Source organism: Ascaphus truei, chromosome 1 (assembly GCF_040206685.1).
Source record: "Ascaphus truei isolate aAscTru1 chromosome 1, aAscTru1.hap1, whole genome shotgun sequence".
Classification (NCBI taxonomy): Eukaryota; Metazoa; Chordata; class Amphibia; order Anura; family Ascaphidae; genus Ascaphus; species Ascaphus truei.
This window is the reverse complement of record NC_134483.1, coordinates 118503559-118575647: the sequence shown is the minus strand read 5'-3', so window position 1 is coordinate 118575647 and position 72089 is coordinate 118503559.

Below are 72089 nucleotides of genomic sequence, written 5' to 3'. Positions count from 1 at the left end.
ACCTTATTTAGGGTATGTAGTGGTGAATCTCGAGTTCACCAAGAAAATAACAACAGCGGCACCAACTCTTGTCCTACGACACAATGATCCTCAGGAGCATGTTACAAAGAAGTCCATGATCCTCAGTTGTGAAGGTGTCTCCGGGGAGTAATTCTTCTTTCTTTCTTTCTTTCTTTCTTCTTTTCCAACAGGTCCAGATGTTGATATGATGGCTTCTTCGGGTCAAATGAGACGTGATAGACTTTATATAAAGCCTGTGACATCACATTTAAATATGGCAGTGTAGCAAATGTGGAGGTGCTGGGAGTGGAGGAACAAACGAAGTAGATGTGAGAGATCATAACTCTCCTAGTAACTTGAATACCGCTTCCTCCAGCAATCACCCACATTGGTCTGTGTAACAGCTGATCATGCTGCTGGCTGCCTCAAGGCCCACGTGATCCAAACTGAGAGGCTACACGTCACTAAGACCTCCCCCATACAGCAACCAATCACTACTGAACAAAGCCCTTCCCAGAGCTTTGTCAAGGGCAATCAGTGAGTGCCTTAGGGCTCTATGCAGTAAGCGCCGAAAAAGTGCTTTCAGCAAGTGTTCCCTGTCGGCATTATTTTGGCGATTTGCCCTCGCTGTATTCAGTAAGGGGCGAATCCATGCCGATCCCTGCCGAATCACTGCGAAAGCAAAACTGCCGATGAGCCTGTGCCGAAACAGGCTGGCTCCCGATAACCTGCCGATAGGCCTTTTCTGCCGATAGGTGTTTGCAGTAGAGAGAGTCCAATCGCTCTCTCAGCGCAAACATCGGCAAAATATAAAGTATTTATAAACAACTTTTATTCATAGTGTACATGTGCAGGGGGTCTCCGGAGCTGAACCGCATTGGTTTCAGGTCCGGGGACCCCCTGCTTCCCGAGATACAGGCCCCTTTATGAGGTGCCGGTATCCCTCTGCATTTAAAGGTCCCGATCACGTGACCGCGGAATGTAAACAAAGCAGAGGGATACCGGCACCCCCTAAAGGGGCCTGTATCTCGGGAAGCAAAGGGGTTCAGCTCCGGAGACCCTCTGCACATCTACACTATGAGTAAAACACATATATAAATAAACAATCATTCCTTACCTTTGCGGCTATGTGCTACGGTAACGAAGCAGCATGAATGTATTTTTAATAATAGTGTACTGTGAGCAGGGGGTCCCCTGAGCTGAACCGCATTGCTTTGTGGACCAGGGACCCCCTGCTTCCCGAGATACAGGCCCCGGTATGTGTCATCGGGTGGCAGTGTCGCCGCCATCTTTATAGCACCCCATTCGCGCCATGTCCGCTATAAATATGGCGGCGACACTGTAACCGATGCCCCAAACCGGGGCCTGTAACTCGGGAAGCAGGGGGTTTCTAAGCCACAAATCAATGCGGTTCAGCTCAGGGGACCCCCTGCTTCCGCACAATATTATTAAAATACATTAATGCTGCTTCATTACCATAGCGTATAGCCGCTAAGGCAATGAAGGGGTTAAGGCAGAATAGCATGTTTATTGGGGACATTTGCCCCCAATAAACATAGCAATAAACAACATACACCCCCTGTGTATTTAAAATACATAAACAACAATAAATACATTAAATACATATAGCACTCACCCATTTCCGGCTGCCACGATGAAGGCCATCCTCATCTTCATCACCATCCATATGCCTCTCCGCTGCTGCAAAACAGACACAAGAATAACAAAAGCCAATGTAATGTCCCCTAACCCCTTAATCACCATAGTGGTTATTAACCGCTACAGTCATTAAGGGGTTAACCCAGCCTCACCCACCACTTGGGACGCCTACATACCCTCCCACACTAACCCCCCCACCCGTGAGGCCTAACCACCCTCACCCACTACCCACAAGGGAGGCCTACCCACATACCATTGAGGAAAATACCCCCCGCCCACCCCCAGTACCCACAATAAAAACAATACACAGCCCCACAATAAGCATCATTCTATTTATTAAATACATTACCCACCCCCTGTGCCCCCCCATAAATGCATGATTTATGGAACGCAGCCGGGTGGGGGGAGAGACTCTAATACACCCAACCGGAAAAGATAAGCTGTGAGAGAGCCCTTCTCTTCCGGAGCAAGCACAGGAGGCGCAATACAAGCTGCGGACGGCATCCTCGTGTTGTTTTGAAACGCATGTATTCATGTGAGTACATGTGAGTAACCATTCACTTGTTTTTAGTGCAGGCTAAATAGCCGGTTTTGTAAGGCTTGTTATAAGCCGATTTTTAATAAATTTGTGACCCCCTTTTTTGCCATTGTTCACTTTCCTCATCTGGGGGTTCGTGGAGTTCGGGTGATTCTGGGAATCACGAAATCCCAAGAGATCAAGGAAGTACCCAGGGGATTCAAGGTACACAAGAACATAAAGGGAATAAAGCACAGATTGTCTCCACTGTACCCTGAAAGAGACACTCTTGTAAGTGTATTCAGTCCACACTGGGGAAGTTGGAATAAGGGGTTTACATCAAACATCAGTAGTACTGCGCAATGGTGTACCCTTTTATCAATTTCAGGTGTATTGAAGAATAGCAGCAGCAAAGAAACACTACAGCCATCCACTTCAAGTCTTGGACTTTGAGACACTCTTCAAAGACTGGTTTTGTTTCCTATGGACACAGTGACTCTTTAAGCGCCAGGTATCCTCATTTCACCGTTACTATTTTATTTAACTTGTTAATTTTTTTAAAAGCTTTTTTAACATGTGTATTTCTTTATTTTTGGTATATCATTTCTTGCCACTGTATGTATGTATGTATGTATGTCTAGATCGATATATACATACAGGGTAAGAAATGATGTTGTTTTAAAAGCTTGCTTTGCTGTGTTTTAAATTAATTTGGCTATGCTGCTATGCTTAAATGTGTGTATAATGTATTTTAAAATTAGATAGAAGTAATTTTTGCTATTGTATGGTGTAGTTTAGGTTAGGGCGAGGCTAGCTTTTCTATATTGTATTCTTGTTGGTACTTATATTTTTTCACAGGATAACTTGTTCTGTTCAACGCTTGAATTAGTTAATTGTTTCATTGTTATGGATGGAATGTAAATTGTTTAGGGATGTCATTAATGAATGCTAATTGATTTATGTTTACTGGATTGGTTTAAATAGTATACTTGTTTGGAGGTATTGGTATTTTGTTTTGAATGTTATTGTTAACATTCATTTGCAGAATGTATATGGTGCATAGATTGTACTGTATGAAAACAATGTAAATACAATGTTTTGATTGTCATTTGAGGTTTTTGATTGGCATTTGAGGATTTTGATTGTAAGATCAGATAGGATTATTAAAGGAAAATGATTTTATTGTAGTGTGTCTGTATAGAGAAGTGTTATTTGTAGTACAGCATGTTTTTGATAACACTTCTACATTTATTTTTATATTGGTTAATCATGTGTGTGTATCTCTCTCTCTCTTCTCTCTCTCTCTCTCTCTCTCTCTCTCTCTCTCTCTCTCTCTCTCTCTCTCTCTCTCTCTCTCTCTCTCTCTCTCTCTCTCTCTGTATATATATAGTTGCATGATGAAGCCACTGCACAAATGAATGGGTGAAGGGTGGGTATCGGGCCAGTGTAGCTTAACCCCTTAATTACCTTTGCGGCTATTATCCGATAAGGTGTTTAAGGGGTTAATTGATATCTGAATGTAATTGCAATGTATTGGCTTTGTATTGGCTATGTATTTTGTGGGCAACGAAATACCAGGATGTTGCTGGCGACGGGGGCTTCTTATTGATGAGGTCAGTAGTACTTTATTTATTTGAATATGCTAGTTAATGTGTTTAATAATGGGCAAATAATCTATTATCCCTATCTGGATAATAGTTATTTTTCACATTATTGTACTGTAGGTGTTATGGGGGGGTTGTATGTATTGAATGTATAGGCCAGGTTTATTTTTTTGACATTCAGGGTTTGTTCCGTGGTTCTGCGTGAGACCTCTGGAGACCACCTGCGGTCTCCTTGGGTATCTCATGGGTATCAGGGTGGTGGTTCCACGGGTGACACCTGCGGGGATGAAGCGGTGGCCTCACATCTGTGGGGGTACCGCGGACCCATAGGTGCGGGGATGAAGAGGTGGTCCCACATCCGTGGGGGCACCGTGGACCCGTAGTGAGCACTCGTGAGTTCCCCAGACTCCCGTGGGAACCACCCGAGGCCCCGCAGACACCTGTGAGTCTGACCCGGGGCTCCCAGACATCCGCGGGCCTACCGTGGGGACCCAATTGTGGCCCACGGTGTCCCAAGGAGACCACCTGGGGGCCATGGCGCTTGGCGGGACCCAACAACAGGCCTCCAGAACCTGTTTGAAATGAGCTGCTAGTACCCTGTAGGTCTGTCAGGTGCCGCGCCAGCCCGCCGGGGACTTGCGTGAGGCTATGTTATGAACCCTGTATGTAAAAGGATAAATCATGTATTTATGGGGGGGCACAGGGGGTAATGTATTTAATAAATAGAATGATGCTTATTGTGGGGCTGTGTATTGTTTTTATTGTGGGTACTGGGGGTGTGGGGGGTTGGGTATTTTCCCCAACGGTATGTGGGTAGGCCTCCCTTGTGGGTAGTGGGTGTAGAGGGAGAAAGGGGGTGGCCCGGTATTAAAGGGGTTGCACCCCATATGGCCATCCCCTGACCTCACCAGAGAGACACAAGGGGTTAACTGGACTGCGGTCCAGGGATGAGGTTTGCACCTTGTTGTACCTTGAAAATGTATGTTCCCCTGTTCCCATGTTTCATTATAAGCATGTATTTTAATGTTTTAAAGTGCATTTCTGTATCTCCAGTTCTGGAGGTCGCAGAGAGTTCATATTTGGCCAATATGTGGAGGCACCGTAGGCATTAAAAACTGGCAAAGGTCGACCCACTGAGCCCACCAGAATGGAACTTATTAATATGTGTAGATATTAAAGTGTATATGTATTTTATTTCGGATCTGTTCTGAAAATGCAGACGCCATTTGCTAGACTAATAGGTCATGAAGGGCAGACGGCTGAGTAGCCTAAGCACGGCGATCAAAAGTTAACTGCCTTGATTGTTACCCAATGTCTAGGGAATAAGTATTAATCAATCAACAAAACTCTGCCAGTGTAATTGTTACCTGAGGGCATGGGTTAGTCTGTTAGTCTGTGTCTCCACATTAGAGAGTGGATACAGCTAATTGTTCACCAATAGGCTGTGTTCAATGTTAAGAATAGAGTTGCACAGGTATATAAACTGTGTCAACCCTACAGTTTTTAGTTGTGCTTCTGATACCATCTTGAATGTCACTGGATTGCTGGAGTTGTGCTTCTGATTCCATCTTGAATGTCACTGGACTGTGGGAGAATTGCTAGTGGATACTTCTCCATTCCCCAACCCTAAGTAAGTGTTATCTTCTTGTCTGTTAATTGTACTATATTGCTGTGTTCACCTTATTTAAGGAATAAATTATATTTTATTATATCTAAGCCTCGTTCAGTTGAACCCAGATATTTGGTGTTCATTATATCTTGTCATAAGCTACCGTGAGAAGCTCTATAATTAACTGGGGGCAAGCGGTGGGATCTGAACTGAACCTGTATTACAGTGTACGGTAATTACCCTGCAATATAGTGGGAACTCGAAGGGAATTGCGAGTTCCTGGGACTAAAGATATTGAATACACAGTAGTGCAACAGTTAACACAAGTTGTAACACCGCCTCACTGCTAAAAAAAAAAAAAAAAAAAAAAAAAAAACAATACAGACCGGCGCCTTAGAGTCCAAATAGTGGGATAAATAAAAGTCCAATGAGTGGCTTAAGATCTCCAATAGATGGTAATCAAGTCCAGTGGACCGCAGTTCCCTCAGCAGCAACAGTGGTATGATATGCAGGGGAGAAAAGAGAACAAGATCATAGTGTACCAAATTATAAATAAAAATAAAACATGTAACACATAAACAGACAGACACATAGGACAAAAAACATGTAGGCTGACTAATAACAATGATATTTAATGAACACAATAAAATCAGCAACTAGTGACGAGCTGGTCCAGGATCCGGTTGTAAAAAAACGGAATCCTACTTACAGCAAGTCCTCAGGATATGCGCAGATATAGGATCAAGGAAGAACCGGCGGTGGGTGATGGTAGATGCGTGCCGCATACAGATGTCCACGGGTGACTCCTCAGGTTGCTGCCGACATAGGCAGCCTTGCCTTCAGCTCCACGAGGCCCTCTGCTCGCGACCGGAAATGAGTCACTGCAGGAGGGAAAGCCTGTCGCCCGGAATTGCGTCACAAGGGGCGGGACACTGCTCCGAATCTCCCAGCTTCGCGAACCGCCGGTTCTTCCTTGATCCTATATCTGCGCATATCCTGAGGACTTGCTGTAAGTAGGATTCCGGTTTTTCACAACCGGATCCTGGACCAACTCGTCACTAGTTGCTGATTTTATTGTGTTCATTAAATATCATTGTTATTAGTCAGCCTACATGTTTTTTGTCCTATGTGTCTGTCTGTTTATGTGTTACATGTTTTATTTTTATTTATAATTTGGTACACTATGATCTTGTTCTCTTTTCTCCCCTGCATATCATACCACTGTTGCTGCTGAGGGAACTGCGGTCCACTGGACTTGATTACCATCTATTGGAGATCTTAAGCCACTCATTGGACTTTTATTTATCCCACTATTTGGACTCTAAGGCGCCGGTCTGTATTGTTTTTTTCTTGTGTCTCACTAACTGTGTTTGGGTTAGTTTTTGGCAGCCTTGCCTAATTCATTTTATTAATCATTTAATATTGTGCATTTCACTGTTGTCATTAGCTATTGTGTTTATAACTATTTTTTAGCGCTATATACACCATTCTTTTCCTTTACCACCTCACTGCTGCGACTGAACCATGAGTGAGGCTGAAGGCTCATCCAACATGTGGACCCGAGCTCAGCTGAAGGACAAGTGCCGTGAATATGGACTGCCCTATGAGAACCAGGAGGTCGCAGACATGGTTGACGCAATCGGTGACTATGAAGCCCGGCTTGCAGAGCCTCAGGATACGGCTCAGCTTGCCCTTTTACAGCCACCCGGAGATCAGGGAAGGAACCCAGTGCCGGGGCGGCGGAATCTCGGGGAGGGAACGAGTGCACCTCCCGGGAGCAGTGCAACAGGAGGGGTACTGGTTGTTGCGGCTACCAGTCCGTTCACCCCTGAAATGTTGGCACTGATTACTGCGTGGGGAGACAGAGGGACACCGGAGGAGCGGCTGCAGTTTATCACTATGGCAGTGAACAGACCCCCCTGTCCAACCCATCACAGATGAACTCAAGCTGGACCAGCACAGTCTCACCAAGTTCGTGGAAGGCACTGACCAGATTGACAGTTTCTTAAAGAACTTTGAAACGCAGTGCCGGCGGTACAAAGTGCTTCCCCAGCATAGGGTTGCATGTTTGGACCCCTTACTGTCCGGCTTGGCTAAGCAGACAATGATGGCGCTTCCAGATGAGTATGCTGATGACTATGACCACCTGAAAGAACTGTTATTGTTTCAGTACGGTTTTACCCCTGAAACCTACCGGGGTAAATTCCGGTAGGAAGAGAGGCAGCCCCAGGAGTCCTATGTCACCTACGTGACCCGCATGGCTTTATACGGGATACGCTGGGTGGAGGGCTATGAGGCACGGACTTACCAATGCCTGCTGGACCTCATCTTTCAGGAGCAGCTCATGGAGCAGTGTCCGCCGGCGGTGAGGGCTTGGGTGTACGGCAAGAAGCCCAAGACTTACCAGGAGGCGGCGAGGCTTGCAGATGACTATGTGGCCAGCCGAGCCCTGATGACCGCTAAAACAGTAGCCAAGGTGGCGGTGACGGTGGCACCGGCCAGAAAGTCTGCCAATACCCCCCAATGGACTCAGAGGCCACCTGCGGGCAGCAGTCCACCGAAGGCGGGGGAGCTCCGGCACAAGCGCCGGTGCTACAACTGCAACCGCCCTAGTCACATCAGACCAGATTGCCCGGAACCCCTGCATTCCGGCGGACCCCATCAGGGGCAAACGCACCCCAGCTGCGAAGCCGGTAGCCCGCGTGCGGGTAGCTTCCACCAAAGACACCGGACCGGTCATGGAACCAACGCCCAGCGAGACGTCCCATGCAGCACCTGTCCCGGTTTCATCGGTGCCCACAGCCAGGAGCAGAGGACATCTCAGTGCGGACCTGCAGCAGACGGACGGCCGGAGCAGACATCTCACCCCGGTCACAGTCGGTGACCGGCAAGCAGTCGGCTTGCTGGATTCAGGAGCTGCAGTGACCCTGGTCCGACCTGATATGGTCCGGCCAGAGGAATTGATCCCAGGCCCTGGGATACAGATCACTGTGGCCGATGGAGAGCCACGTTTCCTGCAAGTGGCCAGAATCTTTTTGGATTGGGGGGAGGGCCAGGGTGTGCGGGAGGTGGGGGTTTTACCCGGTTTGGATGCCGATGTTCTTCTTGGCAATGATCTGGGACCGATGACCTGCACCTATGACTGAGTGCCCAAGCCCGCCTCAGTGGCGGCGGTTACCCGGAGACAGACAGCGGCAATGGCGGCGGTGCCAGTACCCCAACCTTTGGGACCAATGTTAGCGGACGGCGCAGAGGAGCCCAGGACGGTAAGCCAGGATCAGTTGCAACCACAGACTGACTTACTGTTCCATCTCACCCTTCCCCATTCCCCTGACAATAACATAACTGGGGGGTGGCCAGAATTAGGAGTCCAGTTTAGGGAGGCAGTGAAGGCAGACCCTACCCTGGCTGGCGTGAGACTTCGGGCGTCCGAATCTCAGGCAGGGGAGGGCACTGAGCGCTGCCTATGGTATAAAGGACACCTGTATAGAGAAGAAGAAAACCCAGGGATAGAGGAGGGATTGACCGGTAAGCGACAGCTAGTAGTGCCCCAGGGGTACCGACAGCAACTGTTACGAGTAGCTCACTCTATTCCGTTAGCGGGACATCAGGGGGTCAACAGAACGCGAGCCCGGTTATTACAGCGTTACTACTGGCCGGGGGCATCTCGAGATGTGGGAAATTTCTGCCGCTCTTGTGATGCCTGCCAGCGAGTGGGTGAGGCGGGCGACCGTGTGAAGGCACCCCTGAAACCCCTACCGATAATAGGGGAACCCTTCCAGAAAGTAGCGATGGATCTTGTAGGACCCCTTATGATTTCTAGCAGGCAGGGAAACACTGTGGTGCAGGTGGAGATAGGGGCACAGTTGAGTGCTAGGCAGAAGGGAGAAGCCAGGGACATGCTAGCTAAGTATGTGGCCCTCTTCACTGACATGCCAGGGACCACACATCTCACAAAACACCCAGTGCTCACAGGGGACACTTATAGAGTGTCAGCAGAAGTCAAGACCAGTATGGAAAGGGAGATAGAGGAGATGCTGACCCTAGGGGTTATTACTCCGTCCCAGAGTCCTTGGGCAAGTCCAGTAGTCCTAGTTCCTAAGAAGGACAAGACCACCCGGTTTTGTGTGGACTACCGCTTGCTCAACGCTGGGACGGTGTCAGATGCCTATCCCATGCCCCGTATGGATGAGTTACTAGATGAACTCGTGGGGGAAAAGTATCTGACCACTATGGATTTGAGCAAAGGCTATTGGCAAATCCCACTGACCCTGGGGGCTAGGGAGAAGTCAGCATTCATCACTCTAAGTGGCCTCTATGAGTTTTTAGTGATGCCATTTGGGATGAAGAATGCCCCGGCTACCTTCCAACGCCTCGTCAATAGGTTACTGGAAGGGATGCAGAGCTATGCCAGGGCTTACTTAGATGACATTGCTGTCTTTAGTAATTCCTGGGACTCCCATTTAGGACATGTAGCTGCGGTGCTAGATAGGATCAGGGAGGCTGGGCTTACCTTGAAACCCACTAAGTGTATGGTAGGGATGGCAGAGGTCCTGTACTTAGGGCACAGGGTGGATGGAGGGCACCTCAAACCAGAGCCAGCCAAGGTAGAAGCCATAGTTCAGTGGCCTGTTCCAAAAACCAAGAAACAGGTCATGGCATTTTTGGGCACCGCAGGGTACTATAGGAAGTTTGTCCCACAGTACAGCGCCGTGGCCAAACCCCTGACTGATTTGACTAAGAAGCAACTGCCTGTGCTTATCACCTGGACTCCTGCCTGTGAAACTGCTTTCCAGGCACTGAAAACTGCGCTTGCTGGGGCCCCCATACTGGCTGCCCCAGACTATACCAAACATTTCCTCATACAGACTGATGCCTCGGACTATGGCATTGGGGCTGTGTTGAGCCAAAGGGGGGGGGGTGACGGTGGAGAGCACCCTGTGGTGTACCTCAGCCAAAAATTACTTCCCAGAGAGGTGGCCTATGCCACCATTGAGAAAGAGAGCTTGGTAATTGTGTGGGCACTCAAAAAACTCCAGCCCTATGTGTATGGAAGGGCTTTCACTGTCCTCACAGACCACAACCCCCTGAGTTGGCTGCAGAGGGCATCAGGGGAGAATGCCAAGTTGCTAAGGTGGAGCTTGGCCTTGCAAGAGTTTGAGTTTACTATTCAGCACAAAAAGGGTAGTGAAAACAGCAATGCTGATGGACTGTCACGTCAGGACTATTCCTCTGAGACTGAGTTCGTTAAGGGTGCCAGCAGTGCCCCACTCCCCGTTAGGGCCAGTGGGCCACAGGTCACCCATTAAGAAGGGGAGGTGTAGAGGGAGAAAGGGGGTGGCCCGGTATTAAAGGGGTTGCACCCCATATGGCCATCCCCTGACCTCACCAGAGAGACAAGGGGTTAACTGGACTGCGGTCCAGGGATGAGGTTTGCACCTTGTTGTACCTTGAAAATGTATGTTCCCCTGTTCCCATGTTTCATTATAAGCATGTATTTTAATGTTTTAAAGTGCATTTCTGTATCTCCAGTTCTGGAGGTCGCAGAGAGTTCATATTTGGCCAATATGTGGAGGCACTGTAGGCATTAAAAACTGGCAAAGGTCGACCCACTGAGCCCACCAGAATGGAACTTATTAATATGTGTAGATATTAAAGTGTATATGTATTTTATTTCGGATCTGTTCTGAAAATGCAGACGCCATTTGCTAGACTAATAGGTCACGAAGGGCAGACGGCTGAGTAGCCTAAGCACGGGGATCAAAAGTTAACTGCCTTGATTGTTACCCAATGTCTAGGGATTAAGTATTAATCAATCAACAAACTCTGCCAGTGTAATTGTTACCTGAGGGCATGGGTTAGTCTGTTAGTCTGTGTCTCCACATTAGAGAGTGGATACAGCTAATTGTTCACCAATAGGCTGTGTTCAATGTTAAGAATAGGGTTGCACAGGTATATAAACTGTGTCAACCCTACAGTTTTTAGTTGTGCTTCTGATACCATCTTGAATGTCACTGGATTGCTGGAGTTGTGCTTCTGATTCCATCTTGTAAGGATTATGGAGACACGCCGTTCACGGCGTGCCTCCCACTTACCTGCTGCCTCGCCTGACATCATCCTGACTCGCAGGGACGCCGGAGAGAGGCGCGCGAGCCCCTGCACTGTGCGCGCGCGCACGTTCTTCTCTCTCTTCTGCCCTCGGATCAGGGCGTGGGGGTGCGCACACAGCCGCAGGCGCTGCTACACAGAGGCGCGGCCACACGGAGGCGCAACCGCCTCTTAAAGGTACAGGTCCCAAGACTGTTGCTGCTATTGAATGCAGCCAGATTGCTGCCCTTTATGCCTCATCTCCTGGGACTCATAAGGGACCTATCCCTGCTACAGCTGGCTCCTTCTACACACCCCTTTATGGCTGCAATCCTATTGGACCCTCACTCCTTTATATACCTGCCAAAATCACTGGTTCTTTGGTTGAGCATAGTACCAGTTGTCCTTACCATTCTCTGCCTCCCTAGTTCTATTTTTACAGATCTCCTCGTGTATCAAACCGGCTTCCGCTACGTCTTCCTGTACCTCTGGCATCCCGAACTCGGCACACGGCAATTCGACTCTCCGCATCTCTGGCATCCCGACCCTGGCTTACGGTAAACGACAACGTCCCTCTCTCTAACCCTGGATTTGGCAAACGGCACTCTCTACCAACCGTACCTCTCCTGCCCCGATCCGGAATCCCTGACCAATCTACTTTCAAGACGTGTCCTCGTGGCTGTGGGTGGTGTTCCTACCTTCCCACCTCAGCACCGTGGTCCCGTCTCGTTTGTGGTGAGCACATCCTAACATTATGCTCAACCCAACAAACATGGACCAAGCTGAGGTGGAGCGGACTTTAAATGCCCATTCTGTTCTGTTTACCAGATTAGAGACTTATTTGGAGCAATCCGATAGACGCTTGGATACCATGCAGCAAAGCCTCCACTCTCTTACTCTTCAGGTCCGAACCCTCACTCGGCAATCTCCTCTCGTGGCACCTACTGCACAGCCTAACCCTTTTTCGTTATCTCCGTTCACTCCGGAACCACGTATTCCGCCACCAAGACATTATGCGGGGGATCCTCAAGGATGTCGGGGATTCATTAACCAATGTCTTGTACAATTTAGGCTCTCTCCCTCTCGCTTTGTGTCTTCTGTCTCCAGGGTCGGCTACATCTACTCCCTTCTCACCGACCAGGCACTGGCGTGGGCCTCTCCCATCTGGGAGCAACAGGGGGCGCTCACACAGGACATCGATCTCTTCGTTGAGGAATTCCGAAGAGTTTTTGACACACCAGCACGAAAGTTAACAGCAGCTTCTGCTCTTCACCACATTAACCAGGGAGACCGTTCGGTTGCTGTATATGCGGTGGAATTTCGCACTCTTGCTGCTGAAACAGGTTGGAACGATGACGCTCTATCTTCCGCGTTCTGGCAAGGATTATCGGAGACCCTAAAGGACGAGCTCGCCGCACGAGATCGTCCTACTAACCTAGAGGACTTAATCGCTCTGGCTATTCGGGTGGATCAACGCCTGTTGGAACGTAAATATGAACGTACTCATTATCGTTTAAGGGTTCCAAGAACTCTTGCACCCTCCTTCGTGGCTCCGTCACCTTCTTCCGGGGACATTCCTGAACCCATGCAGTTGGGGGGCAACCGACTATCTCCGGCTGAGAAGTTACGTAGGCGCACGGCCGGTCTTTGCATGTACTGTGGCAATTCCACTCACGCCGTGGCCCAGTGTCCCCTTAAACCGGGAAACGCCAGCTCCCACTGAGATCCGGGAGAGTTTCATTGGGAATACTGACCCCTTCTTCCATCATCCAAAACATCCTACCCACCAGGATAGTCTTACCTATAATACTGTCTGGAGAGGGGTTCCACACCCGGGCACGGGCGTTCATTGATTCCGGTTCGGCAGGTAATTTCATTGATGAAACTTTTGCTAGACAGAACAATATCCCTTTTGTCAACAAGGAGACGCCTGTAGGTCTGGAGGCCATCGATGGTCGACCTCTTAAGCCAGCATTTATCACGCTTCAGACAGTACCTCTCCTACTGCAGTTCGTGGACGTCCATACAGAGATCATTACTCTCGATGTCATCCACACGCCCTCTGCTGAGTTGATTTTGGGTCTTCCCTGGCTTCAACTTCATAATCCTCGCATCGACTGGACGGATCGGGAACCGGTTCAGTGGGCTCCTTCTTGTGCCAAGACATGTACCAGGGTTTTCCAGAGGATTGGAGGAGTGTCTACCATATCCGAGAAGATCAACTCCTTACCTTCTGTGTACTGGGATTTCCGTGACGTATTTGACAAAGCACGGTCTGAGGTACTACCGCCGCACCGCCCGTTTGATTGTCCCATTGACTTACTTCCTGGCGCACCTCTTCCCAGGGGAAGATCTTATCCTCTCTCTCTCCCAGAGACAAAGGCTATGAACACCTACATTGCCGAGAACTTGGAGAGGGGTTTCATCAGGAAGTCTTCCTCCCCGGTCGGAGCAGGTTTTTTCTTTGTCAAGAAGAAGGACGGATCTCTCCGTCCATGCATAGACTATCGGGGTTTGAATAATATCACTCGCAAAAATCGCTACCCCCTGCCTTTGATTCCAGAATTATTCGACCGCCTCCAGGGAGCAACCATCTTTTCTAAATTGGATCTGAGAGGTGCCTACAATTTAGTAAGGATACGAGAGGGGGACGAGTGGAAGACTGCTTTCAACACCCATGACGGCCACTACGAGTATCTTGTTATGCCTTTCGGGTTGTGCAATGCACCAGCAGTTTTCCAGGATTTTGTCAACGAGATCTTTCGGGACATTCTCAACACTTTTCTTATTGTTTATTTAGATGACATCCTCATCTTTTCTAAGACCGCTCAAGATCATATTAAACACGTTCAACAAGTACTATTACGTTTACGGGAGAACCATCTTTTTGCGAAATTGGAGAAGTGCCAGTTCCACCTTAAATCCGTGGCATTTTTGGGTTACGTTATCTCGGATTCCGGTTTCAAAATGGATCCGGAGAAACTTAAAGCTATCTTGGAGTGGCCTCTTCCGACTACTCTCAAAGCCGTGCAACGCTTTTTAGGTTTTGCGAATTATTACCGACGGTTCATCCGCAATTTTTCTGATACCGTATCCCCCATAACCACCCTCACCAAGAGAGGGGCAGATCCGTCATCATGGTCAGTGACCGCTAAAGAAGCGTTTGAGAGTCTCAAGAAGGCTTTTGTGTCTGCTACCATCCTCACCCACCCAGATCCTGGACTCCCGTTCACCTTGGAGGTAGATGCCTCGGACATTGGGGCCGGGGCTGTTCTGTCCCAGAGAACTTCTCCGTTAGCCAGACTGCATCCCTGTGCTTTTTTTTCTAAGAAATTCTCTTCCGCTGAACAGAATTATGATGTCGGAAATAGGGAGCTATTGGCGATCAAATTGGCGTTGGAAGAGTGGAGACATTTCTTAGAGGGTACCGAGACACCTATTACCATCCTTACGGACCATAAGAACCTCCTTTACCTGGAGGGGGCACGTCGGTTGAATGCTCGTCAAGCCCGCTGGGCTTTGTTTTTTTCACGATTTAATTTTCTTATTTCTTTTATTCCTGGCTCCAAGAACCTTAAGGCGGACGCTTTATCTCGACAATTTCTTGCTGATGACAGGTCCGAGGAACAGCTTGAGTCTATTATCCCCTCTAGTTGTATCCTGTCTGCCAACTCCTTTGAGGTCATGAGCAAAATTCAGTCGGAACAGTCACAGACTCCGAGGGGACTCAAGGTTCCGGAGGGAAGACTCTACACGGCACCTCAACACCGCAAGAAGGTCCTGGAGTGGTGTCATTCGTCTAAATCGGCAGGACACCCAGGGATACGGAAGACCAACGATCTAGTTCAACGTACCTTCTGGTGGCCAGAGAGGGCTAAAGACGTAGAGGAGTTTGTCAAAGCATGTAGCATTTGCGCTCGTAACAAGGTACCTCGTGTCAGACCCGCTGGTCTACTTCTTCCATTACCCATTCCAGATCGCCCCTGGAGTCATATCTCTATGGATTTTATTGTGGAACTTCCAGAATCCAAAGGGAAGAATACTATTTTAGTGGTCATCGATCGATTTTCCAAGCAGACGCACCTTGTTCCTTTGAGGGGTCTTCCAAATTCCCCCAGGCTGGCAGATGTGTTTATTCAGGAGATTTTTCGCCTTCACGGAGTTCCTTCTACCATTGTCTCTGACCGGGGCTCGCAATTCGTGTCAAAATTTTGGCGTGCCTTTTCCAAAAGGTTGGGAATCGCTCTTCACTTCTCCTCAGGATACCATCCACAGACCAATGGGCAAACAGAGAGAGTCAATCAAAGCTTAGAACAATATCTCCGATGCTTCATCACGGATACTCAGGAGGACTGGGTGGATCTACTTCCTTGGGCCGAGTTTGTCTTGAACTCTCTCCGCAACGACTCTACCCAAGAATCTCCGTTCTTTATAAATTATGGATTCCATCCTTCCCGGTTACCCTTCTCTTCACTACCATCTGGGGTGCCAGCAGTGGACAAACACGTCTCTCACCTAAAGGTTTTGTGGTCTAAGATACAGGAGAACTTGAGGGTAGCTACAGGGAGACAGAAACTCCAAGCAGATCGCCTTCGACGACAAGTGCCGGAGTTCGTTCCAGGGGACACGGTGTGGCTTTCATCTAGGAATATCCGGTTGAAGGTTCCTACCATGAAGCTTGCTCCCAAGTTCCTCGGTCCCTTTCCCGTGGTTAGGAGGATTAACCCTGTGGCTTACGAACTACGCCTTCCACCTTCTATGAAGATTTCACCAGTTTTTCATGTATCTTTACTCAAACCAGTGTTTCGCAGCTCTCGCTTTTCCAAGAAAACTTCTTCTCCACCTCCGATTATGATTTCGGGTCAACAGGAGTACGAGGTCCAGTTTGTCCTCGATTCAAGAAAGTCCAGAGGAGGAGTACAATACCTGGTTCACTGGAGGGGGTTCGGTCCAGAGGAACGTTCTTGGATTCCTTACCGGGATCTTCACGCACCTCAACTTCTACGGGCTTTTCATCGAAGAAACCCTTCCAAGCCTTATCATGGTCGCCCGGAGGTCGCCCCTGAAGGGGGGGGTACTGTAAGGATTATGGAGACAAGGCGTTCACGGCGTGCCTCCCACTTACCTGCTGCCTCGCCTGACATCATCCTGACTCGCAGGGACGCCGGAGAGAGGCGCGCGAGCCCCTGCACTGTGCGCGCGCGCGCACGTTCTTCTCTCTCTTCTGCCCTCGGATCAGGGCGTGGGGGTGCGCACGCAGCCGCAGGCGCTGCTACACAGAGGCGCGGCCACACGGAGGCGCAACCGCCTCTTAAAGGTACAGGTCCCAAGACTGTTGCTGCTATTGAATGCAGCCAGATTGCTGCCCTTTATGCCTCATCTCCTGGGACTCATAAGGGACCTATCCCTGCTACAGCTGGCTCCTTCTACACACCCCTTTATGGCTGCAATCCTATTGGACCCTCACTCCTTTATATACCTGCCAAAATCACTGGTTCTTTGGTTGAGCATAGTACCAGTTGTCCTTACCATTCTCTGCCTCCCTAGTTCTATTTTTACAGATCTCCTCGTGTATCAAACCGGCTTCCGCTACGTCTTCCTGTACCTCTGGCATCCCGAACTCGGCACACGGCAATTCGACTCTCCGCATCTCTGGCATCCCGACCCTGGCTTACGGTAAACGACAACGTCCCTCTCTCTAACCCTGGATTTGGCAAACGGCACTCTTTACCAACCGTACCTCTCCTGCCCTGATCCGGAATCCCTGACCAATCTACTTTCAAGACGTGTCCTCGTGGCTGTGGGTGGTGTTCCTACCTTCCCACCTCAGCACTGTGGTCCCGTCTCGTTTGTGGTGAGCACATCCTAACACATCTTGAATGTCACTGGACTGCTGGAGAATTGCTAGTGGATACTTCTCCATTCCCCAACCCTAAGTAAGTGTTATCTTCTTGTCTGTTAATTGTACTATATTGCTGTGTTCACCTTATTTAAGGAATAAATTATATTTTATTATATCTAAGCCTCGTTCAGTTCAACCCAGATATTTGGTGTTCATTATATCTTGTCATAAGCTACCGTGACAGTGGGTGAGGGTGGTTAAGCCTCACGGGTGGGGGGTTAATGTGGGAGGGTATGTAGGCGTCCTGAGTGGTGGGTGAGGGTGGGTTAACCCCTTAATGACTGTAGCGGTTACTAACCGCTATGGTGATTAAGGGGTTAGGGAACATTACATTGGATGTTTTTATTCTTGTGTCGGTTTTGCAGCAGCGGAGGGGGCATGGGCAGGATGAAGAGGAGGATGGCCTTCATCGTGGCAGCCGGACATGGGTGAGTACTACACTGGCGACACACTTTATTCGAGCTCGGCTAGTCCCACGAATTCGGGTATACCCGGGTGTATTGAGGTTTGTGACTGTTTTCTGCCCGAGTGCATTGAGTTATTTTCCAGGCAGGGATTGAAGCATTTTATTCCCGCTGGCTGCAATACTGCACAGTATATATATATATACTGCATTACAATTCATGAATTTATGCCATCTGGTAGACACGCGAAGCATTGCAGCCTATTAAATCCTAATCATTATCATTTAACAGATCAGCCGCCCATCAGCCAGGCATGAACCCAGGCTGGGAAGGCAAATGCAACGGGGCTTGTCAGAGGTGAGGAGCGGCGCATTCCAGGTATCTGCCAGGTACATACTGGGTATTTGCTCGAATAAAGTGTGTCGCAGCAGTATATGTATTTAATGTATTGATTGGTGTTTATGTATTTAAAATGGGCACATTCACTATTATCCATTTGTGGATAATAGTAATTGAGGCCATTACTATACTGTATGTGTTAGGGGGGGGTATTTATTTATAAGTATGTATGTGTTTTGACATTAATTTGGGGGGGGGGCACATAATTGGTACTGCAGGCCTGCGGGTAACACCCGAGGGCCCCCGCCGGCCAATAGTATCATTGATGTGCATATATGTGTATGTTAGGGGTTATAGGGGTTGTTGGGGTTATATATATATATATATATATATATATATATTTATTTATATTCATTTATTTATTTAGATTTATTTATTTATTTAGTGTGGGGCTGCTGTGTGTGATTACTTTTTATTGTGGGTAGCGGGTGTGGGTGAAGGGGGTATTAGCCCCAACAGTGGTGGTTTAGGGCTTGCGGGTGGGTAGCGGGAGGCCTTAACCCCTTCATGACCGTAGCGGTATTAACTGCTACGGTCGTGAAGGGGTTAAGTGCACCCGCACCTCCCCCCCCGCAAGCCCTAAACAAACAACAAGGGCCAATTACCCCCTTCACCCACCCCCGCTACCCACAATAAACCTGGCACGGCGGGTTAACCCCTTCATTGCCTTAGCGGTTAGCCGCTAAGGTAATGAAGTGGGCTTTAAATGCATTATTCCTGCCTCGGATGCATGCCGGGGGGCTCCGGATCTGGTATTAATGGGTATCAGCTCCGGAGACCCCCGGCATCAATCCGAGCCAGGAAAAAGGCCTGATTTTTTCTAAGTGTCGCCCTTGCCGATGCTTCTCCTCCACCAACTTGCCAACTTTAGTTGGCGGGCTGGATTGCCGAAAAACTCTCCATTCTGGAGTGCCGGGGCTACCTGAATTCCACCGAGTTCAAAAAGTGCCGATAAGTGGCTTATCGGCAGCCGGCTGCCGATAAGTTTTTATCGGCAACAAAACTTGCCGATAATTCCCACTTATCGGCGCTTACTGAATCGGGAGGGCAAATTTGCCGAAAAAATGGCGATAAATATCTTATCGGCGCTTACTGCATGAGGCCCTTAGTTCCTGACTGGCTATTTATTGCCTGTAATCACCATGACAACTAATCAAACAGTCTGAGCAGATATTCCAATCAAATATCATGGATCAGGAAGAGCGGCATCCTCCTCGAGGTGTCCCAATGCTACCAGCAGGGCCTCAGAACAGAGAAAGAGATGTTATCATTGAATTGGATTCCGAAGCAGAAGAATTCCCCCCAGTGGGGGATCCATTGAACAGGAATTTGGATCCTCTGAAAAGCAAGGGAAAATAACAGTAGTACCTCCAGTGACCTTGCCACCTTCAAAAAGGGAGACTAGACCCTGCATGGGGCTGACCTATGATTCTCCTCGGGTGTCTACAGAAGTCTAACAGTACTGGTATTGGTGTAACAATACTGTAATCTGTAAAAATTGTATGTGTGTTTGTTCCACAGGACCTATTATTCTATATACCTGGAGAGGAAGATATGTGTTAGGTAGCTAAGTCATGCGCCACAAGGACTTTAACCCACTTGATGGGGACATAAACATTTTTAGTAGGGGGAGGATGTAACCCCGTGTGATGAGCTCCACATAATCTCAATGCCCCCTGGCAGGTTCCTCTCCAATTTGCTCTGGACAGTGACTACTGCACCGACACACTTTATTCGAGCAAATACCCAGTATGTACCTGGCAGATACCTGGAATGCGCCGCTCCTCACCTCTGACAAGCCCCGTTGCGTTTGCCTTCCCAGCCTGGGTTCATGCCTGGCTGACGGGCGGCTGATCTGTTAAATGATAATGATTAGGATTTAATAGGCTGCAATGCTTCGCGTGTCTACATGAATACAAATTCATGAATTGTAATGCAGTATATATATATATATATATATATATATATACTGTGCAGTATTGCAGCCAGGGGGAATAAAATGCTTCAATCCCTGCCTGGAAAATACCTCAATGCACTCGGGCAGAAAACAGTCACAAACCTCAATACACCCGGGTATACCCGAATTCGTGGGACTAGCCGAGCTCGAATAAAGTGTGTCGCCAGTGTATAATGAACATGAGAGTAGCCAATAATAACAGCTGTGGAAGAGGAGGGACTGTGGGTGAGAGGAGCCTTTAAAAAGAGTGTCGGCCATGTTGAGTCAGTTCTGCGCCTACCTGAGTGCTGTCAAGTTCGGTCGAGTATTGCAGAGTGTGCACGTGGCAGAAGTAGCAGAAAACTGCAGTTTGGACGCGATTGAGTGTTCGAGCACTGTCGGAGCGAACCCTCAATGGCTACAAAGCACAGCGGTCCTGAAGTACAGGCCTAAAACCAGGGCTAGTTTTACCAATGGCACTTTCTTGGGCACTTACCTTTTTGCTACCACCCTCCTCCAGTGTTGCAGCATCAAATTACGCTGTGACGTCATGTCGCGAAGCGTTGTCATGGAAATGTGATGCAACGTGATGTTGTCATGGCAACACATCATCATGTGACGTTGTGACGTTAAATGATACCGCAAACCTGGAGGAGGAGGGTGGCGACAGAGCACCGGCCTTCCGAAATCTTCTGAAAGCGTCAAAAGGAAGCGGTGGGTTGTCGAGATGTCGCCTCCTGATTTTGCCATCCAAGGCCCGGGCAGATGGGGCCCAGTGGGAAATATGGGCCTGCCTGTAAAAGTTAGTACACAATGATCTCCCACTATTTGTGAGGGTGTGCCGGCAACTGGGAAAAAATAATTAAATTGTTCTCATCTTAACTATTTGCCCAGGACATACTTGAAAACGAGAGGTAACTCTCAATGTATTATTTCCTGGTAAAACATTTGTATAAATAAATATAAATAAATTTAGAAAATGTAAATCCGGTCCACAAAATGTGCTTATATCGAATCCAATATCGGCTATTTCGGATTTGGATTCTGCTTTTTGGATTCAGATTCAGTTTGCATATTTGGATTCTAAATCCGTCAGACGGATTTTCAGTAATAGGGAAAAAAAACAAATCAGACTTAGTGAGAATGATCCACGAAAAGGATGTAGGCAGAAATTTCGCCCATCTCTAGGTTGATAGTTGCAATAACAAGCAATTTGCATGCACAACTGATACAAAACAGGCACAGACATAGCACCAGATTTACCACTGGAAAGAAATCACATAGAAAGCATTGTTGTTTTTTCTTCAATAATTACAGCATACTGTAGCTGTATTTTTTATAATTGTGGGGAAACTGGGTTTGTCCATGGTATGCAGTTGGGAGGCTAACAAGTACTGTAGATTCCTATTTCTCTCCAGGCTTTCCCAGCTGTTAGAGAATGAGTACTATACCAATAAAGCACACCCAGAACATTATAAAACAAAAAAAAGATACTGGCGCCTAATGAGTCCAAATGAGTGGAATCCTGGACATCCAGTGGAAATAGCTCAAGTCCCAAGATGATCAGCAGTCTCTTAGTCTTTGGGTGATCAGATAGGACTTCATGGGAAGTGGAACATGAAATGAAAAAAGAGATTTTTAGTGCAACACAGCTATAACCATTACACAGACATAGATTTGCAGACTGGCTGGCACTAATGACAAGACAGACAGACACACACAAGACAGATAAACACAAAGCAAAGCTAATGATAAAAATTAGTTTAATATAACTAGATTGATTAAAATGTTGGACAAAATCTGGAACGCCGCTCCGGTCGGTTAAAACCTGAGTAACACTCACAGGACGGCAGATGGTTAATCGCAGTGAACTGGTGTGGACTGTTCTCCACGTGTAGAGGGTCCGCAGAGTGCCCTGGAAGCCGTGCGATCCTTCTGTGTCTCCTGGCTGACAGATACCGGAAATGGTGTCTCCGTCCTGTGCCGGAACCGGTAGTGACGTCACCGGACGTGGCTTCAAGGCCTGGCAAATCTTCAACGAAGGCAAAGGAAACGGCGATCCTCGCTTCTCTGCCCCTCTAGCACTCAGCCGCAACACTCAGCACTTGTACTGCTTGTCCTCAAAAGTGTCCAAACACAGTAAAATGGCCCTACGCGTTTCGTGTGTCTAAACACACTTCCTCAGGGGTAAAAGTGATGGCGGTGATGCCTGGTATAAATACCCTCAACTTTGCTCCGATTGGTCTGACAATTAAGGCAGTCTTAAGGATATACCAATTAGCACATAAAATCACTGACATTTGATTCAGCTTTGCAATACATGTACAGGCCCGACACAGTTTATTCTAACATTTGCCCGTTTTGTGCCCCTTATGAACGGGGCTTATTCCGGCTGGCGCCAAAACGGAGCCGCGAGCGAGCCGCATCTTGCCGCATCTTCCCCTTCCCGCGCGTTTAATTAAAATGCCCCCCTCCCCTTCCCCTCCCCTTCCCCGAACCCCTGGCTGCTCCCCCTGGCTTGCGCAAAGCTGCGCGCAGCGTCCCCCTTACCCCTTCTGCCTCTGCAGCCTTCGGGGATGCCGGTGAACCCTGGGCCGTGTGACCGACGCCAGAGTGACGCGCTGCACGCGCCAGGGAAATCCCCAAATGAGCCGCCGGCTTGCCGTCGGCTCCCCCATTCCGCGGCTACGGCCGTGTTCGAATAAACAGTGTCGCCACTGTAACAATAATGACCCAACACAACACTTAACATATACAACAATTAAAAATAGGTGCTGCTATGCGCTATAATATATACCAGTAACATTTAGCAAATAACAATTTGAGGATATAATATAATGTCCTCCACTTTAAAAAGGTTAAAGAGCGAGAAAAAGGGATAATGTTTTGAGCTCATATATCCAGTATGCCTCACGCATACTGGATCTTTGTAATCTATTACCACCTCTTAGGCTAGCTGGAATAGCCTCAATAGCCTGACATTTAAGACCATTAGGGTTTTTGTTATGGTGTGTGAGGAAATGATGGGATACGCTATGAGTTATTAGTCCCCTTTTAATATTGTATATGTGTTCATATACTCTCCTTTGATATGTTCTTCCGGTCCTTCCCACATATTGCAGGCCACAAGGACATTGGAGTAGATATATGACATAACACATATGGCAATTAATATGTGACTTGATGGAATATTCCCTCTGTGTGACATTTGATTTGAAACCTTTTTCATTATTACTGTATGCGCATGCCGTACACTTTGAACATTTAAAAAAACCTTTATCTGTCTTAATACTGTTTTGTTTCAAATGGTTAAGTGGACAGCTAGGGGCTAATCTAGATTTCAAATTTGTCGCACTAGTAAATATAATTTGTGGTTTCATGGGAAGAATTCCAGCTAAGTTATTGTCCCTTAGGAGAATTGGCCAATGTTTATTGATTATCTTTTTGATCTTTGGTGCCATTCCATTATATTGTGTAATGAATGGCACCTTATCAAAGAAATTATTTTTTAGATCTTTTTTCTTATATATAAGTAGATCCTCTCTCCTCAGATTAGTGACCTGTTCTATCACTCCATCCAGAAGATGCTCAGGGTAATTTCTACTGAGGAACTTGCACTTCAGTTCCTCGGCCTGGGACGCAAAGTCCCTAATGTCAGAGCAATTCCGTCTCAGGCGGAGGAACTGGCCCCTAGGAATATTTTTTATCCACAATGGATCATGTGACCTATCAGCTCTCAAATAGGTGTTAGCCTGCACTGGCTTGAAGTATGTTTTGGTGTGAAGAATGTGATTAGTGACATAAATATGCAAATCTAAAAAATCAATGTGCTCTGTGCTGGAATTAAAAGTGAACTGTAAATTTTTGTCATTACTATTTAAATAAGAAAAAAAGTTTAATAGACTGCACGAGAGTGCACATCACAGTTTTGTGGTTTTTTTTTTTATACTTATGTGTGTGGCCATTGGGGGATTGAGTGATACAGGGAGGGATATTGTGAGAGGAGAGTGGGGGGGAGAGGGGACAGTATGTGAGCGAGAGAAGGGGAGTAGGGACAGGGAGAGAGCGTAAGATGGGGCAAGTGAGCAAGAGAGGGGGGGGAGAAATACATGGAGGGAATGTGAGAAAGGAGGGGAGGAAATGGAAGGAGGAGAGAGTGTGAGGAGGTGAAAAGAGTGGCCTCGCTGGAAACTCTAGTACTGAGCCCAGGGAAAGCTGTCTGCGGGCCTGGATCTATTTCTTTTGACTAAAGGGAAAAAAGATGGAGTTGTAGAATTGCATTAATCACGTTAAAATATGTAAGTCAAGAGATCACACAAGCATTTGGATAAAATATACATTTGATATAAAAAGGAACATGTTTCACTACTTGAAACATAACCCCGTGTTATGGATAAACAATGTTTTGTTTTAAAGGAAGGAGTTTGTCACATGTGTAGCCCCTTTACCCCCACCCTAAGTGAGATCTGGTCTGCTACTCCATATTTACTGCGGTGTGATGCGTAGCTGTGAGGTAACAGGAGGGCTGAGTGCTCCTTGTTGGTGGGGGGAGAACAGGACAGGTTTTACAGGGTTCCTTATTCGTGGTTGCAGCACCTCCAGTCTTCATGCCTACATCTTAATTGATTGGGATACACCAAGATTACTGATCCAGGCTGTAAAGGGTTAACTGCTTGGTGGGGGTGTGTGCATGTTTATGGTCATTTCCATTACCATTTCTGGAGTGTTTAGGGTGAAATAGCATCTGGTGTTACCATTTTCACAGAGGTGACAGCATCTTTAATTAAGTGTGTTACGCTTCATTGTTTCTCTACATTTTTTTTATATTTTTCATGCATTATATTGAGCACGAGTGAAAGTTCCAGCACCAAGAAGGACTCTATTTGCAAAGGAGGGCTGAGTACTCCTCGTGGGGAGAACAGGGCAGGATTTACAGGGTACCTTATTCATGGTTGCAGCGCCTCCAGTCAGCATGGATCCTCTGGATAGAAGGATGACCCGACTGACATCTTTCTTTAGCCCAAGATAGTGAATCACAATAGTCTCTGGTTCCATGGTATTTATTGCAATGTTCAGGATCTTACACAGCAGGTACATCACTTTCCTTGCTTCCCCTAAGAAGGTCACTTCAAGGCTTGTGGTCCATCCAAGTTTCCTCCTGCATGATGCTCCTCCTGATGCCCCATATGGGACACAGGGAAATTGTTACTCATTCCACAGAGGGAGGAAAGACACACACCCACTTTAGGGAGAGAGACAGTTTATATACCCTGGGGTTGGGCTTGTAACCCTGCCCCATAACAGAGCAGGTCTGATACTGACAGGTCATCACAATCCAGCATGACACCCTGCCAGTACCTCCCCCAGGCTAGCACTCTCTGGCTGTCACTAGGCCCGCCCTTAGGCTGTGCTTATACAGCCGGCGACAGGGACGCAACCGGTGATGTCACCCGTCGTCATCATTGCGACTAGTTGTAGTTTGAAGTTTAGGCAACTTCGCTGGATGACGTCATAAAAGAGGAGGGCAGAGGCATGGAGAAGCTCCCGATTGGCCTCAAGGGCAGACAGTCGCCGAAAAAATCAAATATCAGTGACAATCAGATTTCTGGTAGCCATGTCGCTACGTCGCTTTGTCGCCGTCACGTGCACTATAAGCAACACCGACAATGCATTTGTTTTGCCGTGACGGCGATGTCGTGTCGCCGGCACTATAAGCGCAGCCTAAGATACAACCACTGCATCTAAGGCTGCAATTGCAAACAAGACCTTACTTACATTAGTAGGGCCCAGGGAAATAAGTAGCGGATGGAGGCTAGGCTACATATGGTTGATTGTTTAAAGCTACAACATTATGCTATTTCCATACCCATCATTGCAACATGTGAACATAATTGGGCTTGTCTGTCTTTTGGAGTCCAGATATTGGTTACATTTTTGTTATCAAACATTAAAATACTTTCTGGACAAGTTACCCAATTATCTTAGCAGTCTTTTCACCCCTGCACTTATCATCTAAGATCTGCCACCAGAAGTCATTTTATACGTTCAACAAATAATCTGGTTGCTCTTCCTTCTCATACCGCACACCCTGTTTCTGGAACAATCTACCTGATTCTCTCCAAAACGCCATCTGTTTAAAAGATCCACATACACTTTAAAACTTATTGATCCCACAGACAAATGTAAGTCCTCTTCATTGAAGTAACATATATCAGCATAACATTAAAAATAAATTAATGTAAACAAAAGAGACTGAAGTCTAATCCACTTGGGGAAAACTTGATCTTAATAATGCCTATATCCCTCAAAATCTATTGTTGTACATGAAATGAGCAATTGGCACAGTCCACAGTAATTAACTGGACAAACTTACTTTCCTTTGCAAAAGAGACTGCAGAGGTACTCACGGGTTGCCCTTTATGTGTAGACATCCATTGACGTGCTCAAGCCATAATTGAAACGTACAGCAATGAAGAAAGAATAACGGTGCACAGCAAATTGAAACACTGAGGGCTATAATTTGCAGCTGTCTGAAAAATGTATTGACACATCGCACCAAACAGGGTAAAAACACGCGAAACGCATCAGTGTCTTTTACCCTTTTTATTGTGATGTGCCTACACATTTTTCATACAGCTGCAAGTTCCAGCCTTCAGTGTTTCAATCTGCTGTGCACCGTTATTCTCTCTTCATTGCTGAAACTACAATACATAATGTTGTCATATTAATATTCTGTGCCCAGGACAAACATTAAACTCACAGTATATTTCTTTCCTATAACATATTTTATTTAATAAATAAACATTGCTTTCAACTCAGCATGATTTTAAATGGATAACTAAAAAGATAACAGATGTGCGTGAGTATATTTCTGCAAGCTGCTCTTTGTAGATAGACTACTGCAGATTTTAAAACCAGCATCTATGTAAACAGAATGCTGACACCAGTAAAAATACACCAGTATGTCTGTAGAATGGTACATTATGCTTTGGAGGCAAATCAGAAACATTACTGATTAATGAGCTTTAGTGAGATAAATCACATAAAGTAATATGCGGCTTAAAACGGCTGGATACTCACAAAAGGCATTTTGAAAAGAAAAATACATATTTTTGTACTGCAGCTTAATCTAATATTATTCATTTATATTCTTAGACAACACTGGCGTTGCACTCAGTACTGTGCAAAAAGAAATGCAATATTGTTTTAACAAGGCAATGAAAGGCGAATAAAAGAGTAAGTGCTACAGAATCTTAATCCAGTCTTAACAGGGTAGAGCAGAGTATAAAACAGAGCAAAACATATACAATGGGATTTCACAGAAATGTGTATGGTATATGTAGCGCACTTTCCCTCACCCCCTGGGAGATGTGTTGTTACAGTGTATGTGGCGCGATATGATACCTGTGGCTCACAGGAAACCTGGGCCTCCGCAGCTGGGAACATGGGGTGTACCTGAGTTGGTCATTGGTAGCGCCTGCACCTGTACGGGATTACGCTGTGCGGAATTACCCTGTTACAGGACAATAAAGAATACACACGTGTAAAGCATAACAGTTTTACTATACACCTCATAGAACCAATAATAAAGATAAGACACACACTCACAGAGGCCTTGCAGGGCTGTACCCCCTCACTGTGTCTTCCCAACACCGTGTCCACACCCCAGGGGGGTTTACCCCAATGTACTGAGGTGCTCTATGCACCGGACTGTCCCAGTGTCTCCCAAGAGCCAACCCACCCAAATGTGTGAGACAGCGCTGCCCCACTAAAGTGTTGAGTTGGTGCACTGGTGAGTTGGGTACCAGCCGGGTGTGTCCACACCTGGACGCGTAGATGAAGATGGGATCCACGGATCCGAAGTACTGAACAACGAAGCCTCTGGCTCTACGTTGGGTGGATCCCGCATGGACTGTCCCAGCATGAAGAGAGTCTGGTCCCAGATCACCTAAGGCCAGCGCAGCTGCGTCCTAGCTTTGTCTCTATGGTCTGGCTCTGGACCTCAGGCCGGAGTCGCCGTGTGGCATCTCACTGTGTCCCTGACACTGATAGTGCTAAGCAGGGCAGTTTCCCAGTCTAAGGGCGAGTCCCTATAGCAACCACAAGCTATGTGGGAGTCGGGGCCTAGCTGGGGGTATCTGGCCAAGTGCAGGTGCCACAGACACCGGCACACACAACCTACCCCTTTCTTGTCCCAGCTCCGACTGGCATGGTGTTCAGTGCACGCAAAATGTATCTTATTCTGTGCAGGGGAATTCTGGAGCCCTATTGGCTCTATTGCGCCACGTGTCAGGCAGCCCCAGTGCCTTCTGGGGGCTGTAGTTCCCCATGCGGAGCTTATGTGTAATGGCCGCGCTTGCAATGCCTTTAGACCATACTGCACATTCGCGAACTGTACTGCGCATGCGCTCGCACATTCAACATGGAGGCGCCCTGCAAAGAGAGCTGCCGGAGCCTCCAGCGATGCGCTCACCTGCGCAACCTTCCCGTCGGCACCAAAGCCTGCCCCCTACCTCCGCTGCCTACCGCACCCGCTCCAGGAGCTATGGGTTACGGGGGATCAGGGGGCCCGGGTTACATCTAGTAATGTTAAGTGTGTATAAACAGAGCGAGGATGCTTACTGAGTAGTAGATTCATAAATGAAAGAAGACAGCGATAGTGTAACTTATATACTGTATCCAGGCCCAAATTATGGTGTAGGCACTATAGGCACTGTGCCTAAAGCCGACGAAAAGTAATGACTGTATTATGGTAAATTATGTTGATTATTTTTTTATAAATTCCTTAAAGATCTACAGTAAAAGTAATTTACCATCTTAAAATAGTAAAAAGGACACATTTAAAAAATAAAAATGTCTTCTGTAAATTTTGCAGCCGAGTGCCAAGCCAACAGGCCTTTAAGAAAAGTAGTTTGCCAGCGTGTCGTAAGATAAGATGGCCACCTTCACCAAATCAGTGTTTCCAGTTTTGCCGTATGTAGTTGTCAGTTAAATGTTATGTGAAGGTTTTATGATGAGAGTTTCTAATTTTCTTAGTGTAACCCCCACTCCCGGGGCCAATCGCAGATCGGGCCCCCTAAGGTGTACTTGGGTCTGGCTACATGTCTTTGTGTGGTGCATACCTGCTGGCAACAGGAGGGCCTGAGTCTCCCGCGATGACATGGGGGATAACAGGAACAGGTTTCTGGGGTGGATGCCTTCGTTCTTATTCAGTGGTGCAGCGCCTCCATCTTTAGTAAGCCCCAGGAATGCGGGGTGGAATCCTTACCAAGAGTGTTCCCACACAGGGATGAGAGATTCCAGTCTCACACAGGTTGTCTTTTCTTAAAAAGCAGCAGTCTTTATTCACAGCAGCAGCAGCAGACAGGTACAGGGTGTCTGATCCACTTAGATTGCTCTCCTTTAGGATGGTCCCTCCCTGCCACCACTCTGGATCGAGGGCATCCAGAGCGGGGCTAACTCTTCCCTCACCCCCTAAGCAGGGTGAGAGGTACTGGTCCACCTCCCTACATTATGGTTGGATCGGCTCTACTCATGAGCTGATCACTCTCCTTCTCCAACTGTAGCTCTCAGCTCACAAACAAACAACAGACTTTATCACAAGTCACACTAAATAGGAAGTGCACTGCTCTTTTATGATATCAGCAGGCACCGCCCCTGTGTCTCTTGCTTTGACACAGGGTCAGGTGACCTACCTCCACCACTCAGGGCAAGTGCTTGAAGTGGGGGAAACCCATGATAACTCCTGGCAACCTGCCCTTACCAGGGCTTATACCAGGAGGAGGATAGAACTATAGCCCTATTTTGTACCAGGGCTACATTAGTTTATCAAACATACTGGACACCTATCAAGCTCCTATTGAACCCCCAAAATAACCACAACATATATATAAGCATATGAGTGTCACAGAGGAGTACTACTGAGCATGGCAATATATATTTAAAACCAGAGACAGAACATAAAACAAAGACAAAGCTCAGTTTTAGAACATCCAGTGAAACTCATACACGGTACAGTGCCTAAATATATATGTATAAATATCTATTAAGTAAAATGGTCTTTTAGTTTGACATTTTTGGCCAAAATTGTTGTAAGCCCCTGAGCCAACGGCACGGCAGACCACATTTCAGGGGTCCCTAACGCTAATATAAATTCTTAATAACCTGTGTAATAACAGGAAGAATGATTTATAGTAAATCTGTCAATATTAGTTGCAAAGTTCTAAGTCTGATTGAAGCTTTTATTAACCTGTACATTACCAGGAAAAGCACTCTGTATTAGAGTTGTCACAACCATACTTCAAGCAAGCCAGTTCCCCTGAGTGGAAGATGCTATGGAGTGAGCCCTTAACCATTTAAATGTGGGAGGGGGTGAGCTTCAATTAGGTAGGAGGTTGCCACCCTCCAAACAGCCAAGACTAGCTGAACAAGAATTGTAAAACATGCTGGACACCTAACAAGCTCCTATTGAACCCCCAAAATAACCACAACATATATATAAGCATATGAGTGTCACAGAGGAGTGCTACTGAGCATGGCAATATATATTTAAAACCAGAGACAGAACATAAAACACAGACAGAGCTCAGTTTTAGAACATCCAGTGAAACTCATACACGGTACAGTGCCTAAATATATATGTATAAATATCTATTAAGTAAAATGGTCTTTTAGTTTGACATTTTTGGCCAAAAGTGTTGTAAGCCCCTGAGCCAACGGCACGGCAGACCACATTTCAGGGGTCCCTAACGCTAATATAAATTCTTAATAACCTGTGTAATAACAGGAAGAATGATTTATAGTAAATCTGTCAATATTAGTTGCAAAGTTCTAAGTCTGATTGAAGTTTTTATTAACCTGTACATTACAAGGAAAAGCACTCTGTATTAGAGTTGTCACAACCAAACTAAAAGACCATTTTACTTAATAGATATTTATACATATATATTTAGGCACTGTACCGTGTCTGAGTTTCACTGGATGTTCTAAAACTGAGCTCTGTCTGTGTTTTATGTTCTGTCTCTGGTTTTAAATATATATTGCCATGCTCAGTAGCACTCCTCTGTGACACTCATATGCTTATATATATGTTGTGGTTATTTTGGGGGTTCAATATGAGCTTGTTAGGTGTCCAGTATGTTTTACAATTCTTGTTTAGCTAGTCTTGGCTGTTTGGAGGGTGGCAACCTCCTACCTAATTGAAGCTCACCCCCTCCCACATTTAAATGGTTAAGGGCTCACTCCATAGCATCTTCCACTCAGGGGAACTGGCTTGCTTGCAGTATGGTTGTGACAACTCTAATACAGAGTGCTTTTCCTGGTAATGTACAGGTTAACAAAAGCTTCAATCAGACTTAGAACTTTGCAACTAATATTGACAGATTTACTATAAATCATTCTTCCTGTTATTACACAGGTTATTAAGAATTTATATTAGCGTTAGGGACCCCTGAAATGTGGTCTGCCGTGCCGTTGGCTCAGGGGCTTACAACAATTTTGGCCAAAAATGTCAAACTAAAAGACCATTTTACTTAATAGATATTTATACATATATATTTAGGCATTGTACCGTGTATGAGTTTCACTGGATGTTCTAAAACTGAGCTCTGTCTGTGTTTTATGTTCTGTCTCTGGTTTTAACTACATTAGTTTGTCAGTTTATGTGTGGGGTAATTTTTCGATTCCGATTGTCAGTTGTGCTTTAGTGATTTGTTTATTTTTAAAGGTAAATATGCTTTACATATCAGAATTTTATTTAATTTGAATCTAAAGAATATGACTAAATGATTAACACATGATAGTGACTGCAAAAAAAATCAAATGTGTCTCTATTTCTACATTTACGATTGTGTGATCTTCAGTTTAATAATTATTCGATGTTGTCACTATTGTTGATAAAGCCGTTTTAAAGCAGTTTTTCCCGATGACGCCATTATCTAATATTCTCCAGTCACAGTATGTCAGACGAGTATAAAAGAACACACAAATCTAGACATAAAAAAACGCAAAATGAAAACCAAAAAAGAAGAAAATCTTAAACAGAGGAAAATGTGTGGAGCAATTTTGCCATTTACTGTATGAAAATTCTACAGTGTGATAATATTAATAACAATAACAATGAATTAATGATGCTAACTGTTACCCCAATGAGTAAAGCAACTGCCCCCCTAGTTATTGGGTAGGGTCTTGGTAATACCGTATCATGTCCTCTCAGAATTCTGCAACATATTAACCAGCAGTGTGAGCAGGGGGTCTGGGCCAGGGTTACGGGATCAGGGAGAAGCCGGTGTCCCCGCCCCCGTTTACTGGAAACCCAGGATGGTGACCTGAGAGAAGTTTGGGGCTGAGCGGGTAACATGTCCGCAGTCACTGAGTGATATTGTAGCAGTAGGTACAGATGTAGTAAGATAATAATAATAATAGCATGATCTTGTATAGCGCTGCTAGTTTTACGTAGCGCTTTACGCAGACATTTTGCAGGCACAGGTCCCTGCCTCATGGAACTTGCAATTTATGTTTATGGTGCCTGAGGCACAGGGAGATAAAGTGAGTTGCCCAAGGTCACAAGGAGTCAACACCGGGAATTGAACCAGATTCCCCTGCTTCAAACTCTGTGCCAATCAGTGTCTTTACTCGCTGAGCAACTCATTTTCAGTAAGATTTACTGTTTTTGGTACTGTGACAAAGTGTGAGATTATAGCCGCATGAACAATTTATCCACCGCGGCTCATCCGCCTGCCAGCCGCGGTCAGTTGGCAGAATTATTTGTGGGGTTATTTATGTAATTGCAATTCAGTATGTGCCTGGCAGATGACACACTGAATATCTTTGCCTTTACCCGCACATACGTTGTATCCTGTATGAGTGTACAGTATAAGCCCTGTATGATTAATTTATTGCATAGTGCAGATAGCTCACTGAATACAGTAACTTTTATCATCCAAAACAGAGGCATACAATGTAGTAACCGTAAAGTACACGAAAATATAGAGAATATAGTGCAATATGTTCTAAAAATATTTGACTTCTGGGGGGTCTGGTGGGTTAGAGTGGAACTCACATATTTCCCAATTTCAAAGGCAAAGCCAAAATACTGTAGCAAATCGTAATAGTGGTAGTCTGGTGATGGATGAACCCTCCAGGAAAAAACAGAGAACTAGACGATCGTGCAGACGGTAAAATAGTTCTTTATAATAATGTCACTCTTTAAAAATACACACTCACATGGTGTCAGTTCTTTAAAACATGTTATAAAATTGTTGAAGCTCCCGGTAGGACGAATAGCTTAGCTCTCACCACCTCTCCATCGCTCTCGGACTCCGGTGTAGCTCTGCACTTCCGGATCAGATCCCCTGATGTTCGCCCACAGGAATGGACACGTCTCTCTCTGTTTCCTGGAATGGTTAGATGAAACTCTATGCATTTCACCACTTAGCGGCTTCCTCAGGAGTCACAAGTGAATACAGTAACTTTACCCATGTCATGTTGCACCTGCCAAAAACGTCACACGTGTTTCTTTACAAGATACAATGTAAAAACACAGATAGAAAAGTCTGGTTTGAGACGTAGTTTTTCTTTATTCAGTCTGACCTTGTACTGTCAAAAACAAAAACTAGAGGTGCATACTTTAATCAAAATAAGCTATAATTGTTCTCACACAGTCTTCAACATGGCAGGAAAATACATTGAGGAGCCACTGGATAGACTACCATACAGGTATGTTTAACTGATATATTTTGGCATTCAGGAAAGTTCTGATAAGAAGGTAACCCTCTTTGAGATGAATCAGTATATTAGTAGCAAGTATCCTTTCTATGACAGCAGCAAAAAAGGATGGAAGAATTGTATTTGACACGCTTTAAGCATTAATCAGTGTTTTATTAGGATACCGTGAGCTGGTATGAGAAGCGGGTTCTGGGCATTACACCCTTCTTGGACGAATTTGTTTAATCTCTGAAATTTGAGATGGCAAACGTGATTGAATAGGACTTTTCGATCCTCTCCCACTTAACCTCTCTCATCCGAGTACGTACTAATTATTTTACAGCATGAAACTGAACAAGAAACAGCCAGAAGAAGATGTAGGTTGAGTGTTTATTTTTAATCTCCAACCTCTAATTTACACTACTAAAATGTTATACTTTTCTACTATAATCTTCTGGAAACTATAAAATGTTCATTGTTTCACTTAAATAAATCGTGTAAAAAATGTTAAGGTGCTGTATGTTTAAGCTATACTGTGTCACAGTGTAATATTACATTTTTTTTGGAGTGCAAGACTTAGGTATTTGGACACAATACTGGCCTACAGTAACTTGTTTACTGCAACTTGCATGTTATATTCAAATTCTACAGTTTTTTACAAAAAGAGTGCATACACTCCCCCACCCATCATGCTTCTAATCTCCTGCAGCTGTACCGTACCTTAAAGCTAATAAAGACAGACACAGCAAATAAAAGTGACAAAGGTTGCAGCTGTATTTGCAGGCTTTCATTTATGTGAAGGCAAGCCCTCCTACCTCCTCCCCCTCCCCCCCCCCCCCCACAACCTGAGCTTGAATTTGTCTTCAGAAGAAGTTGCAGTACTTCCCAGAAAAAGCCATACCTCAGTGTAATATTGAAACGTTTCCACATCATATCCCTTCTACAGGTTAGGTAAAATGAGACATTAAAACAATAATTTAGAATACAGTACTTTTCTACTATAATCTTACAGAAAATACAAAATTATGGGTGTTTCTCTTAAATAAAGTTCTAACAAAGTTTAAGGCACTGTATCTTTAAGCCATACTGTGCCTGAGTGTAATTTTTTTGATTTAGTAATTTGGACACAATACCGATCTAACTTACAATCAGCATTAGCTATTCCCCCTCACCATGAGTGTCTGTGTCTGAGCTGGGCATGGTACTGTATATGCAATAAAAGGTTGCCTGCTATACACTAATTGCTAACTGATTGCATGCGTTGTTAAAATCGAGAATGATTATCTTACCGATCAACCTGCCTTTTGTTAACCAACAGTCAAATCTGATGAGGATGTTCACACCCCATCAGTGGTCGATACTTGTCAACTGTTACCGGAACTTGTGTCTGGAAGTGTCAAAAAAAGATATGTGAAAACAAAATTTGTTTAGTGAAATATGAAAGGCAATTATTTATTAAAATCACATTCATATTGCCATTCCGTTTCTTTCAATAACCACTGGTAACACATTTATATGATTTATGTAATTATTGCATGTTTCCACAGTTAGAGACTCATTCCAGTATTTCATGATCCCCCCTTCTCTAGCTTGTTTTTGTTTGCCAGCTTCACATACTTTTGCAGAGGATGTTTCAATGCATGCATACCAATTCTGTGGGGTTCAAATCGGGGGATCTTCAAATATAGAGACTTAAACAGTAAGGTCATAGGTAAGAATAAAAGAAGCACACATAACAGCACAGTACAGTACAGCACAGTTAATACTACTGCTTAAAACATTTACAATACTTACTCTGGAGGTGTTCAGACCCAGTTGATTCCACTGTCCTTAATAAATGTAGCAGATGCACTATGTTTTGAGTCGTTGTCTTGGAAGAACCGGTAACCCAATGGGATGAAATCTAAAATGCATAGTGCTGCCTTGGTGATAATGGCTTCCTGGAAGAACACTTTATCCATGATTCTTGGAGAAAAAAAACTAATGTAACACTGTTATACAGGTACAGGGTCACATTCAGTTAGAGTACCACTGTTCACAACAGTGAAACTGGAACGTGCTTATCATCAAATATAACTATTGTACAGTATGTACAGTATGTGTCCTGGTCGAAATCTAGAAATTATCCTCCAAAAATGAAGCTTGAGTGCATGCTTCAGCTGAGGTATCAGGGATAAACTATTTTTTTCCAGGGATGCCAAAGTGGAAAATCTTTCCAGGGCAACTGATGTCAAATCATCAAACTTTTCTCCACTCTCAATCCATGCACATCATTGGTCAACTTGGTTAATATTGTTATAAGGGATGTCCCTTATAATGTATCTGCAATATTAAGAAAAAATGGTTTAGGAGCGGAAAATAATATAATGTCCATGCATATCACTTGGCATCTGTATAAACAGTTCATGTACAATACATCACTTTACCTCACATGTCCAAATGTCCAGCCCAAATGGCACCTCATTAGTCTGATGCTGGACTCAGGGACTGCAAATTCATGCTTCTGCTTCAGAATATCCTGAACCTCTGCAGTAAATCGTTCATAATTTCCCAGGCTGATCTCGTCCACCAGACAAATCGTTTCACTGAGACAAAGACAAAATTAGGAAGATGAAAAACAGTACAGATGCATAGACAAACAGTAGATGCTGTGTCGCAAGGGACGTGTTCCCCGATTCCTTACAGTGAAGAAAAACATTAGAGAGAAAGGTTTATACTGTGCTTAGTTGGTTCTGACTCTGCAGACCATATTGCAAACTGTTGTGTGTTAAAAAGCATGATAATGAACACAGTGTAGTGTCACAGGGATGCCCCCTTTACATAGCCACCATTGGATTTCCCTTGTTGAGAGAATCCCTTTTTGTACATGTGCATTATTGTAATGCTAGTTTCTTTGTACATTTTTTGGTCATGGCTGCTATTCATACTATACTGAACTACAAATTAATGTGTATTGCATCTTTGTTGTATTATACAGGAAAGAATCCAGGCACAGGTATACTCCTACTTTTGACACCTTGTCACACTAGACACACAATGCAATACATATATGGTAGGAAGCACACACAACAACCCAGATAGTGATGATGATTTTGTAGCTATGAGCCCCCATCCTACAGGGACTAACCTTCAAAAAAGATGAATCCTGGAGCAGTTACCTGTTTGTTTTCTAAAGCACACCTGCGGCATCACAGAGGAAAAGACATATCGATATTAATGTCTGTGAGGATACAATAGATGACATCCTGCTTTCCATAATAGAATGGAAGTTTGCAAAGCTATGTTTCATACAGCATGTGATTTTTGATTGCTATGCCCAGTGGGCTAAAAATGTGAACTTTGACGGCTCCAGGGGTAAGAAGTCTATTCTAAACAACAATAGCTATTTTAGATGCCCTTGTGAAGCAGTATAAATGCACTACTGCAGAATTGAAGATCATATAAGACACATTCAGACCCATGCAGACTTTTACTGCATCAGAGGATTGTGGGCTGGACTAATCAGTGAATGATACTGATGACTAGAACATGACATTTTTTAATAAAGTAATTTTTTTTTTTTATCATTGTTTAATCCTTGTTCCCATCCTTTTTTGCAGATTCAGCAGGCTGAATAATGTTAACAACTTGTTTGTGTAGGAAACAAATTCAGCCAATAAGGTAATGTATGCATTCCATTCAATTGGCAATACTTGTACTGAGCATGCGTTCCATACAGTTCACATACTGTTAGTATGCATTCCATATACAGTAGTTTACATAGAACACGCTTGCACAGATACAGGAGCACCGTGTAACTCGTGCATCTATTTCTTCTCCATTATTATTAAATACTGTAACTAACTAATAATTTAATTTGTGTGACCTATGATGTCACTGCATTATACACATGCATCTAACATGGGAAAGGAATCGCAGCAGTACTACACTTTTTAGAAAAGGATCGGGGCATGTGCCCCAAACAAAGGGATTTTAAACTGAATTGTATTATATTTACTTTAACACACAATTCATTTTCATTTGAGGGGCAATTTTATGCACAAGTATGCGGGATGGCCATGGGCAATACATTTGCACCAAGTTTTGAAAAATCTCTTTATGGGATATTGGGAAGATTTTAACATATGGCAAAATAATAAATTTTAGAGAACATTTTACTGTATAGTAGATTTATTGATGATTTGATTTTTATCTGGAAGGGAAGAGAAGAACAGCTGAATGAATTTTTAATATTTTTAAATAGGAATGATATGGGCCTCAAATTTACCTGTAAATATGACAGAGTATCGATTGATTAATTAGACCTGGTGCTCTTTAGTGATAACAACACCATCTGCACCAAAACTTTTTTCAAACAGGTAGATGCAAACAGATATCTAGAAATTAGGAGCAATCACCTTCAAGTATGGAAGAAAAATATTCCCTATGAGCAGTTTCTCTGGATTCGTCGAATTTTGCACCATGGACCAAGATTCGGAGTACCAAGCATTGATGATATAAAAGAAATGTCATGAAAAGGGCTACCAGGGAAAGATAGTGAGGAAGCTTTGAATAGGGTGCGAGGGGTAAACAGGAGTGAGTTATTGATACAAGTAACGAAAGTGCAAGAAATTATTTTTAAAAACGAGGATTGACTTTTTATAACAAAACACAATAAGGCAGCAAGTAATATTACAAATATATATACAGAAACATTGGGCCATTCTATTGAATTACCCAATACTAAAAAAGGATCTTAAGGACAAACCGGCAGTAATTTTCAAAAAGCCAAAAGTTTCAAAAACCTTCTAGCCCCTAATGTATGAAAAACACAAACAGAAAGAAGGAACAAATGGTGCAGGGGGCACCAGGCTGCCAGTTCAGCCCACGTGTTGTTATAAATGTGAGCGAAGTGGGTGCTTTACTTGTAGACACATTGGCAACAAAACTTAAAAATTAACTTCATGGGTTAGTAAAAAAAACCTACCCCTTGAAACAGTTAATTAACTGTATCACCACCCACGTTGTAAACCTTCGTATGTGTAACTGCGACCTGCAGTTTATATGCCGCACAAAAAGGACATTAAGGGAAAGGTTCCTGGAGCACAGACAAAACATTATAAAATGGTTTGTGGCACATGGAGTATCTAGACACTTTCTCTATAAACACAATAAGGATCAAAAAGAACTTAAGGTGATTGGAATTTAAAGTATTACCACAGGTGCAGTCAGAGGAGATAGATTTTTAAAATGAAGACAGCAAGAATCTTAATGGATCTTTAATATACAAATGATGCAACCAGGTGGCCTAAATGAGGAACTTGATCTTTTAGCGTTCCAGTAGGCACCCTGCATCCCTTGTTTTTAGATTTTTTAGCTTTTCAACAATATTAAATTATAATCCAATTGTAAGTAACTATAAACATTTTAACTTTACAATTTTTATTATAGATTCTGATTTGAAACATAGGATTTGGATAGATGCATTGACGCAAGATGACTATTGATACCTCAGATCAGTTTTTATTCCCATCATATGCAATTTTTAAATGATCTTGGGCACCTTCACATAAATCTATTTAGGGCAGCAAAGGAAAACATTTTTATAAATAAATCCACCTAGTTCATATAACTCTACTAGCCAGGTGACCTTGGCCCCTCTACACCTCTGCCTCAACCCCTACTTTTACACTCTGTTGTCCCCTCTCTGATGCTTCCCCTGCCTCACGCATCATTTAAGCACAGGGGTTACACTCAGGATCTAGTCTAGCATAAAGACTAGATCCCCTGTTTCCTTTATTTGTTTTTTTCCCCCCTCCAGCAATCATATTATAATCTCTGAAGGGAGTTTATTCTATCCATAAGTATAGTAACCAAATACTCAGGTACACATAGAGAATATGTATTCCCCCTCTGTTTTGGCCCTTAGAGGTCAATAGATACAGTGGTTATGGGTTTTGAATGACCGAATACATTGGTGAATCCACAGATATGATATGATTATTAAATAATATTTACTATTCATTATTTATTGATCACATGCTTGTAAACACAGGTGCTTGTCTATACTTTTATATCTTCTTAGTATTAATACTACTGAAAGTTTTAAAAAATGTTGCGTATATATCTATACTATAATTCTACGCTGGATTCCGTCTGTTTGTTTGATTGAATGTCAGAAGCATCGAAATCTCACAAACGACACCACGTAGCACAACGAAACTTTCACTGTACATTCTGCTGTAGATTTGTAGGTCAACACAACTATTTTGAGCTTCCAATGTCACTCACCTCCCAAATTATGGACATTCTAAGTTTCACTTGGTTGTGCAGCAATAATTAGAGCAAGAGCAGGGGATGGGGGCGTGGCTACTAAGGGTGGGGGCGTGTGTTTGCCTGGATCGGAGCACTGTGTGTGTCATGTGCAGTGATTCTCAACTGGGGCTCCGCGGAACCTTGAGGCTCTGTGGAGCAGTCCCAGGTGTTCTGCCTGGACGGCCACACTCACTGCTTCCCCTGGCTCTCCCCCCTCCACTTTCTTCGGAGCGCGCTCTTGCAGCCCTGCACTTGGGGGGTGGGGGGAGAGGAGGCTGCTGCCTCTCCTTACATGTGAGCTGAGGGAGGGACAGAGGCTTCTTTTGCTGGCTGCAAAGTTTGTGTGTCCCTGTGTGTGTCCCTGGCTCGCCTCTCCCCCCCACCACTCTCCTCATCCCTCTTCGGAGCATGCTCTAGCAGCCCGACACTTGGGGGGGGGGCAAGGGGGTAGAGAGGCTGCTGCTTCTGTTTCTCCTTACATGTGACCTACGAGAGGGAGGGAGACAGGCTTTTTTTGCTGCAAATTTTGCTTGTATGTGACTGTGTGCATCAGTGTGTGTACCAGTGTGTGTGACGGTGTGTGTGACGGTGTGTGTGACTGTGTGTGTGACTGTGTGTGACTGTGTGTGTGACTGTGTGTGTGTGTGTGTGTGTGTGTGTGTGTGTGTGTGTGTGTGTGTGTGTGTGTGTGTGTGTGTGTGTGTGTGTGTGTGTGTGTGTGTGTGTGTGACACTGTGTATGGGAGAGAGGAAGAGAGAGGAGGGGAGGCAGAGGAGAGAGAAGGAGGGAGAGGCAGAGGAGGGAGAATGAGGGAGAGGCAGAGGGGGGAGAGGAGAGAAAAGGAGAGGGAGAAGAGAGAGAAGGAGGGAGGGGAGGGAGAGGAGAGAGGGGGAGGGAGAGGAGATAGAAGGAGGGAGAGAAGAGGGAGAGAAGAGGGAGAGAAGAGGGAGAGAGGAGAGAGATTGATCAGTCCATGGGGGGTGATGTGAGATGCAGGGGGGATGTGATGTGAGATGCAAAGGGGGGTTGATGTTTAAACCAAAATCATTACAAAATATATACACATTGTTTATTCAAAAGGATGAGTTAATTATTATTTATTACCCCTACTGCTTTACACGTCTATTTTGTGATTTACCCCTGTCGAACATGTGTCACCCAGATAGTGGTTCCCTGAATGTTACGAAATACTTAAAAGGTTCCTCCAAACAAAAAAGGTTGGGAATCACTGGTCATGTGAGATGTGCGGGGGAGGTGTGCCAGCAAGGGGGAGGGGGGAGATGTGGCAGCGGGGGGGAGGGGGGAAGTGCCAGCGGGGGAGGGGTGGGATGTGCCAGCGGGGGGGAGGGGGGAGATGTGCCAGCTAGCGGGGGAGATGTACCAACGGGGGGAAGGGGGAAGGAAGAAAAGACGTAAAGGAAAAAGCGCAGAGGGACTGGGATATGCGCCGGAGCAGCAGCCGCTGTCGATCTGACCTTCCCTCGAGTATCCGCTCTGTTAGAGCAGCAGCCGCCACCATTAGCGACGTGGATGAGAAGCAGTTCGAGGGCAGAGTGAGTATACTGAGCAAGGACCCTCCTGTACAGCAGCACGTATTTCATGTGTATATGTTCGCGTTGGCCAGTCCCCGGGATGGTGACTGGTGCAGCCCTGTCCCAGTAATAAAACAAATAATACGACCGGAAAGTAGTGCGAATCCGGATAAAACATCCTTTTACGGGTGGCAGGGGTGTTTGCTGTGAGGCGATGGTCAGTGGCTTTGCGGTGATGGCGTGTGTGTCTGCCACACAGAGGAGTGGGGGATTCTCAGATATATATATTCTTATACACCCGATAAATATACCGCAAAACAAACCATCACATGTCAAACATAATTCGTTTAGTGCTATCACTATTGTGTATGTATTCATCTCTACAAATAAACCTTCCCTATAAATGCTCCTAACAGGTCCTCTATCCCAGAAATATATATCCCTGAGTGTTTGATTTATATACACACATGTACACGAGATTTGCTTCCCCTGGAAAAGTGTGTGTGTGTGTATATATATGTGTATATATGTGTATGTATATATATATATACACTATAATTCTACGTTGGATTCTGTCTGTTTGTTTGTTTGTATGTCCGAAGCATCGAAATCTCAGAAACGGCACCACGGAGCACAAAACTTTCACTGGACATTCTGCTGTGGATTTGACAGCGAGGGGACATGCCACAGCAGCGCGGGGAGATGTGGCGCCAGTGGGAAGGGGAGGGAGGGGGGCCAGGGAAATGTTCCGGCAGTGGGGGGAGACACACGCACATATACAACACACACAGACAGACACACACAGACAGAGACAAATCTCACCCCGCACTACATCCAGCAGCAGGGTGGGGGCCAGGGAGATGTGCCGCCTGGGGGAGAGGGGGGGCAGGGCAATGTGCCGCCAGCGTGAGGGGGGGGGGTGACTACATGTATTCAATATTACATTCCCCGTGCGAAGCCGGGTACAAAAGCTAGTATATATATAATTGCTTGAGTCATTATGAGTTGGTCTCAGTTATATGACATGAACCACAGTCCAACCATAGAGAGGTGTTCTCCCTATCTTACATTGAGGTTAACAGTTAACACCCAGTAGTTAACTCTCTCTGGGGTTAACTCACTTTGCAATCATTGACTAATTAAGTAATCAATGTGGGGCCTCTGCCCCTGTGGGGTACAAGAGGAAGAACCACCACTCGTTTTGAAACTATCTCTGAGGAAGGCAGTTAGGCCGAAACGCGTTGGATACTAAGGAATCTGCATGCAGTACCCCGTAACAGGAACTTATCACTGTTGGAAAAATTTGCCTCTAATCCAGCAGTGTGCTGGGTAATTGCACACCAGCAATCAACTAGACTCCACCTGGCTAATTAGGACTGTCAGAAAAAGCCTGTTCTGAGAAACAGGAGAGGATTTCCTGAGCTCACAATTGGGGATGACCCAGGAAGGACAGACCAGAGATTCCCTAGTCCACAACTGGGCTGACCTTGGGAACAACAGATGTCTTGAGCTGCAGAGGGACTGCAGGCTGACAGCAAGACAAAGGGGACATGATCTCTATACCTGGACACAAACATTGCCATAGCATACAAGGCGCGGACCCAGGAGAGAAGAGAAGCCTTCACCTACAGTTACAAGAAACAGATAAGAGACTTTCTTATGGGACTGTTGTATATATATGTATATCTTTGGGGGTGGTAATTAGCTTAGCTACCCACCCAGTTAGAGGGGGCTGGACTAAATGTGTAGATATTCTCCAAAGCGGAGTAGACCTTTTGTTTATTTTGAATGTTTTGCTGTGTTAAAGGAACAGGCGCAATAAAGCCTCATTTTAGTTTAACTTTAAACGGTCTCCATTGCGTACCTATGCACATGTTGCTTACAACCCCCCAAGAGGGGAGAAGGAGTGGCTCAGTGTGTAAAGACACTGACTGACACTGAGAGTTTGAAGCAGGGGAGCCTGGTTCAATTCCCGGTGTCGGCTCCTTGTGACCTTGGGCAAGTCACTTTATCTCCCTGTGCCTCAGGCGCCAAAAAATAGATTGTAAGCTCCACAGGGCAGGGACCTCAGCCTGAAAAATGTCTCTGTAAAGCGCTGCGTACAACTAGCAGCCCTATACAAGAACATGCTATTATTATTATTATTATTAAGAGTGAAGGTGGTCTGCTCGTAAGTTCCTTCATCTCTCCGTCCCCACACTACAGCAGAGTTTGCGTTCCTGCTTTCTCAAAGACAGCAAGTGCTTTGCTCAGGGGATTCCCTATGATGCGACCGGATACGGAGAACAGCCGATGTCACTTCCAGGTACAGTAGGAGAATGAGGAGCACGCCAGCCGCAGTGCCTAGGACTCCAGCAACGAGCAAGACCCCCCTGCGCCAACCGCACAGTGGATCAGCTCTTCAGCAGGGAGTCACAGCCCAGCAGTATTACTTTGGCAATTACCCCCCTCAGACTCCTGGGACCAACGGAGGATGTCAGTGAAGGTCGCGAGGGACCAACAAATCCCTCTGAATAGGTAATCACCATCCACTCAGGCAATTTATCCTGTTTTATTTATTACATGTTTTAATACCATTTTCTCTTGCACTTCTATATAAAGTTTATTTGTTTGCATCACATGCACCCCTCTTTCTTTCTTTTTTTCTTTTTTGAGGTCACATTGGAGGATTGGATATCCTTTTATTTGGGGCATCAACTATATCAAGTGAACTCTTTTGGACTGGACATTTCTGTTGATCATGCTTGGGCAGATAAATGGCAGGTAAGGTTTAATACAGATAAATGTAAGTTATGCATTTGGGAAGCAAGAATAAACAGGCGACACAAATTAAATGGGGATAAATTGGGGGAATCCTTGATGGAGAAGGATTTAAGAGTACTTGTAGACAACAGGCTTAGCAATAGTGTCCATAGTCATGCAGTAGCTGTAAAGGCAAACAAGATTTTATCTTGCATTAAATGGGCAATGGATGGAAGGAAAGAAAGCATAATTATGCCCCTTTACAAAGCATTAGTAAGACCACACCTTAAATATGGAGTACCATTTTGGGTACCACTCCTTAGACAAGACAATATGAAACTAGAGAGAGTGCAGAGAAGAGCCACAAAATTAATAAAAGGGATGGACAATCTAACTTATGAGGAGAGGCTAGCTAATTTAGATTTATTTACATTAGAAAAGAGGCATCTAAAAGGGGATATGATAACTATATACAAATATATTCGGGGACAGTACAAGAAGCTTTCAAACGAACTATTCATCCCAAGGGCAGTACAAAGGACTAAGGGAATCCCTTTAGGTTGGAAGAAAGGAGATTTCACCAGCAACAAGGGCAGTTCAAAAGTGGAATTCATTACCCATGGAGAAAGTGATGGCAGATACAATAGATTTGTTCAAAAAAAATGTTGGACATCTTTTTAGAAAGGAAAGGTATACAGGGATATACCAAATAAGTAAACATGGGAAGAATGCTGATCCAGGGATTAATCCGATTGCCAATTCTTGGAGTCAGGAAGGAATTTATTTTTCCCTTATGAGATATCATTGGATGATATGACACTGGGGTTGTTTGCCTTCCTCCAGATCAATAAGTAAGTATAGATATAGGATAAAGTATCTGTTGTCTAAATTTAGCATACAGTAGGTTGAACTTGATGGACGTACGTCATTTTTCAACCTCATCTACTATGTATGTAACTGTGCAATGCTATTTTCAGCATTTTTGATTAATTTATTGAACTGGCAAACACACATTTTTTATTAATGTAAGATAGGTGGATAGAAACTGCTGTGGACATTGCTTTACCTGGTTTCTTTACTGTCTGCTTGATCTAGGTTGAGGACATTGTGGTTCATGTCATTTATTGTACTGTGCTCCATCCAAGGTGCAGTTCATACTCATGAAAGGTTAAGCACACAGAAAAGACACAGAGACCAGATGTTCTCGTTATTTCACATTCAGTGTCCCAAAATTATCAGTCCTTTCTTACTGTTTATTAAACACATACACTAATCACGAGTGAAGGGTCCGAGCGCACATCCACAACTTTTTTGTGTTTTTAATGTAAGCGTTCCATTCAATTGGCAATACCTGTACTGCGCATACATTCCATACAGTTCACGTACCAGTAGTATGCATTCCATATACAGTAGTTTACATAGAACATGCGTGCACAGATACAGGAGCACATTGTAACTCATGCATCTATTTCAAAGTCTTTGCTATTTATCTTTAACTTTAATTTACACTAATAAAAATGTCCTACTTTAAAAAATACTTTAGTTTTTTATTGGTATAGGGGTTGGGTTACATTTCATTTGGATTAAAGACATACCAGTACACTAGCACCGCCTATCGTTACTGCAGAGTACTACGACCACCGGAAAACTACATTTTTGTGGCAGTGGCGCAGTTGCTGTCGTGATGCCGCAAAATACAAATAAATGCCAGGAATTTATACTTGGTTTTGCAATGGCACCTAAACAGTAAGTCTTACTACATATGTAGGTATCACTGTGTACTCTGTGCTTCACTGATACCTCAGGGAAACACAGCACCTGCTCAGTCCTTTGTGTGGATTCATGCATTTAAACTCTTTACTACCAGAGAAGCAGCAAATTAACATGTCTGGAGAGAAAAAATATCCCCATAAAAACGAATTACTCTCATTTAGTTTGAGGGATCTTTTACACAAATCCAACTTCTGGAAAAGACCCTTAAGTTTCCTTTGTACCAAATCCATGCATAGACATGTTGTATGGTACTTATATATATTTTCACTTTTCTTGAAGATTTCAGTCTTTTATATAATAAAAGTGTCCCCTTTCTAGAAAGAAAATGAGAGAGAGTATATATACACATATATAATCATATATACACCAAAAACAAAGAACCTCCAAGAAAAGCGCACAAGGTATAATCCAAAGAATGCAAAAGGTTTATTAAAGACAGACTAATATGCAAAAAAATTACTAAAAAAGGCAAAACGAACCCCAGTAGAAACAAAAATCAGATATCTACCCCATGAACTCTTAGGTACACATGTATACGAATTCCAATGCATGCCACAAGTAATCTCTAGCAATATGATTCAGCAGGGACTCGATGAAAAGTTTCTAAACTATTCTGCACACATGAAAAAAAATATTCAATATGATCACCTTTTATGCCAAGGGGATTTAGACTGACATGCATGTGATTCTGCATTCCGTTCCCTTCACTTCAAAGATGGGAACACAGCATGCCAAAGAACACCAGAACCACGTCTTGTTACGTCAATATGATTATAATCAAATGCCACTTCAGGGAATTTAAAAAAAACATTTCATTGAGGATTAAATAATTTGTGCATTTTATATCTTCAGGATATGGTAAAAAAAAAAACGTTTCCAAGGGAAAAAATTACCTGTTTTAAACAATTTGCCTTTGCAATATTGCAGCTTAAATGAGTAATTCAGTATTACAGTAGGTGATACCAAAAGGTTTAATTTACTTTTAGTTAGATTGTCAACTATTAAGGAAAACAGTAGAACCCCAAATCATATTGTTATTTTTTTTTATATAATCTGATTTGGGGAGGGAGTGTCCTCTCAAGATAGCTGCCATGGTCATCAGTACAAAGTATCGTCCTATAGCTCACAGGAGGGAGACTGATCCGGCTGCCATATAGATTTCCTGGAACACTTTGAGTAACAAACGGTAAAAAGTGGAAAAACATTTCTGTCTATGGGTATCAGAATTTTTTATTTTGTCATTACGTTGATGCTAAGGCCCATATGCTATGAAGAGATCGTCTCCATGCTGCACCAATGCTCCATTCTACCCTTGAATACCAGGCCATGGTCAGTGTACTACTCCCTACCTCTGCCCTGTGGGTTTGTATCCTGTCTTGTAGTCAGCAACGTTATACATTCAGATGAATGGAAATAAAATCTTCTCCAGCACATGGAAGACAGCTTCACAGTATATTGAATAGTTGTGTATGTATGAAGGCACTTTGCTTTGACTTTATGCTCTTATCAGTCAGACATGTGGAAGTTGGTTTTAGGAGCAGTGATACAGAAACTACTTGGTGCACTAATATAATGGTATGCATCAGAGTGTGCGTCACTAATCTATGATATTTTCCTTTTTCATGTTCGTTACATTAGACAAACCAAGTTGTATCCAGTAACCAAAGAGATTCAAGTGTATCTGTGCTTGAAGTAAGTGATGCTCACCTTTGTGCTCATCAGTGTTTCTGTCTGTCTGTGATTACCAGCCTTTCTGTTCCTTTGGGTTTATCCCACATGTGTGTGTTTCTCGGAGTGCCCTATAAGGAATGTGTATGTGTCTCTCAATATCTCTCTGTGCGTCTGTTTCTCTGTATGGTTCTCAATGTATGTGTGGGATTCTGCACACTCCTCTGTTTAGCTATCCACTTGTGTTAATACTTGGTGTGTCAGTATATGTACATCTGTCTCCCTCGTTGTGGCCATCTGTGTGTTTATCTCTGTGCCTCCCTCAATACGTACCTCTGTCTCTGTGTACCCTAGCAAGGGAATGATTGTTGCATGGGTGAATGTTGGAGAGACGTACGCAACTATGTAATAAATCCGCATTTGTCAGGGGCTTATTCATTAAAGTGCAAAGGTGTAGATAGGGAACTATCAGTACTACACAAAAACTCCCATTGACTTGAATGAGAGTTTCCATGCAGTAGTGCCATTTCATAACTATTACTCTTTTAATGAGACCAAGTCATATTCAGTTAGCAATGCTCATCTGAGAAGAACTAACCCAGTGGCGTAACCAGTTTAGGCAAGGTCTGATTCCATTTTTTTTATTAGTCACTAATCTCTACTGCCTCTGTCAGCAGTCACGATGCCTTCAAGAGGAGTAAAATTGGGTTTGGCTCCTGGGCTTGGAGGTGATTGGCAGCTTCTAAACACACGCCCCAAAATTAACGACGACAGTGACACTCCCAATAGTTCAGACCGCATCAATCTATGAATCTTCTTCCTTGGATAAGAAGGAAGCGGGTGGAGAGAGAGAGACTTGCCCAATATATTGGGCTCCTAGTTATCCCCACTGGCTTTGCTAGAGGCCCAACCACTTGGCAAGTCCTATCTATGCCCCTAAAAGTACCCAAGAGCTCATGGTTTTTCATTCCAAACCAAAATAATTCACATACCACTCAGTGGTGAAAGTAGATTTTAATTCTTACAGGTATCTGCTCAGGCATTTAAAACATCAGAGGTGGGGATTGGGGTGTCTTGGGGTACTTTCCCCTGTCTCTCTTCCCCCTCCACCTTGCACTCTCACTTCTCTATTCCCTCCCTCTTACACTCGCCCCTCTCTCTCTCCCCCCACCTTATACTCTTTTCTCTCTTTTACCCCCTCCCTCTCTCCCCTTTCTCTTTGTCTTCCCTTACTCTCCCCCTCTCTCTCTCTCTCCCTCCTTACTCTCCCTTTTCATCTTCCCCCTCTTACTCTCCCCTTTCTTCCCCCCCCCTTCTCTACCCTCTCTCTCTTCCCCCTTACTCTCCCCTCTCTTTCTCTATCTCCCCCTTGCACCCCTCCCCCCCTCTACACACACACACTCCCCTTAGGGTGAGGAGGGCTATGGTGCTGCGCCGGTCCGCAGCGCCCTACTCCAGTCAGACAGAAGTTGGAGCTGACTTCCGAAACCAACAGGAGGAGGGAGAGTATTGCAATGAACTCTGGGCTGCTGCTTCTGTGGAGCCGGGTATCCGCCGTGTCACTGCTGATGCATGGGGTGTCACTGCCGGAACCCTTGAGGGATCCTCTCAATGTTAATCTACTGACCGAAACTGAAGAAAACGAACCTGCCTCTCCATCTCATCTCCCTGCCTTTTGCTGCATATCCACAGCAGAAGTTGGCTCTGGTAAGTAACGTAGGTTGCCCTAATATTAATATGCCCATATCATGGCATCCTTCGTCTCTGACCGTAGCTGACTTCTGCATGTTGAGTTACAGCATCTCAGTGATATAAATGTATTCAAGTTCACAATATGACAATCAAGGAAAATCAAGGAAAATAATTGATTCATTCAGACATGACTATGAAATGTGTATATATTGTAGTATCACATACAATAAATTTAAGGATGGTTTATCTCTCTGAAACAGGACAATGGGCATAAATATAGCATGTAATAAAGTATTATTTAATGTGCTCTCCCAATACATATCATGTGAGTAATTTTTCTTCACATCTGCAGAGTTCCGTTTCAGTATGTTACTGTATCTTTCACCAATTCTGCCCACATTTTCCTTAAGTTAAATATATAAACCACTAAAGCCATTGTTTAGCTAATCTAAAAGCTTCTGCATTTCAAGTACTTGCACGCATTTGACTCATTTCAAAATGTGGTTTCCTTTTGTTGGTTTCCGTAATCAAACTTCTCATATCTGTAACTTTTTCTCCAACTGTACTGTACATGTTGTTCTGTTAATTACATTTTTTTGCGATTTGTAAATCACAGAGCTTCGATAACGGGTTGTCAAGGGTTGATCTACAGCTGGAGTGGATCCCAGTGGCAGGAACAGCAGGGAGCGTGGTCAGGGTCACAAGCAGAGGTCGGAGGCAGGCGGCATAATGCATAAATGCATGAATGCATAAATGGACAAATTCCTCAAACCCCTCTGGAGGCACCACCCTGGTCAGTTTTTCTTTATTTGGCTCTGAGAGACCCTGCCGAAAATGATATCTCTGGGTGGCCTCATTCCACTCAGTATCGGTGACCCATCTGCGGAACTCAGCGGCGCACTCAGCTGTCAAGCGTCTTCTTTGATGAAGGTTGTTCAGAGTTGCCTCAGTGGTTGCACCACGATTTGGGTCATCAAAATCAGGCTCATGGCTTTGATAAATCCCTCCAGATCCCTTAGTAGTGGGCTATTCTGTTCTAACATGGGGAGACCCAAGCAAGGGCCTCCTCCTTGAGCAGGGTGATAATTAGTCCCACCTTGGCCTCCTCAGTATTATAGATTGTGGTCTGTAACTGAAATAGAAGTCTGCATTGGTTGAGGAAACCCCAGAAGATTGTTTTTCCCCCCGAATGTTTCCGGAAGAGCTACACGGGGCGCAGTTTGCACAGGCATGGTGTTTTGAACAGGCACAGTGGCTAGGGCAGCACGTAGTTCACGTACTTCAGCTTCCACCTGGCCAAGGTGGTTGTACACATGTTCTTGTTGTTCATGGAGGCCTATCATGGCATCAGAAAAAGGGAAGGGGAAACACAAAATAAATGTGCCCCCTAAGAGAATTCACTAAACTGCACACCAACGAAGTGTAAAAGTTAACTTTTAATAGATTTACTTAAAACATATATTACCAAAGATTTGTGTACTGTGAGTTTAAAAAATGAATTAAATCAACTCTACTGAGCATCCGTGTCATCAAATATATGATAATACTATCCCAATTAGCAACTAAATGTTGGTGGGATATAGCAGACAGGGGATGCTGTGAGTCAGGGTATTAATCCCTCTGGAGCAACTGTGATACCAGATGGTAAGTGTATATATATATGTACAAGTCAGCGACCAGTTGAAGGAATAAATATCCAGCTATCCTGCTATATTTAATATCACTAGGCACTTCAATGAAAAAATAAAGGTGTGTTAAAGTACATGGGCTTAGGTGATAGAGCTGACACATGCAGTGTTGATGATGGTAAATTCACGATGAAACTAACACACACAGCAATATTGAAGTGAGTTCACAGTATAAGTTCTGTGAAAACACCTATCATAGAAAGCAGGAAACGCAGGCTCACTGACTGTGGAAATAGATGACTAACTGCTAGGGTCTGCACAGATAGAACCAGGAGACTGCAGACACTACATTAAAACAGCTCCAAGTAGGTGACTGACAACATTGCGCGCATTGGTTGAGGAAACCCCAGAAGATTGTTTTCCCCCCCGAATGTTTCCGGAAGGGATACACGGGGCGCAGTTTGCACAGGCATGGTGTTTTGAACAGGCACAGTGGCTAGGGCAGCACGTAGTTCACGTACTTCAGCTTCCACCTGGCCAAGGTGGTTGTACACATGTTCTTGTTGTTCTTGGAGGCCTATCATGGCATGTTGCAAGTCAATAATCTGCTGAGCCTGGGTCAGGTCTGTTCCGGCGGAATCCATGGTAGGTCCTGTTTATTTTTTCAATGGTTGATCTACGGCTGGAATGGATCACAGTGGCAGGAACAGCAGGGAGCGTGGTCTGGGTCACAAACAGAGGTCGGAGGTAGGCAGAAGATAGCGTGGTCAGGGTCACAAGCAGAGGTTGGCAATGAGGAGACTGGAACAGGACAATAGCAATAGCAACAGCAGTAAACACAGGAACCTAGCAGGAGCTGAGGAACCAGTATAAACAGGCACTGACAGACAGGAAGGGGAAGTTTATATAAGCAGGCTGAGAGTTAGAGCACAGGTGCAGAGGTGTCACGTTTCAGGGTCTGGAATGTTCCTTGAAAGAGCTAACAGAGTAGCAGCAGTCCCAGTGGATAAGCATGGGTACTGCAGGCTAGAACATGACGGACGTTGAAACTCAATTTATGTTAACTTCTATTGACTTAAATGGCAATGCTGCCAATTAAGGTCCGATACCCATTATCCGAGCTTCATGAATCCCACCCCCAATCTGATAAGAAAATTACCAAGAAACAGAAATCAGTGTTTTTAATATGTAATTTCACTAAAATGTTTTTTCACAGTTGGGTCATTTTACATCAAGATTTTGTCACATACATGGTGCCCTAACTGTTTCCATCTGTTTATGGTTTGTGGTTTTCAGTAGGAAATCTTGAATTAAGAGAGAGGGTAACAAACCAATATTATTTTTAGAAGACTACAATATTGAGTAATTGTTAATGATCATAATGGCTATCTCACTGTAGTAAAAAGATCCCCTTTTTGGTTACTCTTTAGATGATAAGCATGTGCCTATTGTGACAGTAGGGGCAATCTGGCCAGCACATTAAAGGTAGGGTGACCAGATTTTGAAAATGAAAAATCAGGACATATTTTTTTTTTACATAACAGTTTATTTATTGTAGTACACTTATACTTTACTACCATTAGTCCTTGTTACATAGTTACGTGTGTGTGTGTGTGTGTGTGTGTGTGTGTGTGTGTGTGTGTGTGTGTGTGTGTGTGTGTGTGTGTGTGTGTGTGTGTGTGTGTGTGTGTGTGTGTGTGTGTGTGTGTGTGTGTGTGTGTGTGTGTGTCGGATGACCTCACAAATCGAACAAAAAAAAAGCCAGATGTGAATGATTATGAACCCATTAACCAGTGTCAGGATGCCCCCTCTTCACAATTTCTAAAGCTGCAATCCCGCCTGGGATCTTACCTGATCCGCAGTCCCTCAAGGTACTATACTGGAGGGGAGGTGTTCCCTACCTGTCTTCCGATGTCTCCCGCGTGAAACTTGAGCCAGATCTGGAAGAAAGCAGGGTAGGTTACTTCGGTGTAGGTATACGGCAGTTAAGATAAGACATGGAGGGTGAGGAAGACAGGGAGGGTGAGGGAGACAGGAAGTGAGACAGGGAGGGAGACAGGGAGGGAGAGACAGGGAGACAGGGAGGGAGAGAGAGGGAGACAGGGAAGGAGAGGGAGGGAGAGAGGGAGACAGGGAGAGAGAGAGGGAGGGGGACAGGGAGGGAGAAGGAGACAGAGAGGGTGAGGGAGACAGAGAGGGTGAGGGAGACAGAGAGGGTGAGGGAGACAGGGAGGGTGAGGGAGACAGGGAGGGTGAGGGAGACAGGGATGTTGAGGGAGACAGGGAGGGTGATGGAAACTGGGAGGGAGGGGGAGACAGGGAGGGAGAGGGAGACAGGGAGGGAGGGAGAGGGAGACAGAGAGGGTGAGGGAGACAGAGAGGGTCAGGGAGACAGAGAGGGTGAGGGAGACAGAGAGGGTGAGGAGGGAGAGAGGGTGAGGAGGGAGAGAGGGTGAGGGAGGGATGGTGAGGAAGACAGAGAGGGTGAGGGAGACAGAGAGGGTGAGGGAGACAGAGAGGGTGAGGAGGGAGAGAGGGTGAGGGAGGGATGGTGAGGAAGACAGAGAGGGTGAGGGAGGGAGAGAGGGTGAGGGAGACAGATAGGGAGACACACACACTGATACACACACACTGATACAAACACACTGATACACACACACACTGATACACACTCCCACTGATACACCACACACTGATACACACACTGATACACACACTCACGCACTGATACACACACACACACACTGATACACTCACACACTGATACACACACACACACTGATACACCCACTGGTACACACACACACTGATACACCCACTAATACACACACACACATTGATACACACACTGATACACACACACACTGATACACACACACACACACACACTGATACACACACACACACTGATACACACACGCACACTGATACACACACACACTGATACACCCACTGATACACACACACACTGATACACACACACACTGATACACACACACACTGATACACCCACTGATACACACACACACACACTGATACACACACACACTGATACACCCACTGATACACACACACACACTGATACACCCACTGATACACACACACACTGATACACACACTGATACACACACACACACTGATACACACACGGATACACACACACACACTGATACACAAACACACCCACACACTGATACACACTGATACACACACACACTGATACACACACACACACACACTGATACACACACACACTGATACACACACACACACACACACACACACACTGATACACCCACTGATACACACACACACACTGATACACCCACTGAAACACACACACACTGATACACCCACTGATACACACACACACACACACTGATACACACACTGATACACACACACACACACACTGATACACACACACACTGATACACACACATACTGATACACACACACTGATACACACTGATACACACACCCACTGATACACACACACACAGTGATACACACACATACTGATACACACACAAACACACTGATACACCCACTGATACACACACACTGATACACACACACACACACACACACACACACACACACACACACACACACACACACTGATACACACACCCACCCACTGATACACACACACACACCCACTGATACACACACACACACTGATACACACACACACACACACTGATACACACACACACACACACACACTGATACACACACACACTGATACACACACACTGATACACACACACCCACACACTGATACACACACACACACACACTGATACACACACACACACACACACTGATACACACACACACCCATTGATACACACACACACAGACACACACACACTGATACACACACACATACTGATACACACACGCACTGATACACACACACTGATACACACACACACACACACTGATACACACACTGATACACCCACTGATACACACACACACTGATACACCCACTGATACACACACACACTGATACACCCACTGATACACACACACTGATACACACACACACACACACACACTGATACACACACACACTGATACACACACACTGATACACACTGATACACCCACCCACTGAGACACACACACACACACAGTGATACACACACATACTGATACACACACAAACACACTGATACACCCACTGATACACACACACACACACACTGATACACACACACACACACACACACACACACTGATACATACACACACACACACACACACACACACACACACACACACACACACACACACATACACTGATACACACCCACCCACTGATACACACACACACACCCACTGATACACACACACCCACTGATACACACACACATACACACACACACACACACACACACACACACACTGATACACACACACCCACACACTGATACATGCATACACACTGATACACACACACACACGCACACACTGATACACACACACACACACACACACACACTGATACACACACACACTGATACACACACACACACACATACTGATACACACACACACACCCATTGATACACACACACACAGAGACACACACACACTGATACACACACACACTGATACACACCCACCCACTGATACACACACCCACTGATACACACACACACTGATACACACACACACTGATACACAAACACACACACACACACACACACACACACTGATACACACACACACACACACACACACACACACACACACACACACTGATACACACACACACACACATACACACTGATACACACACACACACACACACACACACACACACACACACTGATACACACACCCACTGATGCACACACACCCACCCACTGATACACACACACACTGATACACACACACACACACACACACACACACACACACACACACACACTCTGATACACACACACACACACACACACACACAGATACACACACACACACACACACACACACACACACAGATACACACACGCTGATACACACACACTGATACACACACTGATACACACACACACAGATAAACACACACACACACCCACTGATACACACAAACACCCACCCACTGATACACACATACACACACCCACTGATACATACACACACACCCACTGATACACCGGCATTCTAAGTCCCGCCCCTTGCATTCTCCTTCATTCAATCCCCCTGGCAGCATGCATTCATTCATACACACACATAGAAAATACGTACCGGCCGTCGCATTCTCCTCACCGCTGCTGCCCCGCAATACCAGGACAGAAAAAAACAGGACTGTCCCGGCAAAACCGGGACAAATGGTCACCCTAATTAAAGGTTAAGCCCAGAAGATGACCCTACCATTCAATATGGATGCTAGGTTCGTGGCTAACAATCAGAAAAGCCCATTTGTATTATATTGTGTGCTTCCTGTAACAGTATATTCCACATGAGAAATGTTAGATGCAATATATTCATATGTCTCCTTTGTGTGCTGGGCAGGTAACTGACTTAGCCAACCAGCACACAAAGGAATCTGGGCCTGCTATTCAAAGGTGGGCTGGGTTAAGTAGTTCGGACAATGGATGAGCTGGGAGGTGTGTTTACTCAGGTCTAGAGAACATGGACTTCAAAAGTGGAGCCATTGTTCTTCCCAGACTCTGAGGTGCCTATCTCCACTGGAGGTATATCACACCAGCCCTGGGAACCATTACTGGTTCTTAGCCCCGTTGACATTATTCCAATTGCTTGGTTCGACTTTACAACTCCTCCTTATGTCCACCCCGTGGGCTGTCTTAGGGCACGGTCACCACCTATGGCCCTGATTGGCCCATCACAGGCAAGACCTCGCTCTGTAATTCGCCGGCATGTACTATCTGTGCTTTTATTGGTTGGCACCCTGTCTTCCATGGTTTTAGAGAAGGAGAAACCCCTTGGACGGAAGCACACCTGGGGACCCCTCACCTTTGGATCGCATGGCCTGTGTAGCACTCTGAGTGAGTCAATCGCTTGCTACATGTTTTCCTGTTCAGGACTTTATTTAGACAATTGCTACGTCATAGGGTGTTATTATGCTCAATCTTTCTGGTGTTATTGTTAACAACAGCGTCACTTATTAGTGAGCTTACCATCCAGGACTGCAACCCAGTACCTGTCTTCTATCAAGTTTATGTTTAGCGGTCCCCCCTACAAGTATCTGGTTATTCATTCATTCATTTATCCTACTGTTGGGGTCTTTAGCATTACGCAGTCACATGGTCTTCCATGGTTTTAGATGGAGCTGGGAAACTATGTTAAGCCCTGCAGATCTCAGTTCCGGAAATTCAGTTAGTGTCAGTCAGTTGATGTCACTCTGAAGTTTGTGCCAGAGACACCCAAATCGTGGCTCAGTTATATAGACAAACAAGACTTTCAAACTTGATAGGACCCAACTAGCATCCATTGTACCCTGAGACTGTTGGCATGTGGGAGACGTCCTGGGTAAGGCTATCGAAGTGGCCCACAACCCCTAACAAGCTAGGATTCCTCCCCCCACCCCTAATCCCTGTTTTTGAGGAGTGTAACCCTAAAGCTGTGTATTGTGTTGCGCCTGATGTTCCGGACGAAATACACCTGTTTTATTTAACTCCTTTATTCTGTCTGGTGCTTGCGGTACAGTGTAATTGTCCTGGTCTATCGTGACACCTATAATGAATTAAATGTATTTTATTAAAATGGTTGGAAAATGCTGTTGTGTTTTGGAACGTTTGGGAATTTAAATTACAAAGCAATGTACACACAAGCGTATTCCATGGAAAAAAAATGTCAATGAGATAAGTGTACTTTTAGCCTTATGAAAATGTAAAAGATACAAAAAGATGCCTGTAACAGGGAATTTATCCCTGTTCAGAATATGCCACTAATCTAGCAGTGTGTTGGTTAATTGGATCCAGCAGTTAACTAACTTCACCTGGCTGATTAGAGGTTTGTTAGAAAAAGCCTGTTTCCGGAAACAGGGAGGAGAGTTTCCTCAGTACACAAGGGTGCTGACAAGAGGAAAGAGGCCTTGAGCAGAAAGGCTCTGCTGAAATCAAGACACCCAAAGACCTATATTCCTGGACACAGGGCACCCAGAAACCTACCAGAAACTGAAATGAAGGGCCACCTGCTTTAAGGTATCTCTTGAGACTTTGGGGAATAGGGTGGTAATGGGAGTATCCCTCCAGCCCTGGAAAAGGGGATTGGGGAAGTAAGTTAGCCCTTAAACAGGGATAGGCGTTTGTTGTTTTCATATGTTTTGCTGTGTTAAAAGGGACAGGCGCAATAAAGCCTTATTTTAATTTCACCTTAAAAACGGTCTCCATTGTATACCTCTGCACACATCTCTTACATATGGTGTCAGAAGTGGGATGAGAGGTGGCCCTTGAAGTTCAAATGGGCCCCGGAGACTGCCTGTGAAAATGTTTGTGCTTTTGCCTGCATATTTCCTGCAAACAGCCTGAGCTACAAAGCAAAGAATCACATGCAGCAGAGACCAGAATTAAAGGGATACACATCCAGGCAGGAAATCTACACTGCACTGAAGAAAGCCACAATACCACAGATGGACTCTTTTCCCCAATCCCAAGAGGAGAAAGAGAGAGACTGCTGAAGCAGGTAAACCTTACTTGCCTATCACAATAATGTGTAATATGGTTGTTGAAAAAGGGACTTTGCCTTCCTGCCGTAGTCAGGGTTCAAGAAGTGAGTTAGCGCTCCAGAGGAGCTAGGCTTTGTTTATTATTTTCTTTTTTTTTTTAATTGCGCTGAAGCAGTGAATACAGACAGTGACCAACGAGCGGTACTGATTCTGGAAGTAAAGGCTGCCACACCGCATAGGATTACAAGCTTTGAATTTAGTATATGCAGAAAAGTGTGAAAATTGATGCAAGACTGTGCTGAAGCAGGGAAACTTTTACAGATGGTAACCGACGCAAGGTACTGAGTCTGGGAATTTAAAATGGCTGCCCCGGCTGAAGTCAAATACAGACTCTGAAAAAATGGGGAAGAAAATGTGTTCCTGGTGTAAAGAACCCCACCACACGGAGCAGTGTCCCTTCAGGCCTTATTCAGATGATGAGAGTGAATGCATGCACAGTACTGCTAATATGGTAAAACTTACCAAAGGGAAGAAAAAGTCTACAGAGATGCCTGTGAGAGCTGCAAGCTCCACAAGCAAAATATGCCCACCTGTAGGTCTACCACAATTTGGGGTTCTAGCAAAAACAGTGGCAACAGCTGCAATAGCGCCTCCTGAGGTCAGGAATAAAAATACACCTGGTCACCCCAAAATGGAGGACAAGATGCGGCGTTCCTGTAATGAACCCTACCCCACGGAAGAGTGGCCCTTCCAGTCCGATAAGGAGGAAGACATCTCTTACGGGGAACCCGAACCTAATCACACCCACAAAACACCCCAAGAATGGTGGGGGTGCCTGAACTCGGTACGAACCGAAAAGACCGCTCTCTATGATGATGAATGTGATCGGCAGGAGGAAGAGTGGGAACATCAGATCGCTGAATATTTACGCCACCTAACGCAACTGCAAGGAAAACATAGCGGATACAGTGAAGCTGCTGAAGTTTCAAATAAAGACGGAGACCCCAGTATCCATGATGGGACGGAGTCGTCAAAAACAAAAAGACGGAAAAAGAAAAGTGGTTCTTCACTTAACGTGGACGGAACAGACACATCTGCAGATCCCGCGGAGGAAAAGGGGGTCTGAGATGCCCTGCAGCCTAGAGAAAATTGAGAATTCGTCCCGCGGATGACCGAATATCAAGAGGGCCCAAGGCAGAAGTCGTGTACCCCAAAGAAGTGTCTGTCCGGTGCTAATAGTGAGAAACCCTCAACCAACCAAACCAGGGAAGCAGAGCCGGAACCAATGAGTGACGATCCCTTGACCAGCCCTGAAGATGCCCTGAAAATTGCCAGGCGTGACTGTGATCTGCTCCGGGAACAATTGAAATGGAAGAAAGATGATTACACAGAGCTACTGAAAAATAACATGAAGCTACAGAAGACTGTGCTCACGATGTACTCTTTGGCCAGGACAGAATTGGACGATCTCAAGACTGAGCTAGATACTGTAAACGCTACTATTACCTTGTCCGGGATGGGAAGGGAGCGAAGATAGCAGGGATACACCATGAAAAATAAAAAATAAATGCATACAATAGTGTAATAAATTCTTTTCAATCTGGATAAAACATGTATGTCTTGGCTCTATAGCAATGCCTACTTACAGCAGGTCAAAAGGTAAAAAGCATTGATGCTTTTTACCTTTTGACCTGCTGTAAGTAGGCATTGCTATAGAGCCAAGACATACATGTTTTATCCAGATTGAAAAGAACTTATTACACTATTGTATGCATTTATTTTTTATTTTTCATGGTGTATCCCTGCTACAGTATCTTCGCTCCCTTCCCATCCCGGACAAGCTACTATTGAAAGGAATCTGTACACATTCCTGGAAGGTTGAGAATTTGATCAGTGATCACCTTGACACAATTTATTTTGAATTTTAATTTTGTGCACTATTTTATCACAGATTGGGTGTGGTTAGCGCCGGTAACAAATCACTTTAAGTTCAACGCTACTATTACCGCCATGGATGAAAAGCAGAGTCAATCCGATCGAATGATTGCTAATCTGAAGCAGAAGTATGAGTTGGCACTGAAGGAGATTACAGTCTTTCAGCAAGAGGTTCACAGTCTTCGTCTAGAACTGAAGGCCTCACAACAAAAGGTCAACAGTGTCCGGACAGAGGTGGACGTATCCCAGAAGGAGGTTCACACTCTCCGCACAGAACTGGATGCCTCATACCAAGAGATCAGCAGTTGTCGCACAGAACTGGAAGTCTCTAAAAAGGAACTTCACAGTCTCACTAAGGAACTGGACAACTCTCAAAAAACTATCCTCAGTCTTAATATGGATCTTAAAGTCTCTCAGAAGGAGCTTCAGCCTCAACCTAGACATGGAAGTCTCACGCCAGAGGACCAAGAGTCTCAAAGCTGAAGTACGTAAATGGAAGGGGGACTACAAGAAGGCCCTGAATACTACAGAGACAGCAAAAAGAGACAACTTAAGACTAAAAGAAGAAAATTCTGATTTGACAGACCATGTCAATGAAAAGAGTGAAAAGCTACACGAGCTTGAAAAAATAAAGAAACTTTTGGAGGATGAACAGTTTGAAGCAGAGCACCGACTGCAGAACCAACTGCAAGGTCTGCATACACACCTCCAGAATGCCAAGGAGAAGCAGCGAGCTCTGCAGGAAGAAAATCTGCAGGCTGCTAAGGAAATACAAGTGCTGCAGGAACGTCTGATTAGCCAGTATGTCCCCGCAAAGCAGCATGATAAACTGAATGCTACCCTGACCATCACCAAAGCATCGCTAGAGGCTAAGCTTAGAGGCCAGGTGACTCGGTATAAGAGGGAGCGCAAAAAGGTCCAGAAACTGAGACGAGTATCTGTGGCCCAAGCAAAGAAGTTCACAGTGCTCCACAAAATAATGAATGATAGGTGGAAGCAACTCAGAGAAAACACAGGGAAGAAATAAAGACCCTGAAAGGAGAATGGCAGGAAACACTCAAGAAACAGAGTGAGACTCTGCAGACCAGTAACTACAGATGCCTCCAATACAGGAAAAGGTATTGGCTCTGTCCAAGCATCGGTATCCCACAGTAACTAAGGCCCATGAGGACAAGGGTACAGTGAGAGCTGGGGACACCACTCACCTTCAAAACAAGATTACGAAGTTTGAGCCACCTAAGAAAGCACTAGCCAAACCTGCAACCGCCCAACAGGCAACAAACAGAGGTAGGAGTGCAGAATCAAAGCCCGAAGAATCCTTAGCTGAGGAAGCTGAAGAGATAGGGCATTCTCTGGAAATGGAGGTGGAAGTGCAACTCAATCCCAAAGAAGCTGAACTAGCAACTCCGTTGAGTGGAGGAAGTGCAGAAAGACCGCTTCAAGGGCGGAAAACTCAAAGGGCAAGTCTTACTGCTCTACAACTGTCGCCATACAGTTTATCTACAAAAAGAGGAGCGCCCGATGCAAGGGAAATCTCATGACCTTGCACTCAAAAAGAAGACAATACTTGGGAAAAGTCCTCCTCGGGCGACTGAGGAGTGCTGAGCGCAAGCACCTTCGGGAGGAGACACAAATAAACTGGAGAAAGGGCTCCAATCCCAGCGGGACTGACGGTTCTCTTCCTCCAACCACTCTCATTTAAGTCACAGAAAGATCTCGAAAGAGAGTGGAAGGATGGGTTTTGGCCGTGGCAAGCCGAGCTTCCCACAAACAGGGGAGGTATGTAACAGGGAACTTATCCCTGTTCAGAATATGCCACTAATCTAGCAGTGTGTTGGTTAATTGGATCCAGCAATTAACTAACTTCACCTGGCTGATTAGAGGTTTGTTAAAAAAAAAGCCTGTTCCCGGAAACAGGGAGGAGAGTTTCCTCAGTAGACAAGGGTGCTGACAAGAGGAAAGAGGCCTTGAGCAGAAAGGCTCTGCTGAAATCAAGACACCCAAAGACCTATATTCCTGGACGCAGGGGACCCAGGAACCTACCAGAGACTGACATAAAGGGCCACCTGCTTTAAGGTATCTCTTGAGACTTTGGGGAATAGGGTGGTAATGGGAGTATCCCTCCAGCCCTGGAAAAGGGGACTGGGGAAGTTAGTTAGCCCTTAAACAGGGATAGGCGTTTGTTGTTTTCATATGTTTTGCTGTGTTAAAAGGGACAGGTGCAATAAAGCCTTATTTTAATTTCACCTTAAAAACGGTTTCCATTGCATACCTCTGCACACATCTCTTACAATGCCACTAGCAAATTGTTAGGCAATGTTGTCCATAATGCCAATATTTACTAAGTTACTGGTTATTTTCCAGCACTGGAAAAAGTTTCACAGCACATTGACTGGGCTGCCCGGTGTCTTCCAGCGCCAGAATATGCCTCGTGGTAGAAGACTGCTTAGTAAATATGAGTCCACTAGGTTATTTAAAAAAAAAGTTAATTCACAGTATTTTCTGCACTTTAAAACAGAAGGCATTCTCCAGTCCTTTAATAGAATAGTTTGGCATTTAACACCTTCCCCTTAAGTAATTATGCTTCAGTTTCCAAAGTGAATGTTTGCTGATATTTTAATTAGTCACTTGTCACAAGTACACTTCATTTGCTTTACATTTACTCAACTGCAATATTCCCTTAGCTTGTGGTTAAAGGTCTATAGGCTGTTTGACATATTTTAGGTGCTGTTCCACCTAAAAATGTCATGCTATGGTGGCTATTCTTTCTCAGCCGGTGCAACAGAGAAAATGTTTCAGGGCAGAAAGAGACGTTGAAGTGTAAAGGTTTAGGGGGTACTACTTTTTATTCTATAATGCCACTTTTTATTTTATACCACTGCATATATATATTTTTTTATCACAAATTTACAATTGTACTTTCTGTTCAGGGAAAAATATATTTTTACAGCATAAATTTTGCCTATATCTTTCTAAAACACGGTCCAGAGAGCTTTTTTAAATCTGGCACAGATCCAACCAATTTGCAGACACGAGGGTACCAAAAATTCTCACATATCAGAGAATTACTGGAGTAAAACCTAATCTAATTAGTATCCTGTTGTGAAGAAAGGAGAGTTTATACCACCAAATCACGGAATTCATGACATTGCTGTTAACTGTGGATTCCTAAATGTTTTCCACCTTCTTATCAGTGCCAGTAATATATGTATCTCTTCCTATATTCCGCCACAAAGCATTACTTTCTGGTCTTGTTTAACCGTTGTGCTGGCTGAGGCTTAACTCAGCATATATATATATATATATATATATTAAACAAATGGAAATATTACTGTATGCTCAGGTCTGCAACCCTGCCTTTCACCATTATCAACCAGAAACTTTGATTAGATCTATACAAACATACTGAGGTATATACTTCCTGTCACAGATCCCTGGCTCACTACCACTCCACAATAGTCAGCTCCGCTCTATTCATGTGCAGTGGGTTCTATAGGGCTGTGCCATTAAGGCTGTAAGATACTGCCATATGTGCAGTGGCCCTTACATCACCTTCATTGCTATTATCTATAGGCAATGTTGAGCCCAGTGAGTTTGGGGGCATAATTTACCTCATATATCCCCCTCTTATCCACTGTTCAGTTGGTCCGTTATCACTGAGGGGATTTTATTCACATTGTACAGTAAATAAATTATCACTGTGTTTGTTATTTTAATAGTATACATGTTAATAACATTTTATAATTTTCTTGTATTAGTGGGGTCTCTTGGGAACCATAGTAGCCCTTAAGTCATCATTTGACGTTTTGAGCATTACAATCTGCAGTTAATACTGCAAATACCGTACCATACAGGTAGAGTGTAATTTGAGAGGGATTCTTTTTTGTGTACCCGAGAGGTTATCACAACGTTTCTGGTTCATATATAGGTCTATTCCCTCATGCACCACCATTATTCTTGATCTCTGCAGGTATTATATCCTCTACACTAGGTTGAGCGGCAGACCCTTCTCGTTTAGTTGTTTCACCATTATCACACAGCACACAGTGTTTCAAGTGCAGCAAGGGATTCTGGGAAATGACATGCAAATGAGCACACCGTGTCACCTTTTGCCTGAAAAACCATTGTTACATGGAGCCTATATAAGCTAATGCTCGCTGTTAACACAGCTTTAAAGCACAGCATGGGAATCAGATGCAACGCCAGAGAAACCATTCACAGACATGGTTCAACCTTATTGGGTATCATCAGAGTGAAGTTGATTGAACTGCTGGCTTTGCAATTTTCAAGGCTTTAGTGTTTACCATCACGTTTTAAGTTATTGTGGGTGAAAAAAGCAACAAGAAACCTCCACCATATTGCATATAGCAAATTAAAAGATCACTTGTGAGCACATTCACATGTCTTAGGCCGGTCTGCAACCCTGCCTTTCACCATTATCACCCAGCATACAGAGTTTCCACAGCAGCAAGGGATTCTGGGAAATGACATGCAAATGAGCACACTGTGTCACCTTTTGCCTGAAAAACCATTGTTACATGGAGCATATATATATATGAAATACGATACCGTTGTTTAGACTAAATCACAAAGGCAGCACTCAATTGTTACAGTAGGTCAAAAAAGAGTATATTGTGAAACAAAGACACAGAACCAACGTTTCGGTCCGCCAGAGGCACCAGTATCTGAGGTTCTTATTAAAGAAATGCATTTAACACATAAAAATCTGTTGCAGCAAAATGTGTCCTAAAATGTACATACTCTCTACAAAGCTTGCAATATTTCATTCAGAGCCCAAAGCATCACTTACTAACGATTGGTTTAATATATATAAAAAATACAGTGCTTTAGATTACAGAAAAATATTATTACTGTACAAGTACATACAGTTACTATAAATGAAGAACAGTTTCTTAAAATAAAAGGATAAAACAAAGAGAATTTCCTATACGTTTCCTTAAGTTCTTCCCTAAGAGGTCACTGGCGCAGAAAGATGAAAATTCACGTGTCTGATCCCAAACACACCTCTGTTGAATTCTGATTTTCTATTCAAACATGCCAACATTTATGCCCTTACCTTCTGCATTAAAGACCCACCCCTGTCGTAAATCCACTACTAGGTTGACAGTTTTACCACTTGAAAGAAAAAAACTAAATTTCTTGACGTTTAAAGTCTGACTAAATATATTAAAGACCTAATATCTTAATTTCTATGATACTTCAACAGATGTCATCATCACGGTTATGTCGGTGTTCTCTCCATACACGATTAGATATAAAATTTGACAGCCTAACGTTTATTTTTGCAGGAGAAAAGTTATTTGTCTCCTGCACCTCTTACCTGTGCAGTGTGTGATATGATTTGATTTATCTTTTTACAACGATGGCAAATATATACCTGTTAGTATTCAGAATAGATGTCGTCACATGACATCCTAATTTTTAATAAAGTTCTCCAACTAGGTGGTGACCTATTATTGACCTCAATCTGTGATGCACAAGTGACCATTCAGGAATGTTATAGTTTTCTTTGAGGCTGACAGCCCAGGATCTGGCTATCGTCTATAGCCTTCTAAATGACATACATTTCCCTTTTAGTTCGCTATCAGTGATAGCTCCCCCAATTAAGTCTTCTTTATAGATCAGCACATACCCAGGAATGGTCTTGACCTGTCAGAAACCCAATATCTAATATTTTTAAGATGAACGATAATTACATTAACCCCTGAAGCTCCAGATTGATTAAAATACTTACTATTCCCCGTCATTTTTATTACAGTGTTAATCCCATCTAGACCCTGAAATTGGGCTTTTTCTGAAGTGATTTAAGACTGCTAACCCAATCAAGGTAAACTCCAAATATAGCAGGTACAGTAAAGACACTAAATGAATACAATTTCTTATTGTCCTAGGGACTAAACTTGGCAAAATATGTGAAAGTGCCCTAAAGGGTTATATGAATTAAACATAATGCTTTCTGTGATTTAGTGCAATTAAAAACTGGCAAAAGGAAACTTTGTTACTGGCTGTCTCGTTTTGTTTGTATTTGCTGCCTGGCAATAATAGAAGTCTGGATAGTGACCCCTCAGGGGCACCATACTTTAAATCAATGGGGACCTATACACTGGTCTGTGTGACACCAAGGGGTCTCAATGGAAGGGTGGGAACTTAATTGGTTTCTTTAAAGTATTGTGGTCCATTTTCATGCAGGTGGAGGCAAACTATGCTGGAATTAAAATACAATTTATACAATCATTATACAAAATGTATCCAACCTCCCCCCCCCCCCCCATATGACTGCTAGGACTCACACTTTTCTATATACAATAAAAGTTACGACACAACCCCCTTTCCCCCCTGGCATCAAAATGCTACATCCATTGGCTCTTACAAACAAGATATGATGGATTATGATTTATACAATTGCTGATTTTAGAATTATAGAATTATAGTAGTACAATTGGCTAATAGCCTTATATGTGTCACCATGAATTGGGTCTGCAACAGAATTATGTAAACAAAACACCTATCCCCTATGCCAAATCAGGCATATCAAGGGTTAATAGACTGACAATAGGGCTTATATATAATCCCCTTATGTACTACCCCACCTCTCCGGTTTTTTATTAATTTTAATAACAATTTGTCCTGCATCTATGGTTATTCCAAACAGTTATCATTTTAAGATTAATCAATAAATATTAAGTTTTAGTTTGGGTGCACTCTCTAAGTGCCACAATATAGGGATTCTTTCCTCTCACTTAGTCTATTATTTATTCCCTGTGAGCACCACCCTTCCCTTATACTGTTTGGGGTATTAATCCCTCTTCATTCGCTTGAGCAGGGTATATCTGCCAATACTATAATCTGCAGATGATACTTGGTTTATATATATATATTAAGATAGTTGAAAGAACTCATGACGCTATATGGATGTTAATATCTTTAATTTTTGATGTATGAATCAAACCAGTATAGATAAAAGTAAGAAAGAACAGCATGGATTATGCAAAAACAATAAGAAAAATATGATATTGTGTACAAGTCCCTGCTTATGTACAGTACATGGATCTTTAAATTTTTATCACCCTTTGTGGTAATTCATAATATTATGAATAAATAATTCTCAATACAACAAACCATAAGGTGCTTATTAATAAAAATAATTGTCAAAGCACTAAATTTAATATTGTATCAATAAGGATCCTCCGTTTGAAAAAAAAATGTAAAAGTTTTTTTTATATATATTTGAATACAGAAGCACTTTGACAATATGGATCATACAGTATGCTGAGGATTGACGCCGTGAAGAAAGTAGGCCTAAATGTTGATAGTTCTCTCCAACCTTCATTATTGATGGCATGGACATTCTGTATTTCTGCTCTTGTCATGTTGGACCTTTCTACGGCCTTCGACAGAATTGACCATGGGGTGCTGCTGCACCCCCTGAGGGACCTAGCTGGTGTCGGTTGGGCTGCATTATAATGGGTTGCCTCATTCCTGCAGGGCCGGACACAGCAGGTGGCTATGGGATCTCATGTGTCATCGCTGGGACCTATCCCCTTTGGGTTCCCTCTAGGATCTGTGCTGTCACCACTCCTGTTCAATGTGACCGCCATGCAATATCATCTGGAAGCATGGATTGAAGTGCCAGCAGTATGTTGACGACACCCAGATCTATGTTTCTGTGCCCGGAGATGGCTGTTGCCACACTGACGGCGTATCTAGAAGAGGTAGTGGCATGGATGGAGACGAATTGGCTGATGCTCAATCCTGACAAGAATGAACTAATGATTACGGGTTCGGAAAGACACCCGAGTATGGGCCAGGGGTTTGCGAGCTTTCCTTAATCAATGGTGTACAGCCGCTGCCCATGACCCAGGTTCATAACTTCAGCATCTTCTTTGACCAGAGTCTCAACATGCGAGCCCAAGTGGCTAAGTCTGGTTTTTTTATAAATCTGAAGCTGCTTCAGAGCTTGCTTCCACTCCTGTCATCTATGTTCCTTGAGTCACTGGTCCATGCCTTTGTGTCTTCGCGGTTGGACTACGGGAATGCCTTATATGCAGATGTAGAGACTCCAGCTTGTGCAGAACGCTGCAGCTCAGATGCTGAGACATGTTTCTTGGTTTTAGCAAATCACTCTCATCTTACGTGATCTGCACTGGCTTCCAGTGATCTTCCGGGTTCAGTTCAAGTTAGCTATAATGGCCTTTTTAAACCTTGCGAGGTCAAGGGCTTTCCTATCTGCAGTCTCGTTTGCAGTCGTGGAGGGATACTGGCTATGATCCCATGTCCTCGGGGGGGGGGGGGGGGACCACAGATAACCAGTAAGTACATAAAAGAAAAGAAAAAAACAAAAAATAGTGCAATGGTGTCTGATGTCTGTAGCAGGTATAATAAACTGCATATAAGTGTGCACTCACATAGTCCAAAACTACAGCAGGGCCATAACCCCTATATACTGTATATCTGTTCAACAATAATGCACATGTATATGAAGGAATTCTCAACCACGGGAATCCAACGTTGGCTGTGGCAAGGGGGCATCCAGGTGACACTACGCTGCATTAGGCTCTAGGGAAGCCAAAGGTTCGTAGTTTGATTCGCAGGGTCAGAACCAAGTAAGTACATTACTGTTTACAGTTATTCCTCGTGTGTGCTTTTCATATAGTATATAGTGCACAGAATGCCTTTGTACTGTTTTTCGTCTTTATAATTTTTTCATTTTGTCATTTCACAGTGAGACAATTCGACTGGTGGATGAGATCAGCCTGGAAAGTGCCGAACTATCGGGTGCAGAGGCTCGGAATATTCTGCATCACAAGCATGATATTCCAGTGTCTGAGTATCACGTTAATGAGAACCGATATGGATTGGACCTTTGAAAGTTTGAGGTAATGTGCTGTACTGTACTTTACAGTTTGTTTCTGCACATGCCAAGTAATATACATGAACATTGTACCATATTCTTGTTCTAACCACTTTTTATTAGTACTGCAGGGTGTATCCAATGATAAGGGATGTTAACAAGATTAAAAGCGTTGACAAGCACGTGCATGGATTGAGAGTGGAGAAATGTTTGAGAATTAATCATTTGTCGTCCTGAAAAGCATAAACTCAAGACTTCTCCAGTTTGGCTTTATTTGTGTTAAATAAATCATGACACGGTGTAATATGTCATGTGTTGCTCTTCATATGAGGTTGTATATACCTAATTTTTAGACCTGCTAAAAATGATTGTTATTATGTCCTGATATGTAAAACCATAGAATTCATTGAAGGTGTACTTTTTTTTCCACACAACTCTGTGCCCCAATCTTACTTACAGATGCAGCGCCTCCATCTTGTAAAGCCCCCAGTTGTATGGGTGAAGTATTTGCAAAAGAACTTGTTCCCCTCCTCCCAATGTACTTCAATCTCAGGCAGGAGGTATAGGTAAAATGCAGTGGCTCTTTATTTGATCTTCCTCTATTCAGCAGCACAGATTACAGCATTACATTACTCCCTTAGGATTTCCCTGAACACAACTCCCAGTCAAGGGCACCGAGAGAGGTTTCAGCTCTTCCCTGTCCTCTGGTAGGATAGGAGGTATTGGTATACCCACACTCCCCCCCCCCTATAGGGAGGCCTCAAGCCTGCCAGAGCCCTGGCAGCTTGGTCTGGGTAACCTTGCCCCTCTCACGTTAGCGACAGGCTGACTAAATGGGAAATGGCAGTACCTTAAGCAAGCTCCAGCAGGCACCACCCCGTGTCTCTAATTGGACACAGAGCCTGATGACACTGCCTTCACTGGCTCACGGCACTGCATGAAGTGGGGAAAACCCATGATTGCTCCTGGCAACCTGCCCTTACGCAGGTATTACTGCCAGGAGGACAGACCTATAGCCCAAACCACACAGAGCTAAACTCTCCCTCTGGTTACATCGTTACATAGTTACATAGTTACATAGTTACATAGTAGATGAGGTTGAAAAAAGACGTACTGTAGGTCCATCAAGTTCAACCTATGCTAAATCTAGACAACTGATACTTTATCCTATATCTATACTTACTTATTGATCCAGAGGAAGGCAAACAAAAAACCCCATTAAGAGGAAAAATTAATTCCTTCCTGACTTCAAGAATTGGCAATCGGATTAATCCCTGGATCAACATCCTTCCCATTTATACTTATGTGGTATATCCCTATATACCTTTCCCATCTAAAAAGATGTCCAACATTTTTTTGAACAAATCTATTGTATCTGCCATCACAGTCTCCATGGGTAATGAATTCCACATTTTAACTGCCCTTACTGTAAAGAACCCTTTCCTTTGTTGCTGGTGAAATTTCCTTTCCTCCAACCTTAAGGGATGGCCCCGAGTCCTTTGTACTGCCCGTGGGATGAAAAGTTATTTTGAAAGCTCCTTGTATTGTCCCTGAATATATTTGTATATAGTTATCATATCCCCTCTTAGACGCCTCTTTTCTAATGTAAATAAATCTAATTTAGCTAGCCTCTCCTCATAAGTTAGAATGTCCATCCCCTTTATTAATTTGGTGGCTCTTCTCTGCACTCTCTCTAGTTCCATAATGTCTTTTCTTAGTGGAATCCAATGGTCCCCACTTGGACCAAATTTACTGCGCCATCCTGCAGGTGAACAACCTGTACAAATACAAATGACAGTTGATTAGTCACACAGTTGTACATTGCTGATTGTACACCCACCCACTTGGGATGGCAAAATAACACAGGGAAACTCCCAACATGGAGAATCCACAACTAATAATAATGGCGGGGATGAGGCTTTCTTACTTCCCGTCCATTATGGTCTATGACCGTTACAAAATACGATTGAAGAGGCCCATTCTCCGGCCTGTACACAATTTTGTGCATGTATGTATTCCTCCATGTACTCCACACTTTCATTAGAGAACAGATCCTCTCCTCTGTATGATACGCAGTAACCGCAGGAAGTCAATGACTACATCCCTGAGCCATGTATCTCTTTGATCCTCAATCTCTTGCATGATTGGCTCTGGTACATAAGGGTACTCATACCCATGAGACTGTCTGTACCTTGTTACAATAGCTCTATCAGCCCTACTCAACTTGGTGAGTTTCTTGTTTCCAGCCTTGCCTGGCAGTACCCAGTATACAGGCTCCTCAGGGGCAATTTCATCATATAATATAGATGAGCCTTTGTGTGTCACTTGCTTCTGTGTGATTTCCATCCATCTCTTAGAGAGCTCTTCAGCAACCTCCTTCTTAGGCCGGGGTCCTGCTGCATCTGACGGCGCGCGGGCCGCGTGCGCATCACTCAGCGGACATGAGTTCCTCCAGAGCCGGCCCCAGTCCCCCCTCCCTGCAAGGCT